General features: G+C 46.7%; 2 long non-coding RNA genes and 1 pseudogene across 3 annotated transcripts; all 3 read right to left on the bottom strand.

Moving 5' to 3' along the window:
* Nucleotides 1–2,437: 2,437 nt before the first annotated feature.
* LOC120437380 lies at nt 2,438–4,056 on the bottom strand. Of its 2 annotated transcripts, none has more exons than XR_005611072.1 (3): nt 3,822–4,056; nt 2,698–3,035; nt 2,438–2,447 (listed from the first exon to the last, which is right to left on the bottom strand). It is a non-coding gene; the product is annotated as an uncharacterized LOC120437380 (long non-coding RNA). The 2 variants fall into 2 exon arrangements; XR_005611071.1 differs by lacking the exon at nt 2,438–2,447 and having other exon boundaries at nt 2,483–2,774; nt 2,863–3,035; nt 3,822–4,034.
* A 12,901-nt stretch (nt 4,057–16,957) lies between these two features.
* On the bottom strand, nt 16,958–26,506 carry LOC120439116 (annotated as a pseudogene).
* Nucleotides 26,507–44,535: 18,029 nt separating this feature from the next.
* Nucleotides 44,536–45,121, bottom strand: LOC120436272. The gene is made up of 3 exons (XR_005610290.1): nt 45,067–45,121; nt 44,907–44,978; nt 44,536–44,651 (listed from the first exon to the last, which is right to left on the bottom strand). It is a non-coding gene; the product is annotated as an uncharacterized LOC120436272 (long non-coding RNA).
* Nucleotides 45,122–72,089: the final 26,968 nt, after the last annotated feature.

Raw genomic sequence — 72,089 nt, 5'->3', positions numbered from 1 at the left:
GGGAAGAAAAGTGAGTTAGGTAACTTTAAACTTTGCATATTTGTTGGTGTAAGACAGGCTGGTCTGAGTATTTCAGAAACTGTTGATCTGCTAGGATTTTCCCACACAACCATCTCTGGGGATTAAAAAGAGGAACATATGCAGTGAGCAGCAGTCCTTTGAGTAAAAATGCCTTGTTGATGTCAGAGGTCAGAGGAGAATGGCGAGACTGCTTCAAGATAATAGGAAAGCAGAAATAACTCAAATAACCACTCATATCAACCAAGGTGTGTAGAAAGACATCTCTGAATAACACATTGAATCCTGTAGCAGATGGTCTACAACAGCAGAAGACTACATCAGGTCCCACTCCTGTCAACTAAGACAGCACAGGCTCACCAAAATTGGAAATTAGAAGACTGGAAAAACAATATGAGCAACATTCAGAAGGTAGGGTCAGAATTTTGCATAAAAAACACGAAAGTGTGTCTCCGTCATGCCTCGTTCAGGCAGTTTTGCTATACTATTGGCTGTAAATTACTTCAGGTGAATGGAATGTCTCTAAATGCTCATCTCAGCCAAAAAGCTAAGGATTTTTTAAAACTGTGAATCATGCAAAACCGCTCTGGTAAAATGCAGGAATTGTTTTAAAAAGGAAATGAGCATAATAAGTTCCTTTGACAATAATTTTTTAAAAATCACAAATTATTATGATCCTACTTTAAGTCTAATCTCTGTACTCAAGTAATTACACCAAGTCATGCAAATGTTTTGTGTTTGTTCTTGACAGGGAAGCACGTTTTCTTTCTGGCTGCTTCTCTGTGGTCTGACCAGAAACTAACTCATCCTTATTCTAGAAAGTGAAGCACAACATGTGGCAACAGAGCCCACAAACATGAGCTCATTCCTCTTGAGGGGAAACTAGCAACTGAAAAAACAGAGATAGAAAGAGAGAAAGTCCCAGTGTTCCTCTCCACATCCATTTGTCTTTGGACTACATTCCTGCTCCTCTTCCTCAAATGAAATGGTTATCCCTGCAAACAATGAGAAGACTGAGCTGCAGGAGCATCTGCAGCATGTGAAGTGGGACATGAAACAAAAATTGGCTCACAAGGTCGAGGTCAACTTCAGCATCAGCACATTCTTTGAGCCAAGGCGTTGCAGAGAAAGCAGGCGCGAACTGAAAATGGCCCTAGTCTCTTCCTAACATGCTTTTATTTCCCACATACTTCGTGATCAGCAGGCCTCAGTATGTTATCAGGTAATACTGAGACAAACAGCTGCTTACGTGCTGAAATGTGGATGTATTATTTGAGAAAAGCATTACACATGAATCAGAAGAACAATACATTTTGACCAATAGGCTAACAATTAAAGTAAACTCATCAGTATTAAAAATACAGCTGGAAAGGTGAACTGTTCCTACTTTAAGAGCAAGTGCAAGTGCAGGCAGATATGTGCAAAATGTATTTACCATCATAATTAAATACAAAAAGAAAGAATGTGCAGAAAAATCTGAACTCTAAACTCACACCTATGATATTAATTTAAAAATCATAGTTGACCTTTTCGAGTTATTGTAACAAAAAAGGAAAAAGTCTTTTCTGTGGCTAAGTCCTCAATTTTCCTTTATTCCTTGTAATGTTGTCAGTCTCCATATGAGTCACGTTGACCACGTGCTGTGTGCTTCATGCTTTGCTCTGGAATGTCAGGTTTCAAATTGCATGTACCCGATATTGCCTTGCCATGCCATGCCAGAGATATAAGATTGTGTGTAACTGTAAAATCAAATGACTATTATTTATTTGCAATAAAATAACATAAAACACACACCAAAGTACACACAGGACTTTTTATTAGTAAGTTACAATGCGGACACATGCACTGCCAAGGACATTTAAAAAAAAAATAATACTATGACATTTCATCATGTTTCAGTTAAACAAGTTAAGAATCAAGCAGCTAAGTAAAAAAGATTTTTCTGTTTATAACAATTAGAACATGTATGATTGAACACAGAAGAAACATGCACTTTACTGCACTGCAACATAGAAAATTATCCTAAGTGTGAAAAACATATCATTTTCATTTGACAAACACTTGATGATACAAATGTGTTTGCAGTGACTGACTCACCCGAGTTTCTTCCAGAAGCCACAGGTTAACAGGTTAAAGGATATTTATTGTGTCACACAGCATGTTCTTTGGAAACTTGTTCAGCGCAGCGGTTTGAGAAAATATCACAGGCTGTCTGAGCGAGCAGGGTTTCCTTGATGTCATACCCTCCAGAGGCAAGTGCGGTGTTGGTGGTGCATCACGGTGTAGTGTGATGTACCGGGTTGTCAAAACCGGCTGCTGACATGACAGAACACTGCCCTCCTGCACCAGCCCAAAGGCACTTTCCACAAGGGGCTTGTCAGGTCAGGGATCTGGTAATGGACCCACAATGCCTCTGTGTGAATCCACTCCTAAAGAAAACATCAATGACAATAATGTAAGGAAGAAGGTTATTATACTGAACAACAACTAAACTAAAAAGTGTGAAACAGTGGTGCATAAGTTAGAGACTGGGATGTATATATGTACATGACTGAGTTAGCCGTCTTCAGAAAGTGTAATGTTGTATGTAAATTAATACCTATTCTGACACATGCATGTATGAACAAATAGCAACATGCATTTGTAACACAGGAAACCAAATTTTACAAATCTAATTACCGTACTCCAGTCTGGGCCATCCTATTTGGTACCGGCTTAGTGAAGATCATAGAGTTGATAGGTCCTGGCTTCACACCCTAACAGAAGACACATTTACTATGGATGGTGTTGCTGTTCATATGTAAACATGGTCTAATTCAAAAACTTTAACCTTATTTAAATTACCACTGTCCGTGGCTTGTGCCATTGCTGTTCAGATTCGGTGCAGCTATGCACAGGGGACAACCGGCACTCTGAGTTGTGAGTAGTGTGCTGTTTGGAAGAGCAGTGCCACTGTGTGATTGCACATAACAGCACCTGCCACACAGGAGCACTGGCGATGAATCCAGAAGCTTAATCTAAGAAGAAAGAACTAAAATTAAAAATGTAACATCATCTTCATGGAAGAGCCAAACAGGAACATAGTTCAGTGTTATGGTTACTGACCCCTACAGGCTTACCCTCCTGAATGCTTAGGGTTTCCTTCTCTCCCTATTAAAACAATTTAACCATCCTTGATAACTGTAATAACTTAGGTTGTGTATATTTGCAGTATTAACTTGGTGTAAATTTGTTTCTGATCACCCAAACACATCTGACTAGTCAAATTAGGTGTGATAAAGCAGGGGACAAGGAAAACATTCAAGTTGATGGGCCTTCAGGAATGAACTTAACTAATGCTTAAATGAACTGAACCCCACTGAACAGGGATTAACAACTTTACACAGCTTCCTGCCTACACTTAGTCTGTGTGGTGCCTCACTCTTCCTCATTGACCTGTAGCACAGGGCTCTCACACAGACCTCCCTGTCAACCTGTGTTTTTTGGACACTGAATAAAGATACAAGAACCATTAGCATTATTTCTGTACTACTCATGTCAACACGTCTTAAACATATATACTTTACACGTAGCAAGAGTAGCATTGGGTAGTTAACTACCTGCTTAGTTAGCCAACTACCTAACGCTATTATAAAAGTGTCTAACAACAAAAGTGACATTAGTTAAACCTCAACTATAAACACCGTTTAAGGAAACATGTAATGTAGAGAATTGACATCAAATGAAACACATAGCGGAGTAACGTAGTGTTTGCATTTCACGTTAGCTAACGTTTCTTTGTCGGTTAATTTACGTTTTCTTACCTTCGTAGTTGTGTATATATGATGCAGCATATAACTTAAATCCTTTATCTAACATGCTGACGGGGTTTGTCGTCACTCTGTAAATCCGATGAACATCAGTGATGTTCAAATTTGGGAGCTCTTGTAGGACGAGTGCAAACGCGGAGGTCGGATTATGAATGAGTGGGAGGAGTTGCGCCATTAGAAGGAAGATTACATGACGCGTCAAAAGGCTGAGTGCTTTGAAGTTCGGCCGTGCTTTGAAGTGCGGCCGTTAGGTCACGCCTACTGAGGGCATAAATAGAAGTCAAAAACAGCATTAGTGTGTGTTAGTCTGTTCCTCTGGCTTTGCGTTTCTTAACGTTTTGTCCATTTCCATCAGCATCGGCGGAGCCTTGGGCATACGCTGTGCGATTTTTCAGTGGCGTTATTCAGCGCCTGCTCAAACTGTACGATTGACTCGCAGGGGTTAGAAGTTCGTAGGTCACGATGCAGGGTCTCACACTATACGCCCGATGCTCTGATGCGACCTGAGTGCTCACACTAAGCATCAATCTGTCCCTCTCTCTCCCTCTCTGTCTTTCACTCACACAGACACACACACCACCACCATCAACTGTGCTAAATTGCTAATGAAAAATATTGATCAGGCAGCTGTGATTGAGCAGCAATGTCCATTCAAATATTTTCACGGTTGTTGTGGTCGTGATAATTTTGTGAGGAGACATCGAAAAGGCTCGGAAGAGCTTGCAAAAGTTCTACAAGTTGTGCTTTCATCGCTTGTGTCCAGATCACATGCTGCACTACTGTGCTGCTCCATCTTTTCGCCTTCATTTCTGTGTTTGCGCGTGCGCAGTGTGAGAGGCTGCAGTGACCCTCACGATGGCCGACAGGATTTCAAACAGGCTTGATTTTCTTATGACCAAACGATTGATGATCGGGAGCTTGTCGAGGTGTTAATCGCTTCTTGTTACCCCATGTATACAACACGATGCACGATGAAGGCAAAACTCGGGCCGATCACCAAAACGGTCGCATGACTGAAAGACTCGGCTCAAAATTAGCCAAAAATCGCACAGTGTATGCCCAGCATTACCTACGAACTTCTAACCCCTGCGAATCAATCGTGCAGTTTGAGCAGAAGCTGAATAACGTGACTGAAAAGATCGCACAGTGTATGACCAGTTTTATTCAGCTCCTGCTCAGCATTTTTTTACATTTTTATGAATCTTCATCAGTTAAACTAAAAAAAAAAAAACGGCGGGCATTCGCAGGGGGCTAAAGGAGCTTCTGGGTTGGGAGATGAAGCATCTTTAAAAAATTTCAAGAATTCAGGAGGCTTTCTTTCCAAACTCCTTATGTTTCAGGTGTTGGACCTGTTCGTGGGCTCCTGCACTCTGATATCCATCTCACCCGCTTGTAAGCATCCATCACATCCAGCGTGGAAACCTGTAGGTTCCCTCCAGATTTCACAACGCTTTGTTTCCAATCTCCTTGTGTTTAGGGTCTTGGGTCTGTTCCTGGGCTCCTACACTCTGATATGCATCTCACCCGCTTGTAAGCATCCATCACAGCCGGCGTGGAAACCTGAAGGTTTCCTCCAGATTTCACAACGCTTTCTTTCCACTCTCCTTGTGTTTAGGGTCTTGGGTCTGTTCCTGGGCTCCTGCACTCTGATATCCATCTCACCCGCTTCTAAGCATCCATCACAGCCGGCGTGGAAACCTGGAGTTTCCCTCCAGAATTCACAATGCTTTCTTTCCAATCTCCTTATTTTTCATTTCTTGGATTTCTTCCTGGGCTCCTGCACGCTAATATCCATCTCACCCGCTTGTAAGTATCCATCACAGCAGGCGTGGAAACCTGGAGGTTCCCTCCAGATTTCATAACGCTTTCTTTCCAATCTCCTTATGTTTCAGGTCTTGGACCTGTTATTGGGCTCCTGGACTCTGATATCCATCTCACCCGCTTCTAAGCATCCATCACAGCCGGAGTGGAAACCTGGAGTTTCCCTCCAGATTTCACAATACTTTCTTTCCAATCTCCTTATTTTTCATTTCTTGGATTTCTTCCTGGGCTCCTGCACGCTAATATCCATCTCACCCGCTTGTAAGCATCCATCACAGCAGGCGTGGAAACCTGTAGGTTCCCTCCAGATTTCACAACGCTTTCTTTCCACTCCATTTATGTTTCAGGTCTTGGATCTGTTCCTGGGCTCCTGCACTCTGATATCCATCTCACCCGCTTCTAAGTGTCCGTCACAGTCGGCGTGGAAACCTGGAGGTTCCCTCCAGATTTCACAACGCTTTCTTTCCACTCCATTTATGTTTCAGGTCTTGGATCTGTTCCTGGGTTCCTGCACTCTGATATCCATCTCACCCGCTTCTAAGTGTCCGTCACAACCAGCGTGGAAAGCTGGGGGTTCCCTCCAGATTTCAAAACGCTTTCTTTTCAATCTCCTTCTGTTTCAGGTCTTGGACCTGTTCCTGGGCTCCTGCACTCTGATATCCATCTCACCTGCTTCTAAGTGTCCGTCACAGCCGGCGTGGAAACCTGGAGGTTCCCTCCAGATTTCACAACGCTGTCTTTCCAGTCTCCTTGTCTTTCAGGTCTTGGACCTTTTCCTGGGCTCCTGCACTCTGATATCCATCTCACCTGCTTCTAAGTGTCCGTCACAACCAGCATGGAAACCTGGAGGTTCCCTTCAGATTTCACAACGCTTTCTTTCAAATCTCCTTATGTTTCAGGTCTTGGACCTTTTCCTGGGCTCCTGCACTCTGATATCCATCTCACCTGCTTCTAAGTGTCCGTCACAACCAGCGTGGAAACCTGGAGGTTCCCTCCAGATTTCACAGTGCTTTCTTTCCGCTCCACTTATGTTTCAGGTCTTGGATCTCTTCCTGGGCTCCTGCACTCTGATATCCATCTCACCCGCTTCTAAGTGTCCGTCACAACCAGTGTGGAAAGCTGGAAGTTCCCTCCAGATTGCACAACGCTTTCTTTGCACTCTCCTTGTGTTTCACGTCTTGGATCTCTTCCTGGGCTCCTGCACTCTGATATCTATCTCACCCGCTTGTAAGTGTCCGTCACAGCCGGTGTGGAAACCTGGAGGTTCCCTTCAGATCTCACAACGCTTTCTTTCAAATCTCCTTATGTTTCAGGTCTTGGACCTTTTCCTGCGCTCCTGCATTCTGATATCCATCTCACTCGCTTGTAAGTATCCATCACAGCCGGCGTGGAAACCTGGAAGTTCCCTCCAGATTGCACAACGCTTTCTTTCCACTCTCCTTGTGTTTCAGGTCTTGGATCTGTTTGTGGACTCCTGCACACTGATATCCATCTCACCCGCTTCTAAGTGTCCGTCACAACTAGCTTGAAAACCTGGAGGTTCCCTCCAGATTGCACAATGCTTTCTTTCCACTCTCCTTGTGTTTCAGGTCTTGGATCTGTTTGTGGGCTCCTGCACACTGATATCCATCTCACCCGCTTCTAAGTGTCCGTCACAGCCGGCGTGGAAACCGGGAGGTTCCCTCCGGATTTCACAATGCTTTCTTTCCAATCTCCTTATGTTTCAGGTCTTGGATCTGTTCCTGGGCTCCTGCACTCTGATATCCATCTCACCCGCTTGTAAGTATCCATCACAGCTGGCGTGGAAACCTGGAGGTTCCCTCCAGATTGCACAATGCTTTCTTTCCAATCTCCTTATGTTTCAGGTCTTGGATCTGTTCCTGGGCTCCTGCACTCTGATATCCATCTCACCCGCTTGTAAGTATCCATCACAGCTGGCGTGGAAACCTGGAAGTTCCTCCAGATTGCTGGCGCTTTCTTTCCACTCTCCTTGTGTTTCAGGTCTTGGATCTTTTTCTGGGCTCCTGCACACTGATATCCATCTCACCCGCTTCTAAGTGTCCGTCACAGCCGGCGTGGAAACCTGGAGGTTCCCTCCAGATTTCAAAACGCTTTCTTTCCAATGTCCTTATGTTTCAGGTCTTGGATCTGTTCCTGGGCTCCTGCACACTGATATCCATCTCACCCACTTCTAAGTGTCCGTCACAGCAGGCGTGGAAACCTGGAGGTTCCCTCCAGATTTCAAAACGCTTTCTTTTCAATCTCCTTATGTTTCAGGTCTTGGATCTCTTCCTGGGCTCCTGCACACTGGTATCCATCTCACCTGCTTCTACGTGTCCGTCACAGCCGGCGTGGAAACCTGGAGGTTCCCTCCAGATTTCACGACGCTTTCTTTCCACTCTCCTTGTGTTTCAGGTCTTGGATCTCTTCCTGGGCTCCTGCACACTGGTATCCATCTCACCTGCTTCTACGTGTCCGTCACAGCCGGCGTGGAAACCTGGAGGTTCCCTCCAGATTTCACGACGCTTTCTTTCCACTCTCCTTATGTTTCAGGTCTTGGATCTCTTCCTGGGCTCCTGCACTCTGGTATCTATCTCACCCGCTTCTAAGTGTGCGTCACAGCCGGCGTGGAAACCTGGAGGTTCCCTCCAGATTTCACGACGCTTTCTTTTCAATGTCCTTATGTTTCAGGTCTTGGATCTCTTCCTGGGCTCCTGCACTCTGATATCCATCTCACCTGCTTCTAAGTGTCCGTCACAGCCGGCGTGGAATCCTGGAAGTTCCCTCCAAATTGCACAACGCTTTCTTTCCACTCTCCTTGTGTTTCAGGTCTTGGATCTTTTTGTGGGCTCCTGCACACTGATATCCATCTCACCCGCTTGTAAGTGTCCGTCACAGCCGGCGTGGAAACCTGGAGGTTCCCTCCAGATTTCACAACGCTTTCTTTTCAATCTCCTTGTGTTTCAGGTCTTGGATCTGTTCCTGGGCTCCTGCACACTGGTATCCATCTCACCCGCTTCTAAGTGTCCGTCACAGCCTTCGTGGAAACCTGGAGGTTCCCTCCAGATTTCACAACGCTTTCTTTCCACTCTCCTTGTGTTTCAGGTCTTGGATCTGTTCCTGGGCTCCTGCACTCTGATATCTATCTCACCCGCTTGTAAGTGTCCGTCACAACCAGAGTGGAAACCTGGAGGTTCCCTCCAGATTGCACAACGCTTTCTTTCCACTCTCCTTGTGTTTCAGGTCTTGGATCTGTTTGTGGGCTCCTGCACACTGATATCCATCTCACCCGCTTCTAAGTGTCCGTCACAGCCGGCGTGGAAACCTGGAGGTTCCTCCAGATTTCAGCAACGCTTTCTTTTCAATCTCCTTGTGTTTCAGGTCTTGGATCTGTTCCTGGGCTCCTGCACACTGGTATCCATCTCACCCGCTTCTAAGTGTCCGTCACAGCCGGCGTGGAAACCTGGAGGTTCCCTCCAGATTTCACAACGCTTTCTTTCCACTCTCCTTGTGTTTCAGGTCTTGGATCTGTTCCTGGGCTCCTGCACTCTGATATCTATCTCACCCGCTTGTAAGTGTCCGTCACAACCAGAGTGGAAACCTGGAGGTTCCCTCCAGATTGCACAACGCTTTCTTTCCACTCTCCTTGTGTTTCAGGTCTTGGATCTGTTCCTGGGCTCCTGCACTCTGATATCTATCTCACCCGCTTGTAAGTGTCCGTCACAACCAGAGTGGAAACCTGGAGGTTCCCTCCAGATTTACACAACGCTTTCTTTCCACTCTCCTTGTGTTTCAGGTCTTGGATCTGTTCCTGGGCTCCTGCACTCTGATATCTATCTCACCCGCTTCTAAGTGTCCGTCACAGCCAGCGTGGAAACCTGGAGGTTCCTCCAGATTGCACAACTTTCTTTCCACTCTCCTTGTGTTTCAGGTCTTGGATCTGTTTGTGGGCTCCTGCACACTGATATCCATCTCACCCGCTTCTAAGTGTCCGTCACAGCCGGCGTGGAAACCTGGAGGTTCCCTCCAGATTTCACAATGCTTTCTTTCCACTCTCCTTGTGTTTCAGGTCTTGGATCTGTTCCTGGGCTCCTGCACTCTGATATCTATCTCACCCGCTTCTAAGTGTCCGTCACAGCCGGCGTGGAAACCTGGAAGTTCCCTCCAGATTGCACAACGCTTTCTTTCCACTCTCCTTGTGTTTCAGGTCTTGGATCTGTTCCTGGGCTCCTGCACTCTGATATCTATCTCACCCGCTTGTAAGTGTCCGTCACAACCAGCGTGGAAACCTGGAGGTTCCCTCCAGATTGCACAACGCTTTCTTTCCACTCTGCTTGTGTTTCAGGTCTTGGATCGGTTTGTGGGTTCCTGCACTCTGATATCTATCTCACCCGCTTCTAAGTGTCCGTCACAACCAGAGTGGAAACCTGGAGGTTCCCTCCAGATTGCACAACGCTTTCTTTCCAATCTCCTTATGTTTAAGGTCTTGGATCTCTTCCTGGGCTCCTGCACTCTGATATCCATCTCACCCGCTTCTAAGTGTCCGTCACAGCCGGCGTGGAAACCTCGAAGTTCCCTCCAGATTGCACAACGCTTTCTTTCCACTCTACTTTTATTTCAGGTCTTGGATCTGTTTGTGGGTTCCTGCACACTGATATCCATCTCACCCGCTTCTAAGTGTCCGTCACAACCAGAGTGGAAACCTGGAGGTTTCCTCCAGATTTCAAATTGCTTTCTTTCCACTCTACTTATGTTTCAGGTCTTGGATCTTTTCCTGGGCTCGTGCACTGTGATATCTATCTCACCCGCTTGTAAGTGTGCGTCACAGCCGGCGTGGAAACCTGGAAGTTCCCTCCAGATTGCACAACGCTTTCTTTCCACTTTCCTTGTGTTTCAGGTCTTGGATCTTTTTGTGGGCTCCTGCACTGTGATATCCATCTCACCCGTTTCTAAGTGTCCGTCACAACCAGCGTGGAAAGCTGGAGGTTCCCTCCAGATTGCACAACGCTTTCTTTCCACTCTCCTTGTGTTTCAGGTCTTGGATCTGTTTGTGGGCTCCTGCACACTGATATCCATCTCACCCGCTTCTAAGTGTCCGTCACACCCGGCGTGGAAACCTGGAAGTTCCCTCCAGATTGCACAACGCTTTCTTTCCACTCTCCTTGTGTTTCAGGTCTTGGATCTGTTTGTGGGCTCCTGCACTATGATATCCATCTCACCCGCTTCTAAGTGTCCGTCACAGCCGGCGTGGAAACCTGGAAGTTCCCTCCATATTGCACAACGCTTTCTTTCCACTCTCCTTGTGTTTCAGGTCTTGGATCTGTTTGTGGGCTCCTGCACTCTGATATCTATCTCACCCGCTTGTAAGTGTCCGTCACAACCAGCGTGGAAACCTGGAGGTTCCCTCCAGATTGCACAACGCTTTCTTTCCTCTCTGCTTGTGTTTCAGGTCTTGGATCGGTTTGTGGGTTCCTGCACACTGATATCCATCTCACCCGCTTCTAAGTGTCCGTCACACCGGCGTGGAAACCTGGAAGTTCCCTCCAGATTGCACAACGCTTTCTTTCCACTCTCCTTGTGTTTCAGGTCTTGGATCTCTTCCTGGGCTCCTGCACTCTGATATCTATCTCACCCGCTTGTAAGTGTCCGTCACAACCAGAGTGGAAACCTGGAGGTTCCCTCCAGATTGCACAACGCTTTCTTTCCAATCTCCTTATGTTTAAGGTCTTGGATCTCTTCCTGGGCTCCTGCACTCTGATATCCATCTCACCCGCTTCTAAGTGTCCGTCACAGCCGGCGTGGAAACCTCGAAGTTCCCTCCAGATTGCACAACGCTTTCTTTCCACTCTGCTTTTTTTTCAGGTCTTGGATCTGTTTGTGGGTTCCTGCACACTGATATCCATCTGACCCGCTTCTAAGTGTCCGTCACAACCAGAGTGGAAACCTGGAGGTTCCCTCCAGATTGCACAACGCTTTCTTTCCACTCTCCTTGTGTTTCAGGTCATGGATCTGTTTGTGGGCTCCTGCACTCTGATATCCATCTCACCCGCTTGTAAGTGTGAGTCACAGCCGGCGTGGAAACCTGGAGGTTTCCTCCAGATTTCACAACGCTTTCTTTCCACTCTACTTATGTTTCAGGTCTTGGATCTTTTCCTGGGCTCGTGCACTCTGATATCTATCTCACCCGCTTCTAAGTGTCCGTCACAGCCGGCGTGGAAACCTGGAAGTTCACTCCAGATTGCACAACTCTTTCTTTCCACTCTCCTTCTGTTTCAGGTCTTGGATCTGTTTGTGGGCTCCTGCACTGTGATATCTATCTCACCCGCTTCTAAGTGTCCATCACAAACAGCGTGGAAACCTGGAAGTTCCTCCAGATTGCTGGCGCTTTCTTTCCACTTTCCTCGTGTTTCAGGTCTTGGATCTTTTTGTGGGCTCCTGCACACTGATATCCATCTCACCCGCTTCTAAGTGTCCATGACAGCCGCCGTGGAAACCTGGAGGTTCCCTCCAGATTTCACAATGCTTTCTTTCCCCTCCACTTATGTTTCCGGTCTTGGATCTCTTCCTGGGCTCCTGCACACTGATATCCATCTGACCCGCTTCTAAGTGTCCGTCACAGCCAGCGTGGAAACCTGGAGGTTCCCTCCAGATTGCACAACGCTTTCTTTCCACTCTGCTTGTGTTTCAGGTCTTGGATCGGTTTGTGGGTTCCTGCACTCTGATATCTATCTCACCCGCTTCTAAGTGTCCGTCACAACCAGAGTGGAAACCTGGAGGTTCCCTCCAGATTGCACAACGCTTTCTTTCCACTTTCCTTGTGTTTCAGGTCTTGGATCTTTTTGTGGGCTCCTGCACTGTGATATCCATCTCACCCGTTCCTAAGTGTCCGTCACAACCAGAGTGGAAACCTGGAGGTTCCCTCCAGATTTCACAACGATTTCTTTCCACTCTCCTTGTGTTTCAGGTCTTGGATCTGTTTGTGGGCTCCTGCACACTGATATCCATCTCACCCGCTTCTAAGTGTCCGTCACACCCGGCGTGGAAACCTGGAAGTTCCCTCCAGATTGCACAACGCTTTCTTTCCACTCTCCTTGTGTTTCAGGTCTTGTATCTGTTTGTGGGCTCCTGCACTATGATATCCATCTCACCCGCTTCTAAGTGTCCGTCACAGCCGGCGTGGAAACCTCGAAGTTCCCTCCAGATTGCACAACGCTTTCTTTCCACTCTACTTTTGTTTCAGGTCTTGGATCTGTTTGTGGGTTCCTGCACACTGATATCCATCTCACCCGCTTCTAAGTGTCCGTCACAACCAGAGTGGAAACCTGGAGGTTCCTCCAGATTGCACACAGCTTTTTCACTCTACTTATGTTTCAGGTCTTGGATCTTTTCCTGGGCTCGTGCACTGTGTTATCTATCTCACCCGCTTCTAAGTGTGCGTCACAGCCGGCGTGGAAATCTGGAGGTTCCTTCCAGATTTCACAACGCTTTCTTTCCAATCTCCTTGTGTTTCAGGTCTTGGATCTTTTCCTGGGCTCGTGCACTGTGATATCTATCTCACCTGCTTCTAAGTGTCCGTCACAGCCGGCATGGAAACCTGGAAGTTCCCTCCAGATTGCACAACGCTTTCTTTCCACTCTCCTTCTGTTTCAGGTCTTGGATCTGTTTGTGGGCTCCTGCACTGTGATATCTATCTCACCCGCTTCTAAGTGTCCATCACAAACAGCGTGGAAACCTGGAAGTTCCCTCCAGATTGCACAACGCTTTCTTTCCACTTTCCTCGTGTTTCAGGTCTTGGATCTCTTCCTGGGCTCCTGCACACTGATATCCATCTCACCCGCTTCTAAGTGTCCATCACAGCCGGCGTGGAAACCTGGGGGTTCCCTCCAGATTTCACGACGCTTTCTTTCCACTCTCCTTGTGTTTCAGGTCTTGGATCTCTTCCTGGGCTCCTGCACTCTGATATCCATCTCACCCGCTTGTAACTGTCCATTACAGCCTTCGTGGAAACCTGGGGGTTCCCTCCAGATTGCACAACGCTTTCTTTCCAATCTCCTTGTGTTTCAGGTCTTGGATCTCTTCCTGGGCTCCTGCACTCTGATATCTATCTCACCCGCTTGTAAGTGTGCATCACAACCAGCGTGGAAACCTCGAGGTTCCCTCCAGATTTCACAACGCTTTCTTTCAAATCTCCTTATGTTTCAGGTCTTGGATCTGTTTGTGGGCTCCTGCACAATGATATCCATCTCACCCGCTTGTAAGTATCCATCACAGCAGGCCTGGAAACCTGGAGGTTTCCTCCATTTTTCAAATTGCTTTCTTTCCACTCTCCTTGTGTTTCAGGTCTTGGATCTGTTTGTGGGCTCCTGCACTCTGATATCCATCTCACCCGCTCCTAAGTGTCCGTCACAGCAGGCGTGGAAACCTGGAGGTTCCCTACACATTGCACAACGCTTTCTTTCCGCTCTCCTTGTGTTTCAGGTCTTTGACCTGTTTGTGGGCTCCTGCACACTGATATCCATCTCACCCGCTTCTTAGTGTCCGTCACAGCCGGCGTGGAAACCTGGAAGTTCCCTCCAGATTGCACAACGCTTTCTTTCCACTCTCCTTGTGTTTCAGGTCTTTGACCTGTTTGTGGGCTCCTGCACACTGATATCCATCTCACCCGCTTCTAAGTGTCCGTCACAGCCGGCGTGGAAACCTGGAGGTTCCCTCCAGATTGCACAACGCTTTCTTTCCACTCTCCTTGTGTTTCAGGTCTTGGATCTGTTTGTGGTCTCCTGCACTCTGATATCCATCTCACCTGCTTCTAAGTGTCCGTCACAGCCGGCGTGGAAACCTGGAGGTTCCCTCCAGATTGCACAACGCTTTCTTTCCACTCTCCTTGTGTTTCAGGTCTTGGATCTGTTTGTGGGCTCCTGCACACTGATATCCATCTCACCCGCTTGTAAGTGTCCGTCACAACCAGCGTGGAAACCTGGAGGTTCCCTCCAGATTGCACAACGCTTTCTTTCCACTCTCCTTGTGTTTCAGGTCTTGGATCTGTTTGTGGGCTCCTGCACACTGATATCCATCTCACCCGCTTCTAAGTGTCCGTCACAGCCAGCGTGGAAACCTGGAAGTTCCCTCCAGATTGCACAACGCTTTCTTTCCACTCTCCTTGTGTTTCAGGTCTTGTATCTGTTTGTGGGCTCCTGCACACTGATATCCATCTCACCCGCTTGTAAGTGTCCGTCACAACCAGCGTGGAAACCTGGAGGTTCCTCCAGATTGCACAACGCTTTCTTTCCACTCTCCTTGTGTTTCAGGTCTTGTATCTGTTTGTGGGCTCCTGCACACTGATATCCATCTCACCCGCTTGTAAGTGTCCGTCACAACCAGCGTGGAAACCTGGAGGTTCCCTCCAGATTGCACAACGCTTTCTTTCCACTCTCCTTGTGTTTCAGGTCTTGTATCTGTTTGTGGGCTCCTGCACACTGATATCCATCTCACCCGCTTGTAAGTGTCCGTCACAACCAGCGTGGAAACCTGGAGGTTCCTCCAGATTGCACAACGCTTTCTTTCCACTGTCCTTGTGTTTCAGGTCTTGTATCTGTTTGTGGGCTCCTGCACACTGATATCCATCTCACCCGCTTGTAAGTGTCCGTCACAACCAGCGTGGAAACCTGGAGGTTCCCTCCAGATTGCACAACGCTTTCTTTCCACTCTCCTTGTGTTTCAGGTCTTGGATCTGTTTGTGGGCTCCTGCACACTGATATCCATCTCACCCACTTCTAAGTGTCCGTCACAGCCGGCGTGGAAACCTGGAGGTTCCCTCCAGATTTCACAATGCTTTCTTTCCACTCTCCTTGTGTTCCAGGTCTTGGATCTGTTCCTGGGCTCCTGCACTCTGATATCGTTGGGTTACTTAACGTAATCGCTGGTTCTTCGATAACAGAGTGAGGTGTTTCACTATGGGAATTGCCTTGGCGTGACCAACTACGGAAGCTCCAATGACACCACGTCTGTCTCTGACAGACCTGTCGAGCCGTGCTCAGGGCTCCACCCCCTCATACTAACACGGCCGACCAGCTCCTCCTATCTCATTCCAAGCAGCTTTCTTTCCATGCCTAAGCAAGGAGGGAAGTGTTGGTGAAACACCTCACTCTGTTATCAAAGAACCAGGGATTACGTTAAGTAACCCAACGTACATTTTTCTAACCGCTCGGTGTTTCACTATGGGAGATATGGCCCACTCCCGGATTGTGCCAGCTCCCAAAGCCACACTCCAGTACTACTCCAGGATCTCAGGTCGAACCTGAGGCACCAGAATCCAGCACTGCCTGAGCCAGGGATGACTGTGCAACATCCAGCCGATAAAACTGGACAAACGTGTGCGGCGTGGCGAGCTTGCTGCCGCACAAATATCCTGGACTGATACACCTCTGAACAAAGCCCAGGATGTGGCCACACCCTAGTGGAGTGAGCTCGAAGTCCCGGGTGGGCCTGCGAGCCCTTACAGCGATAAGCCAGAGCTATGGCCTCTACAATCCAATGAGCTAGCCTCTGGCGTGATAAGGGCCTGCCCTTGTGAGGGAGGCCAGGAAACAAACAGCTGATCCGACTTCCTGAATCCAGCTGTTCTGTCAAGATAAGTCCCCAACGCCCGCACAGGGCACAAAGTGTTCAGCCTCTGCTCCGTCTCTGAAGAGAATGGAGGGGGTGAAAAGCCAGGAGCTCTACTGTAGAGCACCTGTATGACGTTTCCAACACTTTAGGGACAAAGGCAGGGTTAGGCCTCAGGCGTGCTTTAGTCAGTCCTGGGGCCAGCTGTAGACAAGAGGGGTGAATAGACAGAGCCTGTAATTCACCAACTCGCTTGGCTGTGGTTAGAGCCAACAGCAGAGTGGTTTTAAGAGAGAAACTTCAACCCCACTGCCCCAATGGGCTCAAAGGGGTGGTGGGAGAGGCGTCCAAAAGCGACTGACAGATCCCATAAAGGGACCAGTGGTCTAGAAACTGGGAGTGTTCGATGCGCCCCTCTCATGAAGCGACATACGAGGGGTGCTGACCAGCAGGTTTATCACCAAAACCCACGTGGCAGGCTGAAATAGCTGCTAAATAGACCTTTATGGTGGAAAAAGCTCTCCTTTGTCCAGCAAGTCCTGAAGAAAACACAACAGCTCCACCACTGAACACTGAAAAGGGATAATCTGCTTTTCATGGCACCACTCCCCCCAAAACACACCATTTACTGCTGTAAATGGAGCGAGTGGAGGAGGCTCTGGCATTCTGAATGGTTTCAATAACCTTCGGAGGCATGCCTGCTGCCTTCAAATTCCACCTCTCACGGGCCAGGCCCAGAGAGCAACCTGTTCTGGATGGGGATGGTATATCTCCCCACGCGCCTGAGACAGAAGGTCCCTGTGGATGGGGAGTGGCCATGGCTCGTCCACCAGAAGCTGGATGATTTCTGCTATCCAGTGTTTGGATGGCCACCGTGGAGCTATTAAGATCAGTGACAGCCCCTGATCCCTCACTCTGATCAGTGTTGGGGAGATCAGGCTGAGGGAGGGAAAGCATACAGCAGAGTTTTTGGCCATGGATGGGCCAGCGCATCCACACCCAGTGGCGCATCTGCGTCTGATAGGGAGAAAACAGAGGGCACTGTGTGTTTTCTCGTGAGGCGAAGAGATCTCACGGCAGCCCGGCCGTATCTCTGCCAAATCTGCTCCACCACCTGTGGGTGAAGCCTCCATTCTCCGAACAGTGGATTTCCTCTGGACAGGAGGTCCGCCCCCTGTTCAGAATTCCTGGCACGTGAGTTGGCCGAAGGGAGAGGAGCCGAGTGCTGCTCCACACAATTATTTCCTGGCTAACCTGTGTAGCTGCTGGGGAGCGGGTGCCGCCCTGGCGGTTGATATAAGCAACTACAGTGGAGTTGTCTGTTTTCACTAAAACATGTTGTCCCCGGATATATGGCAGAAAATGCCGTAAGGCTAGGAGCACCGCGCGGAGCTCCAGCACATTTATGTGATTCAGAGCGAGTCTCTGTGACCAAACGCCATTCACTGCTCTGCCCATCATAGTTGCACCTGTGGGGAATAGAAATATTTTACTGCTATTATTTGCTGCTATTTTATAATCATCATTACCATTTCATGGGATGTTACATTCAGATGCATTCAGATGTTCAAATATATTGGTATTATATTAGTCTTTATTACAGGTCCAAAGAAGAACCATTTTAAATGGTTCTGTTGAATCTATAATTTAAATGTTATTAATGCTTTTATGATCTCTGTGTAGAGGGCAGAGACAGGAAAATACTCTCTGTGCTAAAATGAGACAGGAAAGCGAAAACGCGTCTGCAGAGCATGTTTTGCAGAAGTGAAACCGAAAGCAGAGTGACTGCAAGCCAAAGAGCAGGGTGTTATGCATGTATCGTTGATTAACACACACTTAGTTAGAGGAATCACTGATAGGGAAAGTTCAGTTTAAGGTCAACTAAGGATCAGAAAAGCAGATGCAAATTCTGCACGCACAGACAGACAAATAGTGAGAGGTCATGACACGTCGCGGTACACAACATGCAGCGCCCTTGCGTGTACGCACTCACACACACACCATAACAGATCTATTTTGGTAGGGCAGAAATGCAGAAGTGTGCCAAGTACTTAGAGGAAGTGCACCCGACGGCGACAGCGAAGAGGGGAAGCACCGACCGAAGACAATGTTTTTAGAGCAATGTTAAAGGTCATGGAACATTTTGTGGTTTGGATTGACGTAAGCTGTACTATTGTCTATTTTTGTAAAAAGGGGGCTTTGTTATTGTACCCATATAAAACCTTGTCTCATGATTGTAAGTTCAGTTCAACACTGATTGGGTTGTTGAACTCACACATGTGTTCATTAAAATGCCGTCTAAATTGCACACGCCTGGATCTGTGGTTTTATGGATTCTTCTCTCAACATTGAACCCTTAACATTTGGGGCTCGTTCCGTGAGAGAGAGGGAATGTTGGGGTTTTGGTGAGATCCGGGGTCCGTGGTAATTGGACGGGCAGGCGGTAATCAGTGGTGAAAGTGAGTAGGCATTCCCGGGGCATTTAAAGGTAAGACACTGCCTGTTGAAATATATTTCCAAAAGGTGTCACATTGGGCATGTCAAATTAAAAGTCTACTCACTGAAAATTACTGGTGAATGTCTGTTTTTAATTTTGGTGAAGTTTTCATGAAGTTTACCGGTTGAAGTAATGATAAGGAAGTATAAGTGACAGTACTGAGTAATGAGAATAAAGGAATGAAAAGAGAATTAAAGCAGTTGGACTGCTAAGTGAACTCTTAGAATGATAGGGAATTTGGTCAATCTGTGGGTTAGAGTCCCATTGGTTATGCAACCCTTAAGAACTTTCTCGGAGGTGACGCTCCCTGCTGGGTAAAGACGTTTATCCTTCACCTACCCTGAAGAGTAGGGATAGTTTCGGGCAACATCCGAAGAGGACTGGGGAATCTCTAAAACTGTTGAGGGTTGTCCTCAATCTTAATCCTGCTTCGGGTGTAGATTGTTGTTTCAAATTATTATAAATTTTTCTAGGACGACAGCGGCGTCTGTTAAGCGCATTTTCTCGGAGGTAACGCTCCCTCCTGGATAAAGACGTTTATCCTTGACCTACCCTGAAGAGTAGGGGTTAGTACGGCACGACGAGCCGGGAAGGACTGGGGAATCTTCAAAATTGCTAGGAGTTAGAGTCTCCTATTTTTGCGCTTATTGGGTATGCTGGCAAATTAAGTTAGGTTTAGAGATCTGGACAGGACAGTCTGGGACCGCCCTGGTGAATTGAGCACAAAAGTCTGGGACTGATCGGTTGGAGCCGTTATGTTCTATTATCGAAATTACATAGGAGTTGAAAAGGCCTAAAAAATCTGTGCAGTTGTAATTAAAGACGTCTGTAATATAAAATATGAGATCTATGAGTAAGATCAGTCTCTGTGTCAGTCATGCACAGCCGGATGTGCACTGATTGTGTGTGTAAATGCAAATGAGCAGCAGTGACGGCAGAGAGGGTGGTTTCAGTTTTCGAGAGGACTGAGCTTTTTTGCTAAATGCCTGTATATAAGAGGTTGGTTTTGCTTATTATGAGAGTGTAAATACAGTTTGAATATATTAGTGTGGAGGTATAGTAAATGACTGAATTTTGATAGATGTATAGTTCGTGAGCCATAAATGTTGGTGTGTTCATTTTCAGTTATGTGTGTGTGGGGAGAAGCTGTGAGGCGATGAGAGGTTTCAGTTTTCTTTTCTTTTTTCTTTTGACTTGCTCTTTCTGATCAAGGAAGGCATGTCCAAAATACTCGTATGAAAAGCGTATGTTGTGTGATTTAAACCGTGTGAATGCTGTCAGTATTTGATTTGAGTGACGCTGCATGATTTGTCTGAGTGAGTGGAAAATGGAAGTTTGAGAGAGAGAAGGCAGTGTGTGTGAGACGAGTCATGGCGTCTGAAAGAGGTTAGAATATTTAAAAGTGTGTGTGAGAGGAAGGTGTGTGTGACTGATGATGTCAGGGGAGCACCCAGAGAAATAGACAGAGTTAAATTCTAAGAAGATGAAGCGGATGCATGTTTTAAGAAAAAGTAATAAAGTAATAAAATTATATTAATTACAGGTTTTAGAAAAGAGACAGACTGAGAGAAATAAATACAGGAACTAACAATTACATTAATGAATTGAAAATGCACATACATAAACTGTTACATGTGAAATTATTGTTGGAAAGTTTAATAAAGAAAGCAGTTTACACTCCTTTAATTTCCAGAACCAGTGTGTCCCCTAGATCTGATAACACCCTTGCCCAGTTGGCTCCTGTAGTAGGCGGGCATGGAAGGCTGGACAGCCCATGACGGGTAAGATCCCACCTCGAAACCCTGGGACAACCTAAGGCAAGGCGCAGTCACGATTGCTCGAACCTAAGTCCCGGAGTGACCTTGGAGTCACTGGAGGAGGCGGATTTAACAGGTAAGGCCACTGGGCACAGGCGAAGGGAAATGTCATTCACAATGACCAGTGATGAGCCAAAGAGAGAAAACACACCCTGTCAAAAGGAGTTTGGAACACTGGAAAAGAAACATTTACAAGATCACAAAGATCATAAAGAGACATTTATAAGAATCACACATACAAACAGAAAATGCACTAACCTTACAGAGACAAGCTCATGAAGATTAATGAACAGATAATGATTTAAAACCTGGCTAAGAACACAAACATACGTAATTAAATCAGCCTGCTAATTTCATGAGGGTTAAAATGGTGTGAATGTTGGAGAAAATACACTTAAAATACACTTGGATAAAATAGAGTTGTTGTGGAATAACTCAAACGAAGCTGTATGACAAGGGAGTGAGTTATGGAAAAAAAAACAAAAACAAAAGAAAAGTGTCTATAAGAGTGACTCAGGAGTGCTCTTGCACTGATTTATCAAAGTAAGTGATTAGTATAGAAAGAAAATGAAAATAATTCAATAATGTGATAAGGTTTAAACATGTATTCCTCTTGTTAAGTTGGCTGTTGAGCTGTGGGTTTATGCAAATTAGCTGGAGTGAGTGGTGACAAAGACACTTCCTGTGTGTGTGTGATTGAGGCTTTGAGGAAAGGAAGCAAAGTAGACAGTTCAGAGGTGCAGATTTGGACAAGAAATTTATAATTTAGTGTTGACACATTGTTATAACGTGTTTATATTTTAGGCTGAATCTAAGTATGGTTAAGTGTCAAAGGAGACATGGTTGTGTGTAAAACGGTGCAGCTTTTGACGAGGTTTCAGTGCATTGAACGGGTGAACTTTGAGATTGTTTTAGATTTTGAGGCTGTTGTTTCTATTTCAAGAGAGGGAGTTTTGATAAACATGGACATGTCTAAAAGGGCCCATAGTTTTTGTAACAGTGCACTTAGAGAAAAAACCTGTCAGGTGATTTTGTTTTGTACTTTGATGAGCTAATAATCAGCTCTCTCTTTTTCATTTTTGTTCTAAGCAGGCCTGGAAGACAGTGAACCGACGGCGCTGACAAAATTACCAAGTCACGAAAATCAGGTGGGCTTTACAGAATTATAATTGATTACAATCAGAGACTGATTGGCGGCAAGTCTCTGTCTAAAAATGGATTGTATCGATTCAATCCAGTCAAAAGTATAGAGAACTATTTTCCTAAACAGGAAAACGAAATAAAACGAATGATTGAGCTCATTTTGCTGATGTGGAGCATCTGATGACGTGCGCAGGAGGCTGCAGATCAGCAAAAATATCGTGTGTGAATGCATGTGAGTGAATGTGAGTGACTGGACTAAGGTGGGAATGAATAAATGTGGACAGATTTATCATGTGAGGAAAAGAAAGGGGATGCTTTGTTTTGCTTTTGCCATAGGCAGGACAAGTGGGAGACTTAAATCTGGGGAGGCTGATTTTGGGATGCTGATGTTTGCTTTGAGAAAATTTCTTTTACGGGGTTAGATTATGGGATTACATTATATTGTTGGGAGAATGCTAAATGCTAAAAGGGAAACATTGTTTGATGAGATTCAAGTTACCATTAACTGAGGTAACTCAGGATTAATAACTGTTCTGTTCAAGTTTATTTTTTGTTATGACACAGACTGGATCATAAAGGGAGAGTTGAGTATGAAATGTAAACTACAGGTTTTGTTTTCAGGAAATTCCAAGGATCCAGAGTTCAATGGAGCAACGAGTTGGAGGAGATTTGACATGATGATTAAATTGATTTTGTTCCTTAAACACAGGTTTTCAGGGCTGAAGCAAAACACCGGAGAGGAGAATTGCTGAGCGGTTCTGGGAAATGAAATGACTAACCTTTTTTCCTTTTAATTTGTTAAGCTTGGGTGGAGCATGTTGAGTTTTTTGCCACATGAGATGTGTCAAAAAAGAGAGGGGTTTAAGATTTAATGTGTTTAATTTGAAAGGGGTTTTACTAGGATTTTATAATGATTGGGGTTGTTTGATAATTTAGATATGGTAAAACTGAGGCAGAGATTGTTAATTCTAAAGAAAGGAGTAAAATGAACTAAATTCTGTTTAGAAGATAAATTGCTGGGGTTAAAAAGAAGTTGTACACCAAATTTAAAGGGGAAACTGTGGGAATAAAGGATATGCTTTGGGGAAAATAGTGAACATTTTATGAGTAGAAAATGTGGGATTTTTTTTTGATTTTTAGGATAAGTTGTAACAGTGACATAATGTTAGAATGTTGTTATAAGGTAGGCTTTAGGGTAGAGGAGAGCTTTTTATGAGGATGTTAAAAGTCTCGCTGACTCAAATGAATAATATTGGAGATTATATATGTAGAAATGATTTTTTCATACACATTGCATTTTGGTGCCTTTAACGGAGTTGTGGCTCAGAGAGTCGTCTCTTGAGGGTCATAAACTTTTGGTTAACGTTATGATTAGCCAATCTACTGTGAGAATGACCTGAGTTTTGAAGGATTGCACACGCTTACAGACATACAGAGTTCATTAAGACACATGACAGTATTGATTCCAGGCAAAAGGCCTGAAATCCATTTAGCATTTAACTGAATAGGAGTTTCGTTTGTAACTAAATTGGGTGACATGTAAAATATGGAGATAACACATGCAGTTCTAAATTAGTCCTCTTATATAAATAGCAGTTACAGAAATACAGAAAACAGAAGCAAAGGGAGAAAGCTTATATATGTTGGTTAAGTCTGATAAAGTTTAAGTTAGAAGGAGTCATTACATTAAAAGCAGCAAAATGAAATAAAATGATATATTCAAACAGGTTATTACCCAGAAAATGGGAGTTCAAAATACTGTTAGAGTTCAGCTTTTAGCTATGATGAAGTTTATCTAGGAGCAATTAACTAGGTGCTTACACTGAGTGATTAAAGCGGTTGTTTTTTATTATCCTTTTAGTAGAATAAGCCCTTATAATGATTTTATGATGATTTTGCTGGTGAGAGGTGACTTTAGATGAGAGGCCCTTGCAGCAGTGACAGTTTTGTGCACAGGATGTTGGTGATCAGATAAGGAGCAAAGAGGAAGCACATGCAGAGACGTGCTTCCTCCGATTCTCTTAAAGGCAGTGCTGTGAGAGTTTTACAAATGCTGAGTACGGTTGAATGAGATATAAAAATAAAAGTCAAAAACCAAATACAAAATTAGGTTCATGCTTTGAGTAACATTAGGTTTGAATAAAGAAGACAATTGAGGGACATAAGGCAGGGAAGCCGTACTAGGGAGGAAGGGTTCTGTTTCCTTTGCAGGTGGCCAGATTTCCACTAGAGTGGGACCCAGAAAAGGGACAGACCACTAGAGATTCACAAGTGTAAGGGGTCTTTCACCGGGTATGAGTGGGTTCTGGGGTGAGGGAGGAGTGCTGATTGAGCTCTGCTCGCACTCTTATTCTCTCATGCCCCTGATCAACTTTAGGCTCGCTGATACTTTGGTGTGATTAACCTCAAGCATGAGTGTTCTCAAGTGGGAGCTGGCATTTTATTATTAAGACCACCTAGATGACATGAGGTTGTCTGATTTGTTAAGTCACAGGATGCCAAGAGAGGGTCAGAGCTAAGAACAGTGATCCTAAATGTCCATGACGTCAGGGGTGGACAGGGAAACAGTTGAATGGGCCAAGGAGTGACCCAACATAATGTATGGCGACCTCTGGTGTGCCAGAGGTCGAGAGTGGGAGTGTGGGGAATAGAAATATTTTACTGCTATTATTTGCTGCTATTTTATAATCATCATTACCATTTCATGGGATGTTACATTCAGATGCATTCAGATGTTCAAATATATTGGTATTATATTAGTCTTTATTACAGGTCCAAAGAAGAACCATTTTAAATGGTTCTGTTGAATCTATAATTTAAATGTTATTAATGCTTTTATGATCTCTGTGTAGAGGGCAGAGACAGGAAAATACTCTCTGTGCTAAAATGAGACAGGAAACGAAACGCGTCTGCAGAGCATGTTTTGCAGAAGTGAAACCGAAAGCAGAGTGACTGCAAGCCAAAGAGCAGGGTGTTATGCATGTATCGTTGATTAACACACACTTAGTTAGAGGAATCACTGATAGGGAAAGTTCAGTTTAAGGTCAACTAAGGATCAGAAAAGCAGATGCAAATTCTGCACGCACAGACAGACAAATAGTGAGAGGTCATGACACGCACGCAGTACACAACATGCACGCGCCTTGCACGCGTGCACGCACTCACACACACACCATAACAGATCTATTTTGGTAGGGCAGAAATGCAGAAGTGTGTCAAGTACTTAGAGGAAGTGCACCCGACGGCGACAGCGAAGAGGGGAAGCACCGACCGAAGACAATGTTTTTAGAGCAATGTTAAAGGTCATGGAACATTTTGTGGTTTGGATTGACGTAAGCTGTACTATTGTCTATTTTTGTAAAAGAGGGGGGCTTTGTTATTGTACCCATATAAAACCTTGTCTCATGATTGTAAGTTCAGTTCAACACTGATTGGGTTGTTGAACTCACACATGTGTTCATTAAAATGCCGTCTAAATTGCACACGCCTGGATCTGTGGTTTTTATGGATTCTTCTCTCAACATTGAACCCTTAACACACCCCAGCCTGACAGGGATGCATCTGTGGTCAGCGTCACCCTGGAAGACACTGCCCCGGGAGGTACCCCCGCAGCGAGAGCTGTCGGGCTCCTCCAAGGCCGGAGAGCCGCGATACACGGCTGCGTTATTTTTACACCATGACTGAGATGTCGGCGAGGGCACAGCTGCAGAGAAGCGACCCACCACTGAAAATCTCTCATCATAAGCAGCCCCAAATGTACCACCGATATCACCGAGGCCATGAGGCCGAGAAGGCGGAGACAGAGTCGGAACCGCACGACTTTCCCCAGCTGAAAACGGGAAAGACAGTGAGTGAAGGATGCGATCCTCCGCTCTGAAAGTGCCATACGATAAGAGATGGAGTCTATTCTGAGCCCCAGATACTCTATAAACTGTGCGGGTTCCAAGTGGCTCTTTTCCAGGTTGATTGTGAACCCAAGCTCCGTGAGGTGATTCACTACCACCTCGGAGTCTTTGATCGCCTGCTCGCGCGATCATGAGCATATTAGATAATCGTCTATGCAAGAGAATATTCTGATGCCGCTGTTCCTTAACGGAGACAGCGCTGCTTCCACACATTTGCTGAACACCCTTGGGGCTAAGGATAGCCCGAATGGGATAGTTTGAAACTCGTATGCTACTCTCTGATAAGCGAACCTGAGATATTTCCTGTGTGGAGGATAAATGGCGATGTGAAAATATGCGTCTGATAGGTCGATTGTAACAAACCAATCGCCTGTGTGAATTGAGCGACAAAGCGTCTTGTGTGTGAGCATTCTGAACGTGTACTTTCTCAAATGCTTGTTTAACACACGCAGATCCAGAATAGGACGGAGCGACGTTCCGTCCTTTTTCGGGATGAGGAAATAGCGGGAGTAAAAGCCCTGCTGAGCTTCTTCGCCGGAACCGCTCTGATCGCCTTTTTTTGTGTAACAGGGAGAATATTTCCTCTTTCAGCACATTCGCTGAGTCGCCACTGGCCACGAAGCCAGCACTCCGCCGAATCTCGGTGGTTTTACCGCAAACTGTAGTCTGTAACCCTGGGAAATGGTTGACAAGACCCAGGGATGAACTGCGTCATGCGCGCCACCGCTCCAGCCGCGCTGTGAGCGGGCCTCTGAAGACGCAGTAGCGTGGCGTCACCCCTGTCTCCCGGAAGGAGTTGGGGCTCTCCCCTCGGGAAGAGCGTGAGCTCCCCGCTGGGAACAAAGACAAATGGCAGTGATTTTCTTTTGTTTTTATTTTGAAACTGGGGGACATTCTGCCCTTGGCAAACTGCCTGGCTGCAGAAATGCACGTTTATTTCTTTTGTTACCCCAAACCACAGTGAAGTGTCTGGTGACTCTGGGCAGTGCTTGGTGACACAGACAGAGTTCTTAGGAGTGCTTGATGACACTGCGCCATTTGTCCACAAGTCTGTCCTCCTGAACTGGAGGAGGAGACTGAGAGGGTGCTCCTGGTGAACTGGAAACTTCTGAACACCCTGAACCTTGGAGTGATTTGGTTACCCCTTCTAACACCTTCCTTCTCTTTGGGGAGAAGAGAGGGTGACACAGAACGTTGCAGGTGTGCTAGGCTGACCGCTTTTTCCCCTCTCCGGGGTGTGACGGCTTGTTCTTTGCAGCAGCCGCTGCAAAGGAATGCTTGCCCCAAGGTCTTTGGTTCTCTACCTTGGCCTGGTGGGCACCCTGCTGGCCTCCTGCTCCTCTCTGCATTCTGACCCCACTCTGTCTCCCTCTCACAGCTGCTGCTGTTGCGGCAAAGCCAGCTCTTGGCACCTGCTGGGGCTGAGAGTTAGGTTTTCTGGGTAAGCAGAGGTTGAATGCTTCTCCCTCCTGCTTTCGGGCGGGTGCTTGTTTCTCTCATTCTCTCCAGGGCTGGGCCAAAAGACCCTTGGTTGGGTCATAGGCTGCATCCATTACCTCAGCCCTCTGAGCATCACCTAGGCCTGACAGGTTTAGCCACAAGGCTCTCTCACCCGAGACTGCAAGGCCCATAACGCGGCCACACCCTTGGACTGCTCCCCTGGAGGAGCGAAGAATGAGATCATTAACCACGCAGATTTCATCCCAGAGGGCTGGGTTCGGGGAACCCGAGTCAAGCTCACGGCCCATGTCTTCCAGAATTTCTGCCTGATATGCTGATAGCTGTGTGACTGCATTAAGCCAGCATACTGACTGTGCAGCATATTTGTACATCCTTTGATAGATAGACGCCGTGAGGCGATCTATCTTGTTGGGCAAAGAAACACTAGAAGACGCTGAGATTGCCCTGCGGTTAGGGTGAAGGTGATACGCCACTGAAGGCTCCACTGCTTCAGCCCCACTGGGTGGCCTGGACTGCTGGGGAGGAAAGGTGGAGTCATCCTCCTGTTCCTCATCCATGTCCTCCATGTCGAGGAGGTCGGAGTCGGCATCGCCCTCCGCATCCTCGCCACCCGCCCGCCCATACGTTTTGATCGAGGAGGTCCTCGAGCGATGGGGGCATGATGGGACTCTTCTTCCATCATGTCCGCCCAGCTTGTGGAGGCTTGCGGATGATGGATATCGCTCGTACCAGTAGCGGCCGACAGGCAGGGGTCCTGACTGTTCGTTACTGCTACTCTCAGCCTCCTTTCCTGGACTTTCTCTGGCATCAACGCACAGTGTGGGCATCCCTGAGGGTCCGCCAGTGAAGCCTGAGCATGCTTGGCACCCATACAGACGATGCACATTGGATGAGGGTCCCTGCCCGAGATGGTGGCACCGCATGATGCGGGGCACGGGCGGGATGCAGCCTCTTTGGCCTTCGGCTCCGACCTTTTGGCGGGAGTAGGAGCCATCGACATGGTTAGCGGAAAGTTGGTGAGACTAGGCTACACCAGGCTTGTCTCAACACGTTAGCCCGTAAGTAGCTAGGACTAGCGGCGGTGTTAAATCCCGAGCTAGTCACCGCGGGAGTCAGCTCGTCGTGACACGTTAGCTGCACTCCTCTAGCCAATATCGTTAGCAACTTAATGCTAACTGAGCCCTAGGTAGACTAACAAGCTAATGCTAGTGAGACGCTAATGTTGTTCGTGGCCTGCTAACAAGTTAATGCTAGCCGGACACTGAACGAACAGCTCGCCGTAACGCGTTAGCCCGAGTTACACAACGTCGGCTACCTCGCTAACTAAAACCAGGAACCGCTGGGACAGCTCGCCTGACGCGGTTGCTGTTCCACAGTGCAACTCTAAGTACACTTCTTTCGAAGGACTTACTCAGCACGATCTAAACTGGAACTGGAAAAACTGCGTTTGGCGACGTACTCCTACACGGGACGCCTGAGAACTGTTAAGCAGCTAATCAAGTTAGCCTGGATGCGCTGAGGGAGCTCAAAGTAGTTTCTCACGGGAAGAAAGCGAGAATGAGTTAGGAGGAGCTGGTCGGCCGTGTTAGTATGAGGGGGCGGAGCCCTGAGCACGGCTCAACAGGTCTGTCAGAGACAGACGTGGTGTTACTGGAGCTTCCGTAGTTGGTCAGGCCGAGGCGATTCCCATAGTGAAAGACCGAGCGAAGTTAGAAAAAGAACCATCTCACCCGCTTGTAAGCATCCATCACAGCAGGCGTGGAAAGCTGGATGTTCCCTCCAAATTTCACAACGCTTTCTTTCCAATCTCCTTATGTTTCAGTTCTTGGACCTGTTCCTGGGCTCCTGCACTCTGATATCCATCTCGCCCGCTTGTAAACATCCATCACAGCAGGTGTGGAAATCTGGAGGTTCCCTCCAAATTTCATAATCATGATTCTGGTTTTGATATTTGACATCACAGCAGAGAGTCGAGTCTGGTATTGATATTTGACATCACAGCAGAGAGACAAGTCTGGTATTGATATTTGACATCACAGCAGACAGTCTTGTCTGGCATTGATATTTGAATTCACAGAAGAGACGCGAGTCTGGTATTGATATTTGACATCACAGCAGAGAGACAAGTCTGGTATTGATATTTGACATCACAGCAGAGAAACAAGTCTGGTATTGATATTTGAAATCACAGCAGAGAGGCGAATCTGGCATTGATATTTGACATCACAGCAGAGAGGTGAGTCTGGTATTGATATTTGACATCACAGGAGAGAGACGAGTCTGGTATTGATATTTGACATCACAGCAGACAGACAAGTCTGGTATTGATATTTGACATCACAGCAGACAGACAAGTCTGGTATTGATATGTGACATCACAGCAGAGACGCAACACTGGCATTGATACTTGAAATCACAGCAGAGAGGCGAATCTGGCATTGATATTTGACATCACAGGAGAGAGACGAGTCTGGAATTGACATTTGACATCACGTCAGAGACACGCTCTGTGCTCGGCGATAGCTCATACTTCACGTCAGATACACCCCGTGTGAGTGGCGATTGCTGATAAGTCACATCACAGTCACGCCCTGACACTGGCGATCTTTAATAAGTCACGTCAGAGACACGCCCGGCGAGCGGCGATTGCTGATAAGTCACGTCAGAGACACACCCTTTGATCGGCGATCACTCATACTTCACGTCAGACACACCCCGAGTGAGTGGCGATTGCTGATAAGTTATGTCACAGACACGCCCAACTATTGGCGATTGCTCATACGTCACATAACAAACACGGCCTGCGAGTGGCGATTGCTGATAAGTCACAAAACAGTCACGCCCTGACACTGGCGATCGCTAATACGTCACGTCACAGACACGCCCGGCGAACGGCAATTGCTGATTAGTTATGTCACAGACAAGCCCTGACATTGGCGATCGCTAATACGTGACGTCACAGACACGCCCGGCGAGCAGCAATTGCTGATAAGTCACGTCAGAGACACGCCCTGTGATCGGCGATCACTCATATTTCACGTCGGACACACCCCGTGTGAGCTATTTGACATCAAAGTAGAGAGACGGGTTTGGCATTGATAATTGACATCACAACAGAGACGCGAGTCTGGCATTGCTTTTTGACATCACAGGAGAGAGACAAGTCTGGTTTTGATATTTGACATCACAGCAGAGACGTGAGTCTGGTATTGATATTTGACATCACAGCAGAGAATCTACTCTTGCATTGATATGTGACATCACAGCAGAAACGCGAGTCTGGAATTAATTGTTGACATCACAGCAGAGAGACGAGCCTAGAATTGCTATTTGAAATCACAGCAGAATCATGATTCTGGTTTTGATATTTGACATCACAGCAGAGAATCTACTCTTGCATTGATATGTGACATCACAGCAGAGACGCGAGTCTGTAATTGATATTTGACATCACAGCAGAGTGACGAGTCTGGTATTGATATTTGACATCAAACCAGAGAGACAAGTCTTGTATTGATATTTGACATCACGTCAGAGACACGCCCTGTGCTCGGCGATAGCTCATACTTCACGTCAGACACACCCCGTTTGAGTGGCGATTGCTGATAAGTCACATCACAGTCACGCCCTGACCTTGGCGATCTCTAACAAGTCAAGTCACAGACACCCCCGGCGAGCGGCGATTGCTGATAAATCACGTCATAGACACGCCCTGTGATTGGCTATCACTCATACTTCACGTCAGACACACCCCGTGTGAGTGGCGATTGCTGATAAGTTATGTCACAGATACGCCCAACTATTGGCGATTGCTCATACGTCACATAACAAACACGGCCTGCGAGTGGCGATTGCTGACAAGTCACAAAACAGTCACGCCCTGACACTGGCGATCGCTAATACGTCACGTCATAGACACGCCGGGCGAGCCGCGATTACTGATAAGTCACAAAACAGTCACGCCCTGACATTGGCGATCGCTAATACGTCACGTCACAGTCACGCCCGGCGAGCGGCGTTTGCTGATAAGTCACGTCAGAGACACGCCCTGTGATCGGCGATCACTCATACTTCACGTCAGACACACCCCGTGTGAGTGGCGATTGCTGATAAGTTATGTCACAGACACGCCCAACTACTGGCGATTGCTCGTACGTCACATAACAAGCACGGCCTGCGAGTGGCGATTGCTGATAAGTCACAAAACAGTCACGCCTTGACATTGGCGATCGTTAATACGTCACGTTACAGACACGCCCGGCGAGCGGTGACTGCTGATAAGTCACATCAGAGACACGCCCTGTGATCGGCGATCACTCATACTTCACGTCAGACACACCTCGTGTGAGTGGCGATTGCTGATAAGTTATGTCACAGAAACGCCCAACTATTGGCGATTGCTCATACGTCACATAACAAACACGGCCTGCGAGTGGCGATTGCTGATAAGTCACAAAACAGTCACGCCCTGACACTGGCGATCGCTAATACGTCACGTCATAGACACGCCGGGCGAGCCGCGATTGCTGATAAGTCACAAAACAGTCACGCCCTGACATTGGCGATCGCTAATACGTCACGTCACAGACACGCCCGGCGAGCGGTGACTGCTGATAAGTCACATCAGAGACACGCCCTGTGATCGGCGATCACTCATACTTCACGTCGGACACCCCGTGTGAGCAGCGATTGCTGATAAGTTATGTCACAGAAACGCCCAACTACTGGCGATTGCTCATACGTCACATAACAAGCACGGCCTGCGAGTGGCGATTGCTGATAAGTCACAAAACAGTCACGCCCTGACACTGGCGATCACTCATAGTTCACGTCAGACACGCCCCGTGTGAGCTATTTGACATCACAGCAGAGACGCGAGTCTGGCATTGATATTTGACATCACAGCAGAGAATCTACTCTGGCATTGATATGTGACATCACAGCAGAGACGCGAGTCTGGAATTTATTGTTGACATCACAGCAGAGAGACAAGTCTGGTATTGATATTTGACATCACAGCAGAGAGGCGATTCTGGCATTGATATTTGACATCATAGCAGAGAGGCGAATCTGGCATTGATATTTGACATCACAGCAGACAGACAAGTCTGGTATTGATATTTGACATCACAGCAGCGAGGCGAATCTGACATTGATATTTGACATCACAGCAGAGAGGTGAGTCTGGTATTGATATTTGACATCACAGCCGGGAATCTACTCTGGCATTGATATTTGACATCACAGTAGAGAGTCGAGTCTGGAATTAATTGTTGACATCACAGCAGAAAGTCAAGTCTGGTATTGATATTTGACATCACAGCAGGGAATCTATTTTGGCATTGCTATTTGACATCGGGTTTCACAACGCTTTCTTTCCAATCTCCTTGTGTTTCAGGTCTTGGACCTGTTCCTGGGCTCTTGCACACTGATATCCATCTCACCCGCTTGTAAGCATCCATCACAGCTGGCGTGGAAAGCTTGAGGTTCCCTCCAGATTTCACAACGCTTTCTTTCCACTCTCCTTGTGTTTCAGGTCTTGGATCTGTTCCTGGGCTCCTGCACTCTGATATCCATCTCACCCGCTTGTAAGTATCCATCACAGGCGGCGTGGAAACCTGGACGTTCCCTCCAGATTTCATGACGCTTTCATCACCAGTGGACTTAACTTTTTTGCCGTGAGTTAGAGCTCGCTGGAGGAAGACCTCTGCATGTTATCTTTGCTTTCATTTTTAAATAAATAAACATGAAATAAAACAATATACCTTTTCCATTTGGTTATTCCATGTTAATCCATATAAAGTGTCAAACAGAGTGAAAAGTAAATGAAACAGGACACATTGTTTATAAAACATTTATGCCCTACTCATTATTGTGATGATAATACAAACTCAACTTATGAAATGTTAAATATGAAAGCTGCTCATACTAAATTTAATAGAACCAACAAGTTTTCCCCCAGCATCCAACATCAGCATGGAGGAGAGGAAGGCACTCACATCACTTAGTAATGACAACAACATTATCGCCCTTCAGGCAGACAAAGGTAGGTGCACAGTTTTGCTAAACCAGCAAGACCATCATGAGAACACTTTGACACTGCTCAGTGACGAAAAATACTTATGAGCCCCTAGGACCCAGGAAATGGTTACAGGAAGAGGGTGATAGACTGTCTGAAGTAGCAGGTTAGCCTTCTTAGATTGTGACATTTCCATCAGTAATGGGGACATCTAAAAGCTGATGTGTACCGTAAACCCACGACACGGATCAGTATTTACGGTTTGACTATCATCATCCAAAGGAGCGTAAACTGGTTGTCATCAGGACGCTACAACAGAGAGCTTAACACCATCCCAACAGACCGCTGTCCCAACAGAGAAGCAGAAGAACATCACATCAAGAAGGCCCTGAGTAAATGTGGTTACTCCAGCTGGACTTTTGTCAAAGCTGGAAGGCACCTAAAGAAAGCTCCAGCCGATCCAGGAGAGAAGGACAGCTGTCTTCTTGAAAACCTGTAGTGATCCCGTATGCATCAGAAGTATCAGAACATTTGAGACGTATTTTTTATAAACATAGCATCTCTGTGGCTTTTAAACCCCAAATCACACTGCGCCAAAAATTGGTCCACCCCAAGGACCGGGGCCCCAACACAAACAGAGTAATATATTGCACGCTGTTAAGTGCCATGAGGATTGCCGGATTTATACATCGGGGAAACCAAACAACCTCTGGCGGCGGATGGCACAACACAGAAGAGCTGCCTCGTCAGGCCAGGACTCCGCAGTCTATTTACACCTACAGGCCAGTGGACACTCTTTTTAATGATGAGGATGTACACATCCTGGACAGGGAGGAACGCTGGTTTGAGCGAGGAGTCAAGGAGGCCACTTACGTGAAAAGGAAAAGATCATCTCTGAATCGAGGAGGGGGCCTAAGGGTACATCTTTCGCCATCTTACCATGCTGTGATTGCAGCCATTCCCCAACTCTCTGTGAATGTACTCATGGTCATTGATCAGTGGCCATTGATCAGTGGTCATGAGGATCTGCATACTCATGTTTAAGGAAATGACCTCCCAGCTCATTGTTCGCTCAGTGGTGCTAGTTTCATTCATTATGCAAATGTGCTGTTTATAAGATTGGGGAACCTGCAGTCAGCTGAGACTGAAGAAGTCACTTTGGATGAGTGATTTAAACATTTCTCCGACTGAAAACGTTACGTCCAGATGAACAGAATCAACTTTTGGGATTTCTAAGTATAAGTTCGTTTCAAATGCTGCATTCACTGGATATTCTGTATAGGGAGTTTGGATAACTGAAATCAAAGTAATCATATAGAGAATTACTTATAGAGAATTTAAGAGAACAAATGTTTCAGGATTTCCTTACCTGGATAAGAAAAAAATATACAAAACCAATTTGCAGTGTGGCAGTTTGGGCAACAAGGAACAGTTGTCCATTCAAAACGAGCACTCTGCCTTTCAAGACAATGAGCCAGACTTTTCAATTGCAGTTTATTCATTTTTCTAAGTAACAGATCATTTCAAGTGCTGTGTTGACTTGATATTCTGGGCATGGCCTTTACAATATTTGAAACGCTCATGTGACCAGGTACCCCTACTAGAAGCTAAATGTCATTAAACTACTTTTGGAAAGAGGAGCAATCCCAGTTCTAGGTTCATAAGCAAAGCCCTGGTGTGTCTGTACTCAGGACTGCATATGTGCAGCTCTGAAACACCACAGATCATGTGACATGTGTACGTTGCAACCACAGGGGATTAGCTCAAATGGTAGAGCGCCGCTTTGCATGCGAGAGGTAGCGGATCGACGCCCGCATCCTCCAAACGGGTGTTTCACTTTAAACCTCATCATGAAAACATTTAATTTGCAGAGTGAACAAATCCCTTAAATCCCTGTGACTAGCTACCCCTACCAGACCTTACTGTTACTGGGCTTTCATTAGTACGTCACGAGACTCAGGAATATATCCTTCACAGAAAACAGCAATGTAATCTTTAGCCATCATCAATGGGCAATTGATATAGTCTGACAAATAATAACTCATATGTCTTCATATATTTTCAGTGGCACACGTCATTGCATTGTGATCTTGCTACCGCAGGAGACACAGGGGATTAGCTCTTTAAAGTTTGTATAATAAATAAATAAACTTTATTTACTTTGAATACACTCTAAGTTTTATGTGTATGAGGTAGTTGGTTACCGTGATGGCCAAATTAAGTTTTCTGAAACACTGAAGCTTGTATAGAAAAAGGGTTCATTACTCAAAGCTTTTTAGCACCATCGTTTTTGGTGCCATCTGGTGGCCAATAATATCACGAGCCGCTTGACTCTACAAAATAAAATGAACTGCTTCATTATGATTGTCCGCTCAGTTGACAGCCACTGTTTAATGTCATTTGAGAGTTCTGTGATGTTGGGCTACCATTGTATGCTTGAACATGTACAGTAAAAAGACAATGTCTGTTTGGGTAGGTGATGAGAGGGATTTCACTGTGCAAACTTGTATGTTTTTGTGACGATGCCTAAAAGAAAAGTCTTTTGGAGGATGCGGGCATCAATCCCGCTAAACAGCCACTTCACAAGCGCATGGCACAACATAGAAGAGCCACCTCCACAGGACAAGACTCAGCAGTCCATCTGCATCTTAAGGATAAAGGTCACTCTTTCGAGGATGCCAATGTTCACATTTTGGACAGAGAGGACAGATGGTTTGAAAGAGGAGTGAAAGAGGCCATCTATGTCCACTGTGAGCGACCATCTTTGAACAGAGGCGGTGGTTTACGACACCAACTGTCTGCCATCTATAATCCAGTTTTGAGTTCCCTCCCCAGACGCCTTAACGCCCACTCACATCCTGGGCCATCTGACCTCAGGAATTCACATGACAAGGTGGGGCCAGGTTTCACAATGAGCTCACCCGAAACCCTGGCTGATTAGGTCCCACACCCGCCACACCTTGGCTCATGTGATTAGAGGATCACCAGGGGTCCTTTGTCCTCTTTGGGGATACTCCCACTGGGTTTAAATCTGGGACTCGGCCATTTGACCTTAGAACTGAAGAAGCTTCTCGGATGAGAGGTGAAACGCCTTCAAGCAACTTAAAGAAGTCCAGACGCTTTTCTTTGCAAATTCCTTTGACATGCTAAGCTAGCGCTCTACCATTTGAGCTAATCCCCCACATGAGTCAACCCCGAGTGACGTCATCAGACACTGATAAATAGTCTTCAAATATGTGAGAAAGGTCGGACTTTGAAGTGAATCACCAGCAAATACATACAGAGTATTTCAGAGATGAAAGTAAAATTAATTTAGTTTATTGAACAGATATTTTCGGACTGTGTATTGACGCTGCACCAAAAATAAATCATATACCACAGCATAAACCACAGCAAATGACAACAGGGAGGGGTGTAGTAACTTTTACCATTTACTGAAAAAAGGCATGGGTCATTATCAGCAGAGGTTTCTGATCAAACCACTGTGAGACCTTGGGTCACCCTGTTTACATGCTTAACTTAATAACTAGAGGTGCAGTACTCTAAGTCAACTGTAGTGACCTTTAACTGATCACACATGCTGTGGCGTTGTAGAGCTGCAGATGCGCAGTGCAGAGAACGGACACACGTGCTTCTGGAAATTATACTGGGATAGTTCCTCCTTTCAGTACGCCACAGTCAGTTGTTTCCTTAGGCATTTCAAGGAGAGAGTAGCATTCGTGTGATCAAACCGATGCATCCGTGGGGGATTAGCTGAAATGGTAGAGCGCTCACTTACAACAAATCAGAAAAGTTTGATTTTGCAGGTTGAAAAGATTGATCCAATCACTCTGAAAAGACTTTCTAACAGGTCTTCTCTCTTTAATGTCACAAAACTGAAAACATCCCTGCTCATCCTAAAATAATATCAGAAAGATGGCAACTGCTTCTTTTTAGCATTCAGCGCTACTGAAGAGTAGTGTTCACAAATGTACTAACACTTTCTAAGTATAACGCCTTGATGCATGCTCAATCATCCAGGTAAGTAGATCAGTACATCAGTATGAGCAAACAGCATGCAAGATGGCTGATTACAGGAACCACCTGAGATTCAGCCTCAGATGCCGACAAGACAGGATTACTCCTAAAAGTCTGCTAAAAGCTGCTTAATGAACGGGTGAGGCAAACAAGTTTTACCATCGACGTGTTAAAATCTGAAGAGGAGTGGATCCGACAGAGACTTACAATGCTTCTAGATGACAATACTCTTAAAAAGGTGTTTGAATTCACCGAGAAGGATCGTCTAGCACAGCACGAGAAGTCTAAAACCAGGCAACAGAGTTTGACTTGTTAAAGGCCGGAAACCACAGCAAAATACAAAGAGTGTCCTCAGCGGTCAGAAGAGAGAAGGATGCCATACCGAGGATGTGGACAAGTGGGTGAAGAATTTGTCTGACAGACAGCTCACCCAAACAGAGAAAAACATCCTTGCTAAAGGTTTGAATTTTGCTGTGACGCCAAGACAAATCCCGCTAGTGGAACTGATCACAGCCACAGAAAGAGCAATTTGAAAGAACAATATTGCAGACGTGGAAGCAGAGCAACTACGGGCAGACGTTTTGGTCTGTCTCAGCAACGCAAAGCCCCCAGCATCCAACATCAGCATGGAGGAGAGGAAGGCACTCCCATCAAATTATCATCCTTTAGGCAGACAAAGGTAGGTGCACAGTTTTGCTAAACCAGCAAGACTATCATGAGAACATTTCGTCACTGCTCAGTGACGAAAATACTTATGAGCCCCTAGGACCCAGGAAATGGTTACAGGAAGAGGGTGATAGACTGTCTGAAGTAGCAGGTTAGCCTTCTTAGATTGTGACATTTCCATCAGTAATGGGGGACATCTAAAAGCTGATGTGTACCGTAAACCCACGACACGGATCAGTATTTAAGGTTTGACTCTCATCATCCAATGGAGCATAAACTGGTTGTCATCAGGACGCTACAACAGAGAGCAAACACCATCCCCACAGACACAGTGGCCAAAGAAGCAGAAGAACATCACATCAAGAATGCCCTGAGTAAATGTGGTTACTCCAGCTGGACTTTGTCAAAGCTGGAAGGCACCTAAAGAAAGCTCCAGCCGATCCAGGAGAGAAGGACAGCTGCCTTCTCGAAAGCCTGTAGGGATCCCGTATGCATCAGGAGTATCAGAACATTTGAGATGCATTGTTTCTAAACACCACATCTCTGTGGCTTGAATTTAAGAGAACAAACGTTATAGGATTTCCTTACCTGGATACCTGGATTACCTTTAAGACCTACCATAGAACCAAGTCCGCCAGAGCTTATATTATATTTTTACATGCTGTAGTGCCATTTTTGGGAGCATTTCAAGTTGATATACATCAATACAACCATTATAACCCAAATTTTAATAATATGTATGCATTAGTGCATAGTAAGTACATAAATTGCAAAAAGTGCAATAAACTACAAAAAATTGAAAATCGTTTTTGTTTTTTTAACATATATTTCTAGTTAGAGAAATTTAAGAGGCTTATCCCTCAAAACTGTAAATACAAAAAAGTTGCACAAACTAGTTTCCCACCACAGGAAATTTATTTTAAGTGTCTTCATAGTTTTATTTTTGAAATACACCAATTTTCATATACTGCAGGAAAATCGAAAATAAATATTATAATGCAAATTTAAATAAAAAACAGCATATGCATCAAAATAAACTATTTCCAGCAGTGCAATATGAGTCCTAAGCATCCCAGAAACGACACAGAAAGTCATAAAGTCAAACATAACTTTTTAAAACACAAGTATAGGGCTCATAAGCCCCTGATGGTAAAAGAAATTACATTTCCGCAAAATGACGTCACTTCCGGTTTCGGCCAGACATACGATAGTTCGCTGCTGATGGAGTAGGAGGTGTTATGAACAGCTGATCGGATCGGCAAGGCGTGTTTCTGGAATATTATGTTTTTGTTGCTGCAAGCGCTTTTTATGCAGTTTTTGCAAAGCTATATGTGGAAGGAAACCGTGACCTAGGACAAGCTGATGGCATAAAATGGGTACAACTCCTCCGGTTTCATATGCAAAAAAATTATTGCGCTTAGTTTACATGGTTGCAGTGCTACCGGATTTAAAAACAGTTAGCACAACAGAGCGTGCCTGCCCGACCGGCTTTAAAGGGTTAACACAATCGTCTTTGGTGGCATCTTTGCTTCTGGAAATTATACTGGGATAGTTCCTCCTCCAGCACTCCACGGTCACAGTCAGTTGTTAGCGGAGTAGCATTCATGTGATCAAAAATACACCAGTGGGGAATTAGCATCTCTAAACAACAAATCAGAAAAGTTTGATTTTGCAGGTTGAAAAGATTGATCCAATCACTCTGAAAAGACTTTCTAACAGCTCTTCTCCCTTTAATGTCTCACAAAACTGAAAACATCCCTGCTCATCCTAAAATAATATCAATAATTATTTCTGCAGATTTGTGGAGGGGAATTGGAAGCAGGAAATCGCTGCACGTCAGCAGGTGAAAAGAAAAGAGAGGGAGGAAGTTAAGTTGGACATGTGTGTGTGTGTGTGTGTGTGTGTCTCACAGAGATCACACAGCTGAGGCATGTGGAGGTGTACAGCACATAGGTGTTTTGACTGACAGCTTCTAGCTGTAATCACGTGTATGATTGTTTCCACATGTGAAACGGATGTAAAAATGATTGGATGAAAAATCCCCCCGTGGCCGGCAGTCTGAATAAAGGCTGTGAAGTCGTGTCAACATGGTTTCAGTTATCCTGCAGGAAAGTAAGACTTTAACTTTTTATTTGATACATCAAAGCGTGAAGGTATGCAAGAGGGACTACTTTTACACACATGTAGACTATTGTACTGATGTTTCAAGTATATTTTTTTGTCTCTAACCACAAGATCAGATGTTTTCTGATAGTTTTAGTTCACAATGGAGAGATCTGATGAAACTAAAATAATAATTTTAGTCAATTTTAGTCCATAGAATAGGCTGGAAAATCATGGGGAGACCTTTGCCTGTTCAAATCTCTTTCTGGTGTGATATCACACCCCCATTGTGCCAATGAGTTTAATCAAAGGATGAAAACTAACATTTTGTACCCGAAAAACTATTGAGTATGGATGCAGTCATTTTGTAAATGATTCTGAAAAAAAAAAAAAAACCTTTAAAAATACAAGATAAATAATTGGTTCTCTTATATTTTTTTTTAATTTTTACATACAGAATAATTAGCTAGTTCAGTTACAGAGCCAATGCATAACACCACCCACCTCAAAGTGCTTTATATCATCAGCTAGGCCATACAATACCAGAGAGAAGTCCAAAAATCACTCCCATTTAATAGGAAGATTAATTCAGCAGAACCAAGCTCTTAGGTTAAAGAAAAACATAAAAGAGGAAGAACGATCAACAAAACACAGACTACAGGAGAGAGAGGGCATTGTTAATGACGCAGCAGTGGCACATAGACACGTGGAGAAGAAATGCTGTGTCCATCATGGAAGGCCTCCAACAGACTGATGTAAGATGCATAACTAAGTGATGTTTCAAAAGGAACACTTTAAGGCTAACCTTAAAAATACAGGGACGCCTGTCTCCTGAATCCAAAGTGTAAATGGTTCTACAAAGGAACCTGAGACTTGAAGGCTCTGCCTCGCATTCTACTTTTAGAGGCTCTAGGAACGACAAGCAAGCCTGTAGTCGTTGATCAAAGTGCTCTACTGGGATAATATGGCACAGTGAGATCTGTGTTATCATGGCACATGATAATTCAAAACTTTGTATCTCAGGAGAAAGATTTTAACATTAGAACCACCTGTGTAATACTGTGTAGCTGACCTACCATAGATGAACACAAGACTTTGACAGTGAATTCTTTTCAGGAGGTTGGAGCGCTCATGGATTGTTGTCAGCAGTTTGTGCCGTTAACACAAGGGACACTCCACAGTCACAGTAACAATAAATGCCAGAACCATAGACTGCATATAAAACATGAATGTAGCTTTATACGCTTGGAAAGTGAAGCCAGTAATTCAGCTTTCAGTATTCCTGATGGCCGTGAGGAGGGAACTCATTTGGTTTCGAAAATAATTCTTCTTCTATGGAAGTCTGGAAAACAAAGACTTTGATCCACAACCTCAGGAAACACTTTCCTGATGAATTCGTGGCCAGAGTCACTAGTTTCAAGTCTTATTTAATACAATGTGACTTTCATTGTATAAATTATGTTCTCCTTGTGTAACTGACAACTTGCAAGCCTTTGAGCGTGTGCCTCAATTAAACAGTGAAACCACACTCACTTGTCACATCCCAGATTCAACATGTCTAGACTGTCACGGCAAAAGTGCACAGCTTGAGGTTTCATAACAAGTTTTTGCAAACTAATGGATGGACTCACAACAGTGACAGTCTGTGGCATAATGTTGCTTTCTAAAGATATGACCGGTGTTTTCTTTTGGCTTTTTTTTATATATATATTTTTCTCATTTCTCATTTTTTTCTGAATTACAATATATGAGATTATTTTCTTGTTCATCCCATAAGAGCACTCAGTTTCATAACAAGAAACTGAGGGTTCTTCATGTCTGGTTCAGACATGAAATTAACCAAAACATTGGTCCAACTCATGCATTTGCCACAACAAAGAAGGCAGATGTTGTAAATTCTCCTCAGCATCAACTCCACATGCCATCGTCCCTATTCTTCATCTCATTACTTGGCATATATAATCTCTGGTTGTACTGTGGCTTTTTGGGGCAGGGAGACAGAGTGAACTATAAAGGGTTTTATACAAGCTGAGGAGTGGAGTTAAACTGAAGGCAGTCTGCATGTTTGTATGGAAACAATTTTTTCATGAGTTGCAATTCTGTTTGATTCCAGATGTAAAAAGCCACAGGAGAGAAAGATGCATATCAGTCTTGACACCTAAATCCAGGATGATGCTGCACTTGAAGTGCTATCCTAACCTCACCGAAAAGACTACATTTAGCAAAAGTATTCTCTGTGCATTTCTTTTCCTAAGCAATAATGATTCTGAACAAGCAGGATAGAAATTCTTCCAGTTATATTAAAGGATCCACATACTTTTTTGGGGAAGAAAAGTGAGTTAGGTAACTTTAAACTTTGCATATTTGTTGGTGTAAGACAGGCTGGTCTGAGTATTTCAGAAACTGTTGATCTGCTAGGATTTTCCCACACAACCATCTCTGGGGATTAAAAAGAGGAACATATGCAGTGAGCAGCAGTCCTTGAGTAAAAATGCCTTGTTGATGTCAGAGGTCAGAGGAGAATGGCGAGACTGCTTCAAGATAATAGGAAAGCAGAAATAACTCAAATAACCACTCATATCAACCAAGGTGTGTAGAAAGACATCTCTGAATAACACATTGAATCCTGTAGCAGATGGTCTACAACAGCAGAAGACTACATCAGGTCCCACTCCTGTCAACTAAGACAGCACAGGCTCACCAAAATTGGAAATTAGAAGACTGAAAACAATATGAGCAACATTCAGAAGGTAGGGTCAGAATTTTGCATAAAAAAACACAAAAGTGTGTCTCCATCATGCCTCGTTCAGGCAGTTTTGCTATACTATTGGCTGTAAATTACTTCAGGTGAATGGAATGTCTCTAAATGCTCATCTCAGCCAAAAGCTAAGGATTTTTTAAAACTGTGAATCATGCAAAACCGCTCTGGTAAAATGCAGGAATTGTTTTAAAAAAGGGAAATGAGCATAATAAGTTCCCTTTGACAATAATTTTTTTTAAAAATCACAAATTATTATGATCCTACTTTAAGTCTAATCTCTGTACTCAAGTAATTACACTAAGTCATGCAAATGTTTTGTGTTTGTTCTTGACAGGGAAGCACGTTTTCTTTCTGGCTGCTTCTCTGTGGTCTGACCAGAAACTAACTCATCCTTATTCTAGAAAGTGAACCACAACACGTGGCAACAGAGCCCACAAACATGAGCTCATTCCTCTTGAGGGGAAACTAGCAACTGAAAAAACAGAGAAGAGAGAAAGTCCCAGTGTTCCTCTCCACATCCATTTGTCTTTGACCACATTCCTGCTCCTCTTCCTCAAATGAAATGGTTATCCCTGCAAACAATGAGAAGACTGAGCTGCAGGAGCATCTGCAGCATGTGAAGTGGGACATGAAACAAAAATTGGCTCACAAGGTCGAGGTCAACTTCAGCATCAGCACATTCTTTGAGCCAAGGCGTTGGAGAGAAAGCAGGCGCGAACTGAAAATGGCCCTAGTCTCTTCCTAACATGCTTTTATTTCCCACATACATACTGTGATCAGCAGGCCTCAGTATGTTATCAGGTAATACTGAGACAAACAGCTGCTTACGTGTTGAAATGTGGATGTATTATTTGAGAAAAGCATTACACATGAATCAGAAGAACAATACATTTTGACCAATAGGCTAACAATTAAAGTAAACTCATCAGTATTAAAAATACAGCTGGAAAGGTGAACTGTTCCTACTTTAAGAGCAAGTGCAAGTGCAGGCAGATATGTTGCAAAATGTATTTACCATCATAATTAAATACAAAAAGAAAGAATGTGCAGAAAAAATCTGAACTCTAAACTCACACCTATGATATTAATTTAAAAATCATAGTTGACCTTTTCGAGTTATTGTAACAAAAAAGGAAAAAGTCTTTTCTGTGGCTAAGTCCTCAATTTTCCTTTATTCCTTGTAATGTTGTCAGTCTCCATATGAGTCACGTTGACCACGTGCTGTGTGCTTCATGCTTTGCTCTGGAATGTCAGGTTTCAAATTGCATGTACCCGATATTGCCTTGGCATGCCATGCCATGCCAGAGATATAAGATTGTGTGTAACTGTAAAATCAAATGACTATTATTTATTTGCAATAAAATAACATAAAACACACACCAAAGTACACACAGGACTTTTTATTAGTAAGTTACAATGCGGACACATGCACTGCCAAGGACATTTAAAAAAAATAATACTATGACATTTCATCATGTTTCAGTTAAACAAGTTAAGAATCAAGCAGTTAAGTAAGAAAAGATTTTTTCTGTTTATAACAATTAGAACATGTATGATTGAACACAGAAGAAACATGCACTTTACTGCACTGCAACATAGAAAATTATCCTAAGTGTAGAAAAACATCATTTTCATTTGACAAACACTTGATGATACAAATGTGTTTGCAGTGACTGACTCACCCGAGTTTCTTCCAGAAGCCACAGGTTAACAGGTTAAAGGATATTTATTGTGTCACACAGCATGTTCTTTGGAAACTTGTTCAGCGCAGCGGTTTGAGAAAATATCACAGGCTGTCTGAGCGAGCAGGGTTTCCTTGATGTCATACCCTCCAGAGGCAAGTGCGGTGTTGGTGGTGCATCACGGTGTAGTGTGATGTACCGGGTTGTCAAAACCGCTGCTGACATGACAGAACACTGCCCTCCTGCACCAGCCCAAAGGCACTTTCCACAAGGGGCTTGTCAGGTCAGGGATCTGGTAATGGACCCACAATGCCTCTGTAGAATCCACTCCTAAAGAAAACATCAATGACAATAATGTAAGGAAGAAGGTTATTATACTGAACAACAACTAAACTAAAAAGTGTGAAACAGTGGTGCATAAGTTAGAGACTGGGATGTATATATGTACATGACTGAGTTAGCCGCCTTCAGAAAGTGTAATGTTGTATGTAAATTAATACCTATTCTGACACATGCATGTATGAACAAATAGCAACATGCATTTGTAACACAGGAAACCAAATTTTACAAATCTAATTACTGCACTCCAGTCTGGGCCATCCTATTTGGTACCGGCTTAGTGAAGATCATAGAGTTGATAGGTCCTGGCTTCACACCCTAACAGAAGACACATTTACTATGGATGGTGTTGCTGTTCATATGTAAACATGGTCTAATTCAAAAACTTTAACCTTATTTAAATTACCACTGTCCGTGGCTTGTGCCATTGTTGTTCAGATTCGGTGCAGCTATGCACAGGGGACAACCGCACTCTGAGTTGTGAGTAGTGTGTTGTTTGAAGAGCAGTGCCACTGTGTGATTGCACATAACAGCACCTGCCACACAGGAGCACTGGCGATGAATCCAGAAGCTTAATCTAAGAAGAAAGAACTAAAATTAAAATGTAACATCATCTTCATGGAAGAGCCAAACAGGAACATAGTTCAGTGTTATGGTTACTGACCCTCACAGGCTTACCCTCCTGAATGCTTAGTGTTTCCTTCTCTCCCTATTAAAACAATTTAACCATCCTTGATAACTGTAATAACTTAGATTGTGTATATTTGCAGTATTAACTTGGTGTAAATTTGTTTCTGATCACCCAAACACATCTGACTAGTCAAATTAGGTGTGATAAAGCAGGGGGACAAGGAAAACATTCAAGTTGATGGGCCTTCAGGAATGAACTTAACTAATGCTTAAATGAACTGAACCCCACTGAACAGGGATTAACAACTTTACACAGCTTCCTGCCTACACTTAGTCTGTGTGGTGCCTCACTCTTCCTCGTTGACCTGTAGCACAGGGCTCTCACACCGACCTCCCCTGTCAACCTGTGTTTTTTGGACACTGAATAAAGATACAAGAACCATTAGCATTATTTCTGTACTACTCATGTCAACACGTCTTAAACGTATATACTTTACACGTAGCAAGAGTAGCATTGGGTAGTTAACTACCTGCTTAGTTAGCCAACTACCTAACGCTATTATAAAAGTGTCTAACAACAAAAGTGACATTAGTTAAACCTCAACTATAAACACCGTTTAAGGAAACATGTAATGTAGAGAATTGACATCAAATGAAACACATAGCGGAGTAACGTAGTGTTTGCATTTCACGTTAGCTAACGTTTCTTTGTCGGTTAATTTACGTTTTCTTACCTTCGTAGTTGTGTATATATGATGCAGCATATAACTTAAATCCTTTATCTAACATGCTGACGGGGTTTGTCGTCACTAGAATCCGATGAACATCAGTGATGTTCAAATTTGGGAGCTCTTGTAGGACGAGTGCAAACGCGGAGGTCGGATTATGAATGAGTGGGAGGAGTTGCGCTATTAGAAGGAAGATTACATGACGCGTCAAAAGGCTGAGTGCTTTGAAGTTCAGCCGTGCTTTGAAGTGCGGCCGTTAGGTCACGCCTACTGAGGGCATAAATAGAAGTCAAAAACAGCATTAGTGTGTGTTAGTCTGTTCCTCTGGCTTTGCGTTTCTTAACGTTTTGTCCATTTCCATCAGCATCGGCGGAGCCTTGGGCATACGCTGTGCGATTTTTTCAGTGGCGTTATTCAGCGCCTGCTCAAACTGTACGATTGACTCGCAGGGGTTAGAAGTTCGTAGGTCACGATGCAGGGTCTCACACTATACGGCCCGATGCTCTGATGCGACCTGAGTGCTCACACTAAGCATCAATCTGTCCCTCTCTCTCCCTCTCTGTCTTTCACTCACACAGACACACACACCACCACCATCAACTGTGCTAAATTGCTAATGAAAAATATTGATCAGGCAGCTGTGATTGAGCAGCAATGTCCATTCAAATATTTTCACGGTTGTTGTGGTCGTGATAATTTTGTGAGGAGACATCGAAAAGGCTCGGAAGAGCTTGCAAAAGTTCTACAAGTTGTGCTTTCATCGCTTGTGTCCAGATCACATGCTGCACTACTGTGCTGCTCCGTCTTTTCGCCTTCATTTCTGTGTTTGCGCGTGCGCAGTGTGAGAGGCTGCAGTGACCCTCACGATGGCCGACAGGATTTCAAACAGGCTTGATTTTCTTATGACCAAACGATTGATGATCGGGAGCTGGTCGAGGTGTTAATCGCTTCTTGTTACCCCATGTATACAACACGATGCACGATGAAGGCAAAACTCGGGCCGATCACCAAAACGGTCGCATGACTGAAAGACTCGGCTCAAAATTAGCCAAAAATCGCACAGTGTATGCCCAGCATTACCTACGAACTTCTAACCCCTGCGAATCAATCGTGCAGTTTGAGCAGAAGCTGAATGACGTGACTGAAAAGATAGCACAGTGTATGACCAGTTTTATTCAGCTCCTGCTCAGCATTTTTTTTTTTTAACATTTTTATGAATCTTCATCAGTTAAACTAAAAAAAAAACCCGGCGTTTCAGGTCTTGGATCTGTTCCTGGGCTCCTGCACACTGATATCCATCTCACCCGCTTGTAAGCATCCATCACAGCAGGCGTGGAAACCTGGAGGTTTCCTCCAGATTTCACAACGCTTTCTTTCCAACGCTTGTGTTTCCATCTGTTCCTTGTGTTTCAGGTCTTGGATCTGTTCCTGGCCCTGCACCTGATATCCATCTCACCCGCTTGTAAGCATCCATCACAGCTGGCTTGTGGAAACCTGGAGGTTTCCTCCAGATTTCACAACGCTTTCTTTCCACTCTCCTTGTGTTTCAGGTCTTGGATCTGTTCCTGGGCTCCTGCACTCTGATATCCATCTCACCCGCTTGTAAGCATCCATCACAGCTGGCGTGGAAACCTGAGGTTCCTCCAGATTTCACAACGCTTTCTTTTCCACTCTCCTTGTGTTTCAGGTCTTGGATCTGTTCCTGGGCTCCTGCACTCTGATATCCATCTCACCCGCTTGTAAGCATCCATCACAGCTGGCGTGGAAACCTGGAGGTTCCTCCAGATTTCACAACGCTTTCTTTTCCACTTTCTCCTTGTGTTTCAGGTCTTGGATCTGTTCCTGGGCTCCTGCACTCTGATATCCATCTCACCCGCTTGTAAGCATCCATCACAGCTGGCGTGGAAACCTGGAGGTTTCCTCCAGATTTCACAACGCTTTCTTTTCCACTCTCCTTGTGTTTCAGGTCTTGGATCTGTTCCTGGGCTCCTGCACTCTGATATCCATCTCACCCGCTTGTAAGCATCCATCACAGCTGGCGTGGAAACCTGGAGTTTCCTCCAGATTTCACAACGCTTTTTTCCACTCTCCTTGTGTTTCAGGTCTTGGATCTGTTCCTGGGCTCCTGCACTCTGATATCCACATCTCACCCGCTTGTAAGCATCCATCACAGCTGGCGTGGAAACCTGGAGGTTTCCTCCAGATTTCACAACGCTTTTTTCCACTCTCCTTGTGTTTCAGGTCTTGGATCTGTTCCTGGGCTCCTGCACTCTGATATCCATCTCACCCGCTTGTAAGCATCCATCACAGCTGGCGGAAACCTGAGGTTCCTCCAGATTTCGTGGAAACCTGGAGGTGATATCCATCTCCAGATTTCACAACGCTAGGTTCTCCAGATTTCCACTTTCTCCTTGTGTTTCAGGTCTTGGATCTGTTCCTGGGCTCCTGCACTCTGATATCCATCTCACCCGCTTGTAAGCATCCATCACAGCTGGCGTGGAAACCTGGAGGTTTCCTCCAGATTTCACAACGCTTTCTTTTCCACTCTCCTTGTGTTTCAGGTCTTGGATCTGTTCCTGGGCTCCTGCACTCTGATATCCATCTCACCCGCTTGTAAGCATCCATCACAGCTGGCGTGGAAACCTGGAGGTTTCCTCCAGATTTCACAACGCTTTTTTCCAATCTCCTTGTGTTTCAGGTCTTGGATCTGTTCCTGGGCTCCTGCACTCTGATATCCATCTCACCCGCTTGTAAGCATCCATCACAGCTGGCGTGGAAACCTGGAGGTTCCTCCAGATTTCACAACGCTTTTTTCCACTCTCCTTGTGTTTCAGGTCTTGGATCTGTTCCTGGGCTCCTGCACTCTGATATCCATCTCACCCGCTTGTAAGCATCCATCACAGCTGGCGTGGAAACCTGGAGGTTTCCTCCAGATTTCACAACGCTTTCTTTTCCACTCTCCTTGTGTTTCAGGTCTTGGATCTGTTCCTGGGCTCCTGCACTCTGATATCCATCTCACCCGCTTGTAAGCATCCATCACAGTTGGCGTGGAAACCTGGAGGTTTCCTCCAGATTTCACAACGCTTTTCCACTCTCCTTGTGTTTCAGGTCTTGGATCTGTTCCTGGGCTCCTGCACTCTGATATCCATCTCACCCGCTTGTAAGCATCCATCACAGCTGGCGTGGAAACCTGGAGGTTCCTCCAGATTTCACAACGCTTTCTTTTCCACTCTCCTTGTGTTTCAGGTCTTGGATCTGTTCCTGGGCTCCTGCACTCTGATATCCATCTCACCCGCTTGTAAGCATCCATCACAGCTGGCGTGGAAACCTGGAGGTCACCCCTCCAGATTTCACAACGCTTTTTCCAATCTCCTTGTGTTTCAGGTCTTGGATCTGTTCCTGGGCTCCTGCACTCTGATATCCATCTCACCCGCTTGTAAGCATCCATCACAGCTGGGCGTGGAAACCTGGAGGTTTCCTCCAGATTTCACAACGCTTTTTTCCACTCTCCTTGTGTTTCAGGTCTTGGATCTGTTCCTGGGCTCCTGCACTCTGATATCCATCTCACCCGCTTGTAAGCATCCATCACAGCTGGCGTGGAAACCTGGAGGTTCCTCCAGATTTCACAACGCTTTCTTTTCCAATCTCCTTGTGTTTCAGGTCTTGGATCTGTTCCTGGGCTCCTGCACACCTGATATCCATCTCACCCGCTTGTAAGCATCCATCACAGCTGGCGTGGAAACCTGGAGGTTTCCTCCAGATTTCACAACGCTTTTTTCCACTCTCCTTGTGTTTCAGGTCTTGGATCTGTTCCTGGGCTCCTGCACTCTGATATCCATCTCACCCGCTTGTAAGCATCCATCACAGCTGGCGTGGAAACCTGGAGGTTCCTCCAGATTTCACAACGCTTTCTTTTCCACTCTCCTTGTGTTTCAGGTCTTGGATCTGTTCCTGGGCTCCTGCACTCTGATATCCATCTCACCCGCTTGTAAGCATCCATCACAGCTGGCGTGGAAACCTGGAGGTTCCTCCAGATTTCACAACGCTTTCTTTTCCACTCTCCTTGTGTTTCAGGTCTTGGATCTGTTCCTGGGCTCCTGCACTCTGATATCCATCTCACCCGCTTGTAAGCATCCATCACAGCTGGCGTGGAAACCTGGAGGTTTCCTCCAGATTTCACAGATTTCACAGCGCTTTTTTCCACTCTCCTTGTGTTTCAGGTCTTGGATCTGTTCCTGGGCTCCTGCACTCTGATATCCATCTCACCCGCTTGTAAGCATCCATCACAGCTGGCGTGGAAACCTGGAGGTTTCCTCCAGATTTCACAACGCTTTCTTTTCCACTCTCCTTGTGTTTCAGGTCTTGGATCTGTTCCTGGCTCACCCCTGCACGTGGAAACTGATATCCATCTCACCCGCTTGTAAGCATCCATCACAGCTGGCGTGGAAACCTGGAGGTTTCCTCCAGATTTCACAACGCTTTCTTTTCCACTCTCCTTGTGTTTCAGGTCTTGGATCTGTTCCTGGGCTCCTGCACTCTGATATCCATCTCACCCGCTTGTAAGCATCCATCACAGCTGGCGTGGAAACCTGGAGGTTTCCTCCAGATTTCACAACGCTTTCTTTTCCACTCTCCTTGTGTTTCAGGTCTTGGATCTGTTCCTGGGCTCCTGCACTCTGATATCCATCTCACCCGCTTGTAAGCATCCATCCATCACAGCTCTTTCCACTCTCTCTTGTGTTTCAGGCGTGGAAACCTGGAGGTTTCCTCCAGATTTCACAACGCTTTCTTTTCCACTCTCCTTGTGTTTCAGGTCTTGGATCTGTTCCTGGGCTCCTGCACTCTGATATCCATCTCACCCGCTTGTAAGCATCCATCACAGCTGGCGTGGAAACCTGGAGGTTTCCTCCAGATTTCACAACGCTTTTTTCCACTCTCCTTGTGTTTCAGGTCTTGGATCTGTTCCTGGGCTCCTGCACTCTGATATCCATCTCACCCGCTTGTAAGCATCCATCACAGCAGGCGTGGAAACCTGGAGGTTCCTCCAGATTTCACAACGCTTTCTTTTCCACTCTCCTTGTGTTTCAGGTCTTGGATCTGTTCCTGGGCTCCTGCACTCTGATATCCATCTCACCCGCTTGTAAGCATCCATCACAGCTGGCGTGGAAACCTGGAGAGTTTCCTCCAGATTTCACAACGCTTTCTTTCCACTCTCCTTGTGTTTCAGGTCTTGGATCTGTTCCTGGGCTCCTGCACTCTGATATCCATCTCACCCGCTTGTAAGCATCCATCACAGCTGGCGTGGAAACCTGGAGGTTTCCTCCAGATTTCACAACGCTTTCTTTTCCACTCTCCTTGTGTTTCAGGTCTTGGATCTGTTCCTGGGCCCTGCACTCTGATATCCATCTCACCCGCTTGTAAGCATCCATCACAGCTGGCGTGGAAACCTGGAGGTTTCCTCCAGATTTCACAACGCTTTCTTTTCCACTCTCCTTGTGTTTCAGGTCTTGGATCTGTTCCTGGCTCCTGCACTCTGATATCCATCTCACCCGCTTGTAAGCATCCATCACAGCTGGCGTGGAAACCTGGAGGTTTCCTCCAGATTTCACAACGCTTTCTTTTCCACTCTCCTTGTGTTTCAGGTCTTGGATCTGTTCCTGGGCTCCTGCACTCTGATATCCATCTCACCCGCTTGTAAGCATCCATCACAGCTGGCGTGGAAACCTGGAGGTTTCCTCCAGATTTCACAACGCTTTTTTCCACTCTCCTTGTGTTTCAGGTCTTGGATCTGTTCCTGGGCTCCCTGCACTCTGATATCCATCTCACCCGCTTGTAAGCATCCATCACAGTTTGGCGTGGAAACCTGGAGGTTTCCTCCAGATTTCACAACGCTTTCTTTTCCACTCTCCTTGTGTTTCAGGTCTTGGATCTGTTCCTGGGCTCCTGCACTCTGATATCCATCTCACCCGCTTGTAAAGCATCCATCACAGCAGCTGGCGTGGAAACCTGGAGGTTTCCTCCAGATTTCACAACGCTTTCTTTTCCACTCTCCTTGTGTTTCAGGTCTTGGATCTGTTCCTGGGCTCCTGTTCCTGGGCTCCTGCACATCTGATATCCATCTCACCCGCTCCTGCAAGATATCCATCTCACCCGCAGCATCCATCACAGCGTGGAAACCTGGAGGTTCCTCCAGATTTCACAACGCTTTCTTTTCCACTCTCCTTGTGTTTCAGGTCTTGGATCTGTTCCTGGGCCTGCACTCTGATATCCATCTCACCCGCTTGTAAGCATCCATCACAGCTGGCGTGGAAACCTGGAGGTTCCTCCAGATTTCACAACGCTTTCTTTTCCACTCTCCTTGTGTTTCAGGTCTTGGATCTGTTCCTGGGCTCCTGCACTCTGATATCCATCTCACCCGCTTGTAAGCATCCATCACAGCTGGCGTGGAAACCTGGAGGTTTCCTCCAGATTTCACAACGCTTTCTTTCCACTCTCCTTGTGTTTCAGGTCTTGGATCTGTTCCTGGCTCCTGCACTCTGATATCCATCTCACCCGCTTGTAAGCATCCATCACAGCTGGCGTGGAAACCTGGAGGTTCCTCCAGATTTCACAACGCTTTTTTCCACTCTCCTTGTGTTTCAGGTCTTGGATCTGTTCCTGGGCTCCTGCACTCTGATATCCATCTCACCCGCTTGTAAGCATCCATCACAGCTGGCGTGGAAACCTGGAGGTTTCCTCCAGATTTCACAACGCTTTTTTCCACTCTCCTTGTGTTTCAGGTCTTGGATCTGTTCCTGGGCTCCTGCACTCTGATATCCATCTCACCCGCTTGTAAGCATCCATCACAGCTGGCGTGGAAACCTGGAGGTTCCTCCAGATTTCACAACGCTTTCTTTTCCACTCTCCTTGTGTTTCAGGTCTTGGATCTGTTCCTGGGCTCCTGCACTCTGATATCCATCTCACCCGCTTGTAAGCATCCATCACAGCTGGCGTGGAAACCTGGAGGTTCCTCCAGATTTCACAACGCTTTTCCAGGTCTCCTTGTGTTTCAGGTCTTGGATCTGTTCCTGGGCTCCTGCACCTGATATCCATCTCACCCGCTTGTAAGCATCCATCACATCTGGCGTGGAAACCTGGAGGTTCCTCCAGATTTCACAACGCTTTTTTCCACTCTCCTTGTGTTTCAGGTCTTGGATCTGTTCCTGGGCTCCTGCACTCTGATATCCATCTCACCCGCTTGTAAGCATCCATCACAGCTGGCGTGTGGAAACCTGGAGGTTCCTCCAGATTTCACAACGCTTTTCCACTCTCCTTGTGTTTCAGGTCTTGGATCTGTTCCTGGGCTCCTGCACTCTGATATCCATCTCACCCGCTTGTAAGCATCCATCACAGCAGGCGTGGAAACCTGAGAGGTTCCTCCAGATTTCACAACGCTTTTTTCCACTCTCCTTGTGTTTCAGGTCTTGGATCTGTTCTGGGCTCCTGCACTCTGATATCCATCTCACCCGCTTGTAAGCATCCATCACAGCTGGCGTGGAAACCTGGAGGTTTCCTCCAGATTTCACAACGCTGGCGTGGAAACCTGGAGGTTTTTCCACTCTCCTTGTGTTTCAGGTCTTGGATCTGTTCCTGGGCTCCTGCACCTGATATCCATCTCACCCGCTTGTAAGCATCCATCACAGCTGGCGTGGAAACCTGGAGGTTTCCTCCAGATTTCACAACGCTTTTTTCCACTCTCCTTGTGTTTCAGGTCTTGGATCTGTTCCTGGGCTCTGCACTCTGATATCCATCTCACCCGCTTGTAAGCATCCATCACAGCTGGCGTGGAAACCTGGAGGTTTCCTCCAGATTTCACAACGCTTTCTTTTCCACTCTCCTTGTGTTTCAGGTCTTGGATCTGTTCCTGGGCTCCTGCACTCTGATATCCATCTCACCCGCTTGTAAGCATCCATCACAGCTGGCGTGGAAACCTGGAGGTTCCTCCAGATTTCACAACGCTTTCTTTTCCACTCTCCTTGTGTTTCAGGTCTTGGATCTGTTCCTGGGCTCCTGCACTCTGATATCCATCTCACCCGCTTGTAAGCATCCATCACAGCTGGCGTGGAAACCTGGAGGTTTCCTCCAGATTTCACAACGCTTTCTTTTCCAATCTCCTTGTGTTTCAGGTCTTGGATCTGTTCCTGGGCTCCTGCACTCTGATATCCATCTCACCCGCTTGTAAGCATCCATCACAGCTGGCGTGGAAACCTGGAGGTTTCCTCCAGATTTCACAACGCTTTTTTCCACTCTCCTTGTGTTTCAGGTCTTGGATCTGTTCCTGGGCTCCTGCACTCTGATATCCATCTCACCCGCTTGTAAGCATCCATCACAGCTGGCGTGGAAACCTGGAGGTTCCTCCAGATTTCACACAACGCTTTTTTCCACTCTCCTTGTGTTTCAGGTCTTGGATCTGTTCCTGGGCTCCTGCACTCTGATATCCATCTCACCCGCTTGTAAGCATCCATCACAGCAGGCGTGGAAACCTGGAGGTTTCCTCCAGATTTCACAACGCTTTTTTCCACTCTCCTTGTGTTTCAGGTCTTGGATCTGTTCCTGGGCTCCTGCACTCTGATATCCATCTCACCCGCTTGTAAGCATCCATCACAGCTGGCGTGGAAACCTGGAGGTTCCTCCAGATTTCACAACGCTTTCTTTTCCACTCTCCTTGTGTTTCAGGTCTTGGATCTGTTCCTGGGCTCCTGCACTCTGATATCCATCTCACCCGCTTGTAAGCATCCATCACAGCTGGCGTGGAAACCTGGAGGTTTCCTCCAGATTTCACAACGCTTTTTCCACTCTCCTTGTGTTTCAGGTCTTGGATCTGTTCCTGGGCTCCTGCACTCTGATATCCATCTCACCCGCTTGTAAGCATCCATCACAGCTGGCGTGGAAACCTGGAGGTTTCCTCCAGATTTCACAACGCTTTCTTTCCACTCTCCTTGTGTTTCAGGTCTTGGATCTGTTCCTGGGCTCCTGCACTCTGATATCCATCCATCTCACCCGCTCTGTAAGCATCCATCCATCTCAGCTGTAAGGCATCACAGTGGAAACCTGGAGGTTCCTCCAGATTTCACAACGCTTTTTTCCACTCTCCTTGTGTTTCAGGTCTTGATCTGTTCCTGGGCTCCTGCACTCTGATATCCATCTCACCCGCTTGTAAGCATCCATCACAGCTGGCGTGGAAACCTGGAGGTTCCTCCAGATTTCACAACGCTTTCTTTCCACTCTCCTTGTGTTTCAGGTCTTGGATCTGTTCCTGGGCTCCTGCACTCTGATATCCATCTCACCCGCTTGTAAGCATCCATCACAGCTGGCGTGGAAACCTGGAGGTTTCCTCCAGATTTCACAACGCTTTTTTTCCACTCTCCTTGTGTTTCAGGTCTTGGATCTGTTCCTGGGCTCCTGCACTCTGATATCCATCTCACCCGCTTGTAAGCATCCATCACAGCTGGCGTGGAAACCTGGAGGTTCCTCCAGATTTTTCACAACGCTTTCTTTTCCAATCTCCTTGTGTTTCAGGTCTTGGATCTGTTCCTGGGCTCCTGCACTCTGATATCCATCTCACCCGCTTGTAAGCATCCATCACAGCTGGCGTGGAAACCTGGAGGTTTCCTCCAGATTTCACAACGCTTTCTTTTCCACTCCTCCTTGTGTTTCAGGTCTTGGATCTGTTCCTGGGCTCCCCTGCACCTGATATCCATCTCACCCACTTGATATCCATCTCACCCGCTTGTAAGCATCCATCACAGCTGGCGCGCGGGAAACCTGGAGGTTCCTCCAGATTTCACAACGCTTTTTTTCCACTCTCCTTGTGTTTCAGGTCTTGGATCTGTTCCTGGGCTCCTGCACTCTGATATCCATCTCACCCGCTTGTAAGCATCCATCACAGCAGGCGTGGAAACCTGGAGGTTTCCTCCAGATTTCACAACGCTTTCTTTTCCACTCTCCTTGTGTTTCAGGTCTTGGATCTGTTCCTGGGCTCCTGCACTCTGATATCCATCTCACCCGCTTGTAAGCATCCATCACAGCTGGCGTGGAAACCTGGAGGTTTCCTCCAGATTTCACAACGCTTTCTTTTCCACTCTCCTTGTGTTTCAGGTCTTGGATCTGTTCCTGGCTCCTGCACTCTGATATCCATCTCACCCGCTTGTAAGCATCCATTGTGGAAAGCATCCCATCACAGCTTTTTTCCACTCTGGCGTCAGGGAAACCTGGAGGCACTCTGATTCCTCCAGATTTCACAACGCTTTCTCCAGATTTCAACGCTTTTTTCCTCTCCTTGTGTTTCAGGTCTTGGATCTGTTCCTGCCTCCTGCACTCTGATATCCATCTCACCCGCTTGTAAGCATCCATCACAGCTGGCGTGGAAACCTGGAGGTTTCCTCCAGATTTCACAACGCTTTCTTTTCCACTCTCCTTGTGTTTCAGGTCTTGGATCTGTTCCTGGGCTCCTGCACTCTGATATCCATCTCACCCGCTTGTAAGCATCCATCACAGCTGGCGGGAACCTGGAGGTTTCCTCCAGATTTCACAACGCTTTTCCACTCTCCTTGTGTTTCAGGTCTTGGATCTGTTCCTGGGCTCCTGCACTCTGATATCCATCTCACCCGCTTGTAAGCATCCATCACAGCAGGCGTGGAAACCTGGAGGTTTCCTCCAGATTTCACAACGCTTTTTTCCACTCTCCTTGTGTTTCAGGTCTTGGATCTGTTCCTGGGCTCCTGCACTCTGATATCCATCTCACCCGCTTGTAAGCATCCATCACAGCTGGCGTGGAAACCTGGAGGTTTCCTCCAGATTTCACAACGCTTTTTTTCCACTCTCCTTGTGTTTCAGGTCTTGGATCTGTTCCTGGGCTCCTGCACTCTGATATCCATCTCACCCGCTTGTAAGCATCCATCACAGCATGGCAGTGGAAACCTGGAGGTTCCTCCAGATTTCACAACGCTTTTTTCCACTCTCCTTGTGTTTCAGGTCTTGGATCTGTTCCTGGGCTCCTGCACTCTGATATCCATCTCACCCGCTTGTAAGCATCCATCACAGCTGGCGTGGAAACCTGGAGGTTTCCTCCAGATTTCACAACGCTTTTTTCCACTCTCCTTGTGTTTCAGGTCTTGGATCTCTTCCTGGGCTCCTGCACTCTGATATCCATCTCACCCGCTTGTAAGCATCCATCACAGCAGGCGTGGAAACCTGGAGGTTTCCTCCAGATTTCACAACGCTTTCTTTCCACTCTCCTTGTGTTTCAGGTCTTGGATCTGTTCCTGGCTCCTGCACCTGATATCCATCTCACCCGCTTGTAATATCCATCTCACCCGCTTGTAAGCATCCATCACAGTGGAAACCTGGAGGCTCCAGATTGGAAACCTGGAGGTTTCCTCCAGATTTCACAACGCTTTCATCCATTTCCACTCTCCTTGTGTTTCAGGTCTTGGATCTGTTCCTGATCTGTTCCTGCTCCTGCACCTGATATCCATCTCACCCGCTTGTAAGCATCCATCACAGCTGGCGTGGAAACCTGGAGGTTTCCTCCAGATTTCACAACGCTTTTTTTCCACTCTCCTTGTGTTTCAGGTCTTGGATCTGTTCCTGGGCCCTGCACTCTGATATCCATCTCACCCGCTTGTAAGCATCCATCACAGCAGGCGTGGAAACCTGGAGGTTTCCTCCAGATTTCACAACGCTTTTTTCCACTCTCCTTGTGTTTCAGGTCTTGGATCTGTTCCTGGGCTGCCCTGCACTCTGATATCCATCTCACCCGCTTGTAAGCATCCATCACAGCTGGCGTGGAAACCTGGAGGTTTCCTCCAGATTTCACAACGCTTTCTTTCCACTCTCCTTGTGTTTCAGGTCTTGGATCTGTTCCTGGGCTCCTGCACCTGATATCCATCTCACCCGCTTGTAAGCATCCATCACAGCAGGCGTGGAAACCTGGAGGTTTCCTCCAGATTTCACAACGCTTTTCCACTCTCCTTGTGTTTCAGGTCTTGGATCTGTTCCCTGGCTCCTGCACTCTGATATCCATCTCACCCGCTTGTAAGCATCCATCACAGCAGGCGTGGAAACCTGGAGGTTTCCTCCAGATTTCACAACGCTTTCTTTTCCACTCTCCTTGTGTTTCAGGTCTTGGATCTGTTCCTGGGCTCCTGCACTCTGATATCCATCTCACCCGCTTGTAAGCATCCATCACAGCAGGCGTGGAAACCTGGAGGTTTCCTCCAGATTTCACAACGCTTTCTTTTCCACTCTCCTTGTGTTTCAGGTCTTGGATCTGTTCCTGGGCTCCTGCACTCTGATATCCATCTCACCCGCTTGTAAGCATCCATCACAGCTGGCGTGGAAACCTGGAGGTTCCTCCAGATTTCACAACGCTTTCTTTTCCACTCTCCTTGTGTTTCAGGTCTTGGATCTGTTCCTGGGCTCCTGCACTCTGATATCCATCTCACCCGCTTGTAAGCATCCATCACAGCAGGCGTGGAAACCTGGAGGTTTCCTCCAGATTTCACAACGCTTTCTTTTCCACTCTCCTTGTGTTTCAGGTCTTGGATCTGTTCCTGGGCTCCTGCACTCTGATATCCATCTCACCCGCTTGTAAGCATCCATCACAGCTGGCGTGGAAACCTGGAGGTTCCTCCAGATTTCACAACGCTTTTTTCCACTCTCCTTGTGTTTCAGGTCTTGGATCTGTTCCTGGGCCCTGCACTCTGATATCCATCTCACCCGCTTGTAAGCATCCATCACAGCAGGCGTGGAAACCTGGAGGTTCCTCCAGATTTCACAACGCTTTTCTTTCCACTCTCCTTGTGTTTCAGGTCTTGGATCTGTTCCTGGGCTCCTGCACTCTGATATCTGTTCCTGGCTCCTGCACTCTGATAACCATCTCACCCGCTTGTAAGCATCCATCACAGCAGGCGTGGAAACCTGGAGGTTTCCTCCAGATTTCACAACGCTTTTTTTCCACTCTCCTTGTGTTTCAGGTCTTGGATCTGTTCCTGGGCTCCTGCACTCTGATATCCATCTCACCCGCTTGTAAGCATCCATCACAGCAGGCGTGGAAACCTGGAGGTTTCCTCCAGATTTCACAACGCTTTCTTTTCCACTCTCCTTGTGTTTCAGGTCTTGGATCTGTTCCTGGGCTCCTGCACTCTGATATCCATCTCACCCGCTTGTAAGCATCCATCACAGCAGGCGTGGAAACCTGGAGGTTCCTCCAGATTTCACAACGCTTTCTTTCCACTCTCCTTGTGTTTCAGGTCTTGGATCTGTTCCTGGGCCCTGCACTCTGATATCCATCTCACCCGCTTGTAAGCATCCATCACAGCAGGCGTGGAAACCTGGAGGTTTCCTCCAGATTTCACAACGCTTTTTTCCACTCTCCTTGTGTTTCAGGTCTTGGATCTGTTCCTGGGCTCCTGCACTCTGATATCCTGATATCCATCTCATCCCGTGGAAACCTAAGCATCCATCACAGCAGGCGTGGAAACCTGGAGGTTTCCTCCAGATTTCACAACGCTTTTCCACTCTCCTTGTGTTTCAGGTCTTGGATCTCTTTCCTGGGCTCCTGCACTCTGATATCCATCTCACCCGCTTGTAAGCATCCATCACAGCAGGCGTGGAAACCTGGAGGTTTCCTCCAGATTTCACAACGCTTTTTTTCCACTCTCCTTGTGTTTCAGGTCTTGGATCTGTTCCTGGGCCCTGCACTCTGATATCCATCTCACCCGCTTGTAAGCATCCATCACAGCAGGCGTGGAAACCTGGAGGTTTCCTCCAGATTTCACAACGCTTTCTTTCCACTCTCCTTGTGTTTCAGGTCTTGGATCTGTTCCTGGGCTCCTGCACTCTGATATCCATCTCACCCGCTTGTAAGCATCCATCACAGCAGGCGTGGAAACCTGGAGGTTTCCTCCAGATTTCACAACGCGCTTTTCCACTCTCCTTGTGTTTCAGGTCTTGGATCTTTCCTGGGCTCCTGCACTCTGATATCCATCTCACCCGCTTGTAAGCATCCATCACAGCAGGCGTGGAAACCTGGAGGTTTCCTCCAGATTTCACAACGCTTTCTTTCCACTCTCCTTGTGTTTCAGGTCTTGGATCTGTTCCTGGGCTCCTGCACTCTGATATCCATCTCACCCGCTTGTAAGCATCCATCACAGCTGGCGTGGAAACCTGGAGGTTCCTCCAGATTTCACAACGCTTTCTTTCCAATCTCCTTATGTTTCAGGTCTTGGATCTGTTCCTGGGCCCTGCACTCTGATATCGCTGGGTTACTTAACGTAATCCCTGGTTCTTTGATAACAGAGTGAGGTGTTTCACTATGGGAATCGCCTCGGCGTGACCAACCACGGAAGCTCCAATGACACCACGCCTGTCTCTGACAGACCTGTCGAGCCGTGCTCAGGGCTCCGCCGCCTCATACCAACACGGCTGACCAGCTCCTCCTATCTCATTCCAAGCAGATTTCTTTCCGTGCTCAAGCAAGGAGGGAAGTGTTGGTGAAAACCTCACTCTGTTATCAAAGAACCAGGGATTACGCTATAACCCAACGCTCTTTTTCTAACTCGCCGGTGTTTCACTATGGGAGATATGGCCCACTCCCGGATTGCGCCAGCTCCCCAAGCCACACTCCAGTACTACTCCAGGATCTCAGGTCGAACCTGAGGCACCAGAATCCAGCACTGCCTGAGCCAGGGATGACTGTGCAACATCCAGCCGATAAAACCGACAAACGTGCGGCGTGAGCCCAGCTTGCTGCCGCACAAATATCCTGGACTGATACACCTCTGAACAAAGCCCAGGATGTGGCCACACCCCTAGTGGAGTGAGCTCGAAGTCCCGGGGGCCATGAGCCCTTACAGCTATAAGCCAGAGCTATGGCCTCTACAATCCAATGAGCTAGCCTCTGATGTGATAAGGGCCTGCCCTTGTGAGGGAGGCTCAGGAAACAAACAGCTGATCCGACTTCCTGAATCCAGCTGTTCTGTCAAGATAAGTCCCCAACGCCCGCACAGGGCACAAAGTGTTCAGCCTCTGCTCCGCCTCTGAAGAGAATGGAGGGGTGAAAAGCCAGGAGCTCTCACTGTAGAGCACCTGTATGACGTTTCCAACACTTTAGGGACAAAGGCAGGGTTAGGCCTCAGGCGTGTTTTTTAGTCAGTCCTGGGGCCAGCTGTAGACAAGAGGGGTGAATAGACAGAGCCTCTAATTCACTAACTTGCTTGGCTGTGGTTAGAGCCAACAGCAGAGTGGTTTTAAGAGAGAGAAACTTCAACCCCACTGCCCCAATGGGCTCAAGGGGTGGTGGGAGAGGGCGCCCAAAACGACTGACAGATCCCCAAAGGGACCAGTGGTCTAGAAACTGGGAGCTGCTCGACGCGCCCCTCTCATGAAGGACATACGAGGGGTGCTGACCAGCAGGTTTATCACCAAAACCCACGTGGCAGGCTGAAATAGCTGCTAAACAGACCTTTATGGTGGAAAAGCTCTCCTTTGTCCAGCAAGTCCTGAAGAAAACACAACAGCTCCACCACTGAACACTGAAAAGGGATAATCTGCTTTTCATGGCACCACACCCCTAAAAACACACCATTTACTGCTGTAAATGGAACGAGTGGAGGAGGCTCTGGCATTCTGAATGGTTTCAATAACCTTCGGAGGCATGCCTGCTGCCTTCAAATTCCACCTCTCACGGGCCAGGCCCAGAGAGCAACCTGTTCTGGATGGGATGGTATATCTCCCCACCGCCTGAGACAGAAGGTCCCTCATGGATGGGGAGTGGCCATGGCTCGTCCACCAGAAGCTGGATGATTTCTGCTATCCAGTGTTTGGATGGCCACCGTGGAGCTATTAAGATCAGTGACAGTTCCCTGATCCCTCACCTGACTCTGATCAGTGTTTGGGAGATCAGGCTGAGGGAGGGAAAGCATACAGCAGAGTTTTTGGCCATGGATGGGCCAGCGCATCCACGCCCAGTGGCGCATCTGCCTGATAGGGAGAAAACAGAGGGCACACTGTGTGTTTTCTCGTGAGGCGACGAGATCACGGCAGCCCGGCCGATCTCTGCCAAATCTGCTCCACCGCCTGTGGGTGAAGCCTCCATTCTCCGAACAGTGGATTTCCTCTGGACAGGAGGTCCGCCCCTGTTCAGAATTCCTGGCACGTGAGTTGCCCAAGGGAGAGGAGCCGAGTGCTGCTCCACACAATTATTTCCTGGCTAACCTGTGTAGCTGCCGGAACGGGTGCCGCCTGGCGGTTGATATAAGCAACTACAGTGGAGTTGTCTGTTTTCACTAAAACATGTTGTCCCCGGAGATACGGCAGAAAATGTCGTAAGGCTAGGAGCACCGCCATGGAGCTCCAGCACATTTATGTGATTCAGAGCGAGTCTCTGTGACCAAACGCCATTCACTGCTCTGCCCATCATAGTTGCACCCCAGCCTGACAGGGATGCATCTGTGGTCAGCGTCACCCTGGAAGACACTGCCCCGGGAGGTACCCCCGCAGCGAGAGCTGTCCGGCTCCTCCAAGGCCGGAGAGCCGCGATACACGGCTGCGTTATTTTTACACCATGACTGAGATGTCGGCACAGCTGCAGAGAAGCGACCCACCGCTGAAAATCTCTCATCATAAGCAGCCCCAAATGTACCACCGATATCACCGAGGCCATGAGGCCGAGGAGGCGGAGACAGAGTTGGAACCGCACGACTTTCCCCAGCTGAAAACGGGAAAGACAGTGAGTGAAGGATGCGATCCTCCGCTCTGAAAGTGCCATACGATAAGAGATGGAGTCTATTCTGAGCCCCAGATACTCTATAAACTGTGCGGGTTCCAAGTGGCTCTTTTCCAGGTTGATTGTGAACCCAAGCTCCGTGAGGTGATTCACTACCACCTTGGAGTCTTTGATCGCTGCTCGCGCGATCGTGAGCATATTAGATAATCGCTATGTAAGAGAATATTCTGATGCCGCTGTTCCTTAACGGAGACAGCGCTGCTTCCACACATTTGTTGAACACCCTTGGGGCTAAGGATAGCCCGAATGGGATAGTTTGAAACTCAGACGCTACTCTCTGATAAGTTTAACCTGAGATATTTCCTGTGTGGAGGATAAATGGCTATGAAAAAATATGTCTGATAGGTCGATTGTAACAAACCAATCGCCTGTGTGAATTGAGCGACAAAGCGCCTTGTGTGTGAGCATTCTGAACATGTACTTTCTCAAATGCTTGTTTAACACACGCAGATCCAGAATAGGACGGAGCGACGTTCCGCCCTTTTTCGGATGAGGAAATAGCGGGAGTAAAGCCCTGCTGAGCTTCTTCGCCGGAACCGCTCTGATCGCCTTTTTGTGTAACAGGGAGAATATTTCCTCTTTCAGCACATTCGCTGAGTCGCCACTGGCCACCGAAGCCAACACTCCGCCGAATCTCGGTGGTTTTACCGCAAACTGTAGTCTGTAACCCTGGGAAATGGTTGACAAGACCCAGGGATGAACTGCGCATGCGCGCCACCGCTCCAGCCGCGCTGTGAGCGGGCCTCTGAAGACGCAGTAGCGTGACGTCACCCCTGTCTCCCGGAAGGAGTTGGGGCTCTCCCTCGGGAAGAGCGTGAGCTGCCCCCACTGGGAACAAAGACAAATGGCAGTGATTTTCTTTGTTTTTATTTTGAAACTGGGGGACATTCTGCCCTTGGCAAACTGCCTGGCTGCAGAAATGCACGTTTTATTTCTTTTGTTACCCCAAACCACAGTGAAGTGTCTGGTGACTCTGGGCAGTGCTTGGTGACACAGACAGAGTTCTTAGGAGTGCTTGATGACACTGCGCCATTTGTCCACAAGTCTGTCTCCCTGAACTGGAGGAGGAGACTGAGAGGGTGCTCCTGGTGAACTGGAAACTTCTGGAGACCCTGAACCTTGGAGTGATTTGTTACCCCTTCTAACACCTTCCTTCTCTTTGGGGAGAAGAGAGGGGTGACACAGAACGTTGCAGGTGTGCTAGGCTGACCGCTTTTTTTCCCCTCTCCGGGTGTGATTTGTTGTTCTTTGCAGCAGCCGCTGCAAAGGAATGCTTGCCCCAAGGTCTTTGGTTCTCTACCTTGGCCTGGTGGGCACCCTGCTGGCCTCCTGCTCCTCTCTGCATTCTGACCCCACTCTGTCTCCCTCTCACAGCTGCTGCTGTTGCGGCAAAGCCAGCTCTTGGCACCTGCTGGGGCTGAGAGTTAGGTTTTCTGGGCAAGCAGAGGTTGAATGCTTCTCCTCCTGCTTTCATGGTGCTTGTTTCTCTCATTCTCTCCAGGGCTGGGCCAAAGAGACCCTTGGTTGGGTCATAGGCTGCATCCATTACCTCAGCCCTCTGAGCATCACCTAGGCCTGACAGGTTTAGCCACAAGGCTCTCTCACCCGAGACTGCAAGGCCCATAACGCGCCACACCCTTGGACTGCTCCCCTGGAGGAGCGAAGAATGAGATCATTAACCACGCAGATTTCATCCCAGAGGGCTGGGTTCGGGGAACCCGAGTCAAGCTCACGCCCATGTCTTCCAGAATTTCTGCCTGATATGCTGATAGCAGTGTGACTGCATTGCTTTGTTAGCATACTGACTGTGCAGCATATTTGTATATCCTTTGATAGATAGACGCCGTGAGGCTATCTATCTATCTTGTTGGGCAAAGAAACACTAGAAGACGCTGAGATTGCCCCATGTTAGGGTGAAGGTGATACGCCACTGAAGGCTCCACTGCTGGGGGTTCGGTCAGCCCCAGTTCACCCATCCCCTGGATCTCAAGCTTGGAGCAGCCCTTGGTCGGAAGCTTGCTTTTAAAAGGGCTTGACCAATAGCGACTCATTTCTTTCATGCAGGCCGGGACTGCTGGCAGAAGCTGCTGATCGATGGCGGCAAGGCTGGTGGGAGCCTCTTGCTGTCATACAGGTCGCGTTTCTGCCCAGGAAGAGCATCCACGGCTGGCCATGGGATGCCAGCTTGGCAGCAGCCCGCTTGCAGAAAGACAAATTACTGTCCACTGGGGTGCAACTTCAGCCCCACTCGGTGGCCTGGACTGCTGGGGAGGAAAGGTGGAGTCATCCTCCTGTTCCTCATCCATGTCCTCCATGTCGAGGAGGTCGGAGTCGGCATCGCCTCCGCCCCTGCCCCCGGCATCCGCTTTTGATCGAGGGGCGGAACGATGGGGGCCATGGGATGCCCAGCTGGCTCGCAGCGCCGCTAGCAGACTACTCTCAGCCTCCTTTCCAGGAATTACTGTGGGCATCCAGGGTCCGCCAGTGAAGCCTGGCATGCTTGGCACCCATACAGCCCCACATTGGTGGCCTGACTGCTGGGGAGGAAAGCGGGAGTCATCCTCCTGTTCCTCATCCATGTCCTCCATGTCGAAAGGAGGTCGGAGTCGGCATCGCCCGTAAGTAGCTAGGACTAGCGCGGGTGTTAAAACCGAGCTAGTCACCGCTGGAGTCAGCTCGTCGTGACACGTTAGCTGCACTCCTCTAGCCAATATCGTTAGCAACTTAATGCTAACTGAGCCCCAGGTCGACTAACAAGCTAATGCTAGTGAGACGCTAATGTTGTTCGTGGCCTGCTAACAAGTTAATGCTAGCCGGACACTGAACGAACAGCTCGCCGTAACGCTGCTAGCCCGAGTTACACAACGCCGGCTACCTCGCTAACTAAAACCAGGAACCGCTGGGACAGCTCGCCTGACGCTGACGGGTTGCTGTTCCACAGTGCAACTCTAAGTACACTTCTTTTCAAGGACTTCTTACTCAGCACGATCCAAAGTGGAACCGAAAAACTGCGCTTGGCGACGCACTCCTACACGGGACGCCTGAGAACTGTTAAGCAGCTAATCAAGTTAGCCTGGATGCGCTGAGGGAGCTCAAAGTAGTTTCTCACGGGAAGAAAGCGAGAATGAGTTAGGAGGAGCTGGTCGGCCGTGTTAGTATGAGGGGGCGGAGCCCTGAGCACGGCTCGACAGGTCTGTCAGAGACAGACGTGGTGTCATGGAGCTTCAGAGTTGGTCACGCCGAGGCGATTCCCATAGTGAAAGACCGAGCGAAGTTAGAAAAAGAACCATCTCACCCGCTTGTAAGCATCCATCACAGCAGGCGTGGAAAGCTGGAGGTTCCCTCCAAATTTCACAACGCTTTCTTTCCAATCTCCTTATGTTTCAGTTCTTGGACCTGTTCCTGGGCTCCTGCACTCTGATATCCATCTCGCCCGCTTGTAAGCATCCATCACAGCAGGCGTGGAAACCTGGAGGTTCCCTCCAGATTTCATAATCATGATTCTGGTTTTGATATTTGACATCACAGCAGAGAGTCGAGTCTGGTTTTGATATTTGACATCACAGCAGAGAGACAAGTCTGGTATTGATATTTGACATCACAGCAGAGAAACAAGTCTGGTATTGATATTTGAAATCACAGCAGAGAGGCGAATCTGGCATTGATATTTGACATCACAGCAGAGAGGTGAGTCTGGTATTGATATTTGACATCACAGCAGAGAGACAAGTCTGGTATTGATATTTGACATCACAGCAGAGAGGCGAATCTGGCATTGATATTTGACATCACAGCAGAGAGACGAGTCTGGTATTGATATTTGACATCACAGCAGAGAGGCTGTAATCTGGCATTGATATTTGACATCACAGCAGAGATTCATGTCTGGCATTGATATTTGACATCACAGCAGAGAGGCGAATCTGGCATTGATATTTGACATCACAGTAGAGAGACGAGTCTGGTATTGATATTTGACATCACAGCAGAGAGGTGAGTCTGGTATTGATATTTGACATCACAGGAGAGAGACAAGTCTGGAATTGATATTTGACATCACAGCAGAGACACGTATTGTGCTCACAGGCGATAGCTCATACATTGATATCAGACACACAGTGTGAGTGGCGATTGCTGATATTGATATGTGACAGACACGCAGAGACTCGATTGGCGATCATTGATATTTCACATCACAGACACGCCCGGTGACATGGATATTTGATAATCACATGTCACAGACACGCCCAACTATTGGACATGGCGATTGCGCCATATCATCACGTCACGCCAGACACGCCGTGAGTGGCGATTGATAAGTTATTGCTGATAAGTCACGATCGCTCACAGTCACGCCACTGACAATTGGCGATCGCTAATGCGCTGATAAGTCATGTCACAGTCACGCCCCTGACATTGGCGATCGCTCATACGTCACACGTCACAGACACGCCGTGTGAGCAGCGATTGCTGATAAGTTATGTCACAGACACGCCCAACTACTGGCGATTGCTCATACGTCACATAACAGACACGCCCCTGCGAGTGGCGATTGCTGATAAGTCATGTCACAGTCACGCCCTGACATTGGCGATCTCTAATACGTCACACACAGACACGCCCAGCGAGCGGCGATTGCTGATAAGTCACGCCAGAGATGCCCTGTGTTCGGCGATCACTCATACTTCACGTCAGACACACCCCGTGTGAGCTATTTGACATCACAGCAGAGACACGAACCTGGAATTGATGTGTGACATCACAGCAGAGAATCTACTCTGGCATTGCTGATATGTGACATCACATCACAGAGAGATTGAAACAGTGAATCTGGTATTGATATATTGACATCACAGCAGAGAGACAAGTCTGGTATTGATATTTGACATCACAGCAGACAGTCTTGTCTGGCATTGATATTTGAATTCACAGAAGAGACGCGAGTCTGGTATTGATATTTGACATCACAGCAGAGAGACAAGTCTGGTATTGATATTTGACATCACAGCAGAGAGGTGTGTCTGGTATTGATATTTGACATCACGTCAGAGACACACTGAGTTTGTATTGGTGATCAGCTCACACTTTTACGCAAAATCACACATATGTGTGAGTGGCGATTGCTGATAAGTCACATCACAGTCACGCCTGACATTGGCGATCTCTGATAAGTCACGTCAGAGAGACACATTTGTAATTGAGATTGCTGATGAGTCACGTCAGAGACACGCCCTGTGATCGGCGATCACTCATACTTCACGTCAGACACGCCCAATTATTGGCGATTGCTCATACGTCACATAACAAACACAGCCTGCGAGTGGCGATTGCTGATAAGTCATAAAACAGTCACGCCCTGACATTCATTAATTGGCGATCGCAGACACGCGATCACGATGCTGATCACAGACACGCCCGGCGGTGGCGATCACTCATACTTCACCTCAGACACACCCCCGTGTGAGCAGCGATTGCTGATAAGTTATGTCACAGACACGCCCAACTACTGGCGATTGCTCATACGTCACATAACAAGCACGGCCTGCGAAAGTGGCGATTACTGATAAGTCACATCACAGTCACGCCCTGACATTGGCGATCTCTAATAAGTCACGTCACAGACACGCCCAGCGAGCGGCAATTGCTGATAAGTCACAAAACAGTCACGCCCCTGACATTGGTGATAGCTACTCATACGTCACGCTGACAGACACGCCCGGCGTGTGAGCGATTTGCTGATAAGTCACGCATCAGAGACACGCCCTGTGATCGGCGATCACTCATACTTCATGTCAGACACACCCTGGCATTGATATTTGACATCACAGCAGAGAGACGGGTTTGGCATTGATATTTGACATCACAGCAGAGACACGAACCTGGAATTGATATTTGACATCACAGCAGAGAATCTTCTCTGGCATTGATATGTGACATCACAGAGAGACGCGAGTCTGGTATTGATATTTGACATCACAGCAGAGAGTCAAGTCTGGTATTGATATTTGACATCACAGCAGAGAAACAAGTCTGGTATTGATATTTGAAATCACAGCAGAATCATGAATCTGGTATTGATATGTGACATCACAGCAGAGACGCGAACTCTGGCATTGATATTTGACATCACAGCAGAGATTCATGTCTGGCATTGATATTTGAAATCACAGCAGAGATTCGAATCTGGCATTGATATTTGACATCACAGCAGAGAGGTGAGTCTGGTATTGATATTTGACATCACAGCAGAGAGACGAGTCTGGAATTGATATTTGACATCACGTCAGAGACACGCCTGTGCTAGGCGATGTATTCATACTTCACATCACACACCCCGTGTGTGTGGCGATTGCTGATAAGTTATGTCACAGACAGACACTGGCGCCCAACATGTATTGGCGATCGCCAGACATCACGCCACAGACACAAAACAGTGAGTGGCGATTGCTGATAAGTCACAAAACAGTCACGCCCGGTGAGCGCCGATTGCTGATAAGTCACACAAACAGTCACGCCCTGACACTGGCGATCGCTACAGTCACATCACGTCACAGACACGGCGGCGCAGCGGGGATTGCTGATAAGTCACGTCAGAGACATGCCCTGTGATGGGCGATCACTCATACTTCACGTCAGACACACCCGTGTGAGTGGCAATTGCTGATAAGTTATGTCACAGACACGCCCAACTACTGGCGATTGCTATTGCTCATACGTCACATAACAAACACGGCCTGCGAGTGGCGATTACTGATAAGTCACATCACAGTCACGCCCTGACATTGGCGATCTCTAATAAGTCACGTCACAGACACGCCCGGTGAGCGCCGATTGCTGAAAAGTCACAAAACAGTCACGCCCTGACACTGGCGATCGCTAATACGTCACATCACAGACACGAGACGCGAGCAGCGATTGCTGATAAGTTATGTCACAGACACGCCCAACTATGGGCGATTGCTCATACGTCATCACATAACAAACACGCCCATGGCGAGCGGCGATTGCTGATAAGTTATGTCACAGTCACGCCCTGACATTGGCGCGATCGCTAATACGCCACGTCACAGACACACCCGGCGAGCAGCGATTGCTGATAAGTTATCATGAGACACGCCCAACTATGGGCGATTGCTCATACGTCATTTAACAAACACGTCAAGCGAGCGGCGATTGCTGATAAGTTATGTCACAGTCACGCCTGACATTGGCGATCGATAATATCGTCACATCACAGACACGCCTGGCGAGCGGCGATTGCTGATAAGTCACGTCAGACACATGCCCTGTGATGGGCGACCACTCATACTTCACGTCAGACACACCCCGTGTGAGTGGCGATTGCTGATAAGTTTTGTCACAGACACGCCCAATTATTGGCGATTGCTCATACGTCATCTAACAACCACGGCCTGCGAGTGAAGATTGCTGATAAGTCACATCACAGTCACGCCCTGACATTGGCAATCGCTACAGTAGAGACGCGTGTCTGGTATTGATATTTGACATCACAGTAGAGACGCGAGTCTGGCATTGATATTTGACATCACAGCAGAGAGACGAGTCTAGAATTGCTATTTGAAATCACAGCAGAATCATGATTCTGGTTTTGATATTTGACATCACAGCAGAGAGACAAGTCTGGTATTGATATTTGACATCACAGCAGAGAGGTGAGTCTGGTATTGATATTTGACATCACAGCAGAGATTCATGTCTGACATTGATATTTGAAATCATAGCAGAGAGGTGAGTCTGGTATTGATATGTGACATCACAGCAGGGAATCTGTTTTGGCATTGATATTTGACATCACATCACACACAGAGGTGAGTCTGGTATTGATATTTGACATCACAGCAGAGAGACGAGTCTGGTATTGATATGTGACATCACAGCAGGAATCTATTTTGGCGTTGATATTTGACACATCACAGGACAGAGAGGTGAGTCTGGTATTTGATATTTGACATCACAGCAGACACGGCGAATCTGGCATTGCTGATAAGTCACATCACAGTCATGATCATTGTCACATCACAGCAGAGAGGTGAGTCTGGTATTGATATTTGACATCAAAGCAGAGAGACAAGTCTTGTATTGATATTTGACATCACGTCAGAGACACGCCCTGTGATCGGCGATCACTCATACTTCACGTCAGACACACCGCGTGTGAGCTATTTGACATCACAGCAGAGAGACGGGTTTGGTATTGATATGTGACATCACACCTGGGAATCTATTCTGGTATTGATATTTGACATCACAGTAGAGACGCGAGTCTGGCATTGATATTTGACATCACAGCAGCGAGGCGAATCTGGCATTGATATTTGACGTCACAGCAAATAGGTGAGTCTAGAATTGCTATTTGAAATCACAGCAGAATCATGATTCTGGTTTTGATATTTGACATCACAGCAGAGAGACAAGTCTGGTATTGATATTTGACATCACAGCAGAGAGGTGAGTCTGGTATTGATATTTGACATCACAGCAGAGATTCATGTCTGGCATTGATATTTGAAATCACAGCAGAGAGGTGAATCTGGCATTGATATTTAACATCAGAGCAGAGAGGTGAGTCTGGTATTGATATGTGACATCACAGCAGGGAATCTGTTTTGGCGTTGATATTTGACATCACAGGACAGAGAGGTGAGTCTGGTATTGATATTTGACATCACAGGAGAGAGACGAGTCTGGTATTGATATGTGACATCACAGCAGGGAATCTATTTTGGCATTGATATTTGACATCACAGGACAGATTTGAGGTGAGTCTGGTATTGATATTTGAACATCACAGCAGAGGCGTCAATCTGGCATTGATATTTGACATCACAGCAGAGAGGTGAGTCTGGTATTGATATTTGACATCACAGCAGAGTGACGAGTCTGGTATTGATATTTGACATCAAAGCAGAGAGACAAGTCTTGTATTGATATTTGACATCACGTCAGAGACATGCCCTGTGATCGGCGATCACTCATACTTCACATCAGACAGACACACTGCGAGTGGCTATTGCTATTTGACATCACAGCAGAGAGACGGGTTTGGTATTGATATTTGACATCACAGCAGAGAATCTACTCTGGCATTGATATGTGACATCACAGCAGAGAGAACCGTGAGTCTGGCATTGATATTTGACATCACAGCAGAGAGTCAAGTCTGGCATTGATATATGACATCACAGCAGAGACGCGAGTCTGGCATTGATATTTGACATCACA

The sequence above is a fragment of the Oreochromis aureus genome, linkage group 3, assembly GCF_013358895.1.
Source record: "Oreochromis aureus strain Israel breed Guangdong linkage group 3, ZZ_aureus, whole genome shotgun sequence".
Lineage (NCBI taxonomy): Eukaryota > Metazoa > Chordata > Actinopteri > Cichliformes > Cichlidae > Oreochromis > Oreochromis aureus.
This window is presented reverse-complemented; position numbering and strand designations above follow the sequence as displayed.